Below are 60,948 nucleotides of genomic sequence, written 5' to 3'. Positions count from 1 at the left end.
AGCCATGGTAAAAAGGGGATGTGATGTGCATTAGCGGAAGGATGCCTCTCTTCCATAAAGACATTCAGGGCTGCTACCCCTGCACTTGGGAAATGGGCAAAGCACCATGGTGAGCTCTTGTGCCAGGCCCTGAGCCAGGTGCTGGAGACACGGAAATGAATCAGATGTGGTCCCAGCCCTGCAAGAATGCTGGTCTGGTAGAGGAGGCCGGCAATGGCAATAGGTCCGATGCCAGCAGGATATCCAGAGGGCTGTGGGGGCTAGCCCAGCTGGTGGGGGGAGGCAGAGAGGACAGCCCAGAGGAGGAGAGGATGGCCAGTGGAACCTAGGAAGTGAGTGTGGATTAGACAAGGACAGAAAGGTCAAGAAGGGGCAGAATAGCACAGAGGAAATAGCATGCAACAAAGCTACGGGGATGGGAACCCATGAGGTGGGTTGGTGGGGGTGGTGATTACTGCTCAGCTCCTTGGTTTGAGTGCTGGTCCTTCTTAGGCTGGGGATGGCTGAGATCAGACCTTTGGTTTGTTCACTGAGCCTTTCCTGAAGGCAGCTGGTGCTTGGTCCTGGGGAAATTTCTACAGATGGCCACTTTTCAGCTCATTTCCAGTGTTCTTGGTGGTTCAACACCGCACAGCCATTGTTGTAAAGCTCAAGCGTTTTTAACTGGATTCACAAGGTTCTCTATTATCTGATGCCAATGTACCACTCCATCTTCGACTCCTTTTTCAGATTCTATGAGGCACTTGTACTAAAAATCTATTGCCCCAGGGCACCTGGGTGGCTCAGTTGGTTAACTGGATTGAACTTGGGCTCACGTCATGACTTGGGCTCACGTCATGATCTAGCAGTTTGTGGGTTTGAGCCCTGCATCAGGCTCTGTGCTGACAGCTGGGAGCCTGGAGCCTGCTTTGGACTCTTTGTCTCCCTGTCTCTCTGCCCCTACCCTACTTGCTCTCTCTCTTTCTCTCTCTCTCAAAAATAAACATTCAATAAAATCTATTGCCCCTAACAGGATGTACAAAGCCCTATATGTCTAACTGTTGGCTCTCTGACTTCATTTCCTTCTAGTCACTCCTTCCCTCAATCATGTTGCTCTAGCCATGAAAGCCTGTTTGTGGTTCCTCACACATGTCAAGCTCTCTCATGCCCCAGGACCTTTGCATCTGCTATCCCCTCTGCCCAAAATGCTCATCCCCTAAATCAGCTCATCCAAGACTCATGCCCTTGTTTCACTGAAGTCTCTCCTGAAGTATTTCCTCCCCAAGGGCCATTTACCCTCATTTATTATTCTTATTTTATGGCACTTAGTACTACTACTAAATAGATTCATTTAGTCTTCTATTTTTCTTGGTATGCCTCCTTCCATTACGATGCAAACCTTTTTATGGCTAGACCCCCAGTGCCTAGAATAGTATTTGGCCTTAACAGGGGGTCAACAAATATTTGTTGAATGAATGATGTCCAGTTTAGTTCCTCAAACAGACCAGGCTTTTTGTCATTTCCAGGCCTTTGCACACACTACCCAGAAGCCCCCTGCCCGCCAGCTCCCTCTTCTCCTGGTTCTTTGCCAGTACTCTCAGGGTGGAGGTTAGGTTCAACCCTGACCTCTTCCACTAGCCCACACTTCATTGGGTGCTACTCCTTCATATGGCTCTATATTCCAGCATTTTCTGCAGGCTATAACTGTAGCTTACTCGTCTGTCTCCCCACACTAGTGACTTGTTGCAGGGCAGGTGGAAACTCATGTTTACCTTTGGAGCCCTTGTACCTGGCTAGCTTAGTGCTGGACACATAGGAGCTTCCTAGTAAAAGCTTGTTGGATGCTGTTCTCTCTCTGGTCCCTCTGTGCTGTCGTGTCAGGAATTTGTGAGAGAGAACCCTGTAGAAGACATTTTCACAGGACTTCCGGATCCTGCAAGCTTCCTGGAGCATCAAGGGAGAGCCCACACCATCCCACGAGGCTGGGTAAACTTCAGAAAGAGAGACCACCTTTTCCATTTTAGTGAAGGAAAGCCCATCAAATCGAGTTAAAAATTCTGCATTAGTGGCCTTGGGGTTTCTCCCTCCCCTGGGAGAGATAAAGGAAAACATGTTTCCCTTCTGTATTAGCAGCTTAAAGTGTGAGATAAATCCTCTCGCCTAACCAGTTTTTAACAAATGGACTTTGCTGTCCAGTGGCATGATACATGCCTGATGGATCTATTTATCCATTCTATTTCTTTAGAGATAGCAGCTAAGAAGTTTTATCTATTATTTGTCTCCCTCCCCCATTCCCATTTTCCTAACCAAGCATAGAGAGCAAGCGGTTGATGGATGGATGGTGTTTGGGATAAAAGGGACCAGAATCAGATAGTTTTCAGGATACGAACACACTGGCTTATTAACAAGGAGGTCCATCAGGCAGGAGGTGGTGGGGGGAAGGGGGCGTGGGTACCAGACAATGGCCAGTGATGGATGAAGGAACACTTGGGGTTGCAAGGTGGAGACGTGAGATAACAGGTGGGTGCAGCCAGTGATAATGGCAGTGCCTGGGCTCTGGAGTGGGCTCCTGCCCGGAGGTGAATGTCAGACCAGCCACTCGACTCCCTCTGACAATCCTCCAAGAATTTCCCCCTGCAAATGCAATCCCTATTCCTTCTCCTTTTCCTTTCTGTAAAATGCAGTTGATATGCCCCCAAAGAGACAGATGCTAGGCAGAGGGAGAAGAGGCAGATGGAAGGCAGTGCTGGTTCATTCTGCACCCAAGATTGGAAAGGCAGTTGAGTAGCCAGCATGTGCCAGGCACTTGGGATGGCGGCAACCCCTCTGCATATGTCATGCCGTTCAATCCTCACACTGTGCCATCAAGACGACTGGCCCGAGACTCTGATGAGGACACTGAGGCACAGAGAGGTAAGTGACTTGATCGGGATCACTCAGCTGGGAAGTGATGGCATTGGGTCCTACATCTCTGTCTGTCTGCCTGCAAGCCCTTTGTTTTCTTTTGAAATTTGTTTTGCGTTTGTTTACTGTTTGAAAGAGAGACAGAGAGAGAAAGCAGGAGAGAGGCAGAGAGAGAGAGAGGGAGAGGGAGATTCTCAAGCAGGCTCCACACTGTTAGCACAGACGACGCGCGGCTTGAAGTCATGAACTGTGAGATCGTGACCCGAGCCGAAAGCAAGAGTCAGAGGCTTCACCGAGGGAGCCACCAAGGTGTCCCGCCCAGAAGCCCTTTGGAATTCAGGGCTGCTTCTCCACTGCAAGGATGCCAGACCACGGGCCTTTCTCTTCCTCTTCTATGCAAGCGGACAGGCAGGCAGGCAGGCACCTGCTATGTGATGCCACTGCCGTTGCTTCCGCTGCCTCGGGAGACGCGGACACAGCCCTGGGACTGGGGCGGTTTGGCCACTTTCGAGCTGTGTGGTCTTAGGCAAATTGCTCAGTCTCTCCGAGGCTCCTTCTCACCACCTGTCAGGCAGATAATATATCCTCCTCTTGCAGACATTGAGAGGATTAAACTGGATTAGGTATGTGAAAGTTCTTTGTAGCTGGTAATGCCCTCTGCAAATATTAGTTATTATGCTGTTACATTTCCCCTTAATAACCCAGAGCTTGGGCTATAAAAGCCTTCCATGTCCTTTATGAAGACATCTCCTAGGAGCTAAGCTATTTTATGTCTTTCTTGTTCTCATGCTTATGGTAGGTTTAGCACTAAAATATTTTTTTTTAATTTTTTTTAACGTTTGATTTTTTTTTTTTGAAACGGAAAGTGACAGAGCATGAGCAGGAGAGGGGCAGAGAGGGAGGGAGACACAGAATCCGAAGCAGGCTCCAGGCTCCGAGCTGTCAGCACAGAGCCCGACGCGGGGCTCGAACTCACAAACCGAGAGATCGTGACCTGAGCCGAAGTTGGAGGCTTAACCGCCTGAGCCACCCAGGCGCCCCAGCACTAAAATATTTTTAAAACAGTCTTAAATTACTTTTAAAAATCAAACAAACCAACCACTGTTCTTGTTGATGTTTTGAGAATCCCCAGAAATAACAATGTCAACGATACAGCTAACTAAGGAGTGCTGACTTTGTCCGGGCGTTCACATATGCTCCCCAAACTCCAGAAGGTTTGCTACTGTGACCATCCCCATCTTACAGATGAGGAAATGAAGGCACTGCACAAAGCCTTGCACAAAGCCACACAGCTAATAAGCCACAGAGCCAGACAATGTCACAAATGCAGGCAGTATGGCACCAGAGTGCACACTTCTAACAACTACACTACTCGGCTTCTCTTCATCTGTGTTTCCATCTCCGCCTACGAGGTTGGGACTTTCCCTGGGTATCTCAGTGAACCCTGAATTTCCAAACACCTCAATATGGAAAGATGACTCAAAGAGGAAAACACTAGACAGAAAAATCTGACTTCACGACAGCATTCGCTGAACAGGGAATCTCAAAGACGTATGGTATACTAGGCCAATGTGTTACTGTTTTTCTTTTAAGTTTATTTATTCTTAAGAGAGAGAGAAAGAGAGAGAGAGGAGAGAGAGAGGAGAGAGAGAGAGAGAGAGGAGGGGCAGAGAGAATGAGAGAGAATCCCAAGCAGGCTCTGTGCTGTCAGCACAGAGTCCGACATGGGACTCAATCCCACAAACCATGAGATCATGACCTGAGCCTAGATCAAGAGAAGGACACTTAACCTACTGAACCACCCGGGCGCCCCCAGTGTGCTGCTGGCTTTAGGTGGGCACTCTAGGTTTCAAACGAATCCATAGATGAAAAAAAATGAGGTAGAGGCAGAATGCTAGAAGATAATGTATTTTCTTTTTGGTTACTCTTTGTTCATTTTCTGCCTCTGCCACATACAGGGCGCGGGCCTTTAACCCCTTGGAGCCTTGGCTTGGACAGCCACCTGGAAATGTGCTTCTCAGGTTTACCCCCACCAAGGGTTACAGACTTTCCCACTCCCTTCCTCTGTAAAGGTTTCCCGGAGATCTCTGGTGGTCGCGAGTGGGTGTCACCAATACCCCTACCTGAGTCCCAGCAGCCCCCATCCGACATTGACTATTTCTCTGCCTCTTTCATTTCGATCTTTTTTGCAGCGCTGCCCACAAAGCTGGCTGAACGTGCCTCCCCCAGCCACTCCCATGTGGGTTATCCCAGGGATGCCCTGTACCAACTTTCATGAGGCTACCATTACGTGCCACTCATTCATGAAAGTTTCTCACTGGCTGAGGAAGGTTCTGGCCCACTCCCATTCCTTTTCGTTGCTTAATTAATTCATGCGATAATGATTTATTTTTGCCTGCTGTGCCAGGCACTGCACTGGGTTCTTGAGATACAAAAGAGCAGTAGGCACCATCCCTCCTTCATGGACATTATATTTGAGGAGGAACAGGAGACGGTAAATGAGTAAATTATAACACAATGTCCTTAAAGCCTAGACATGCTGGCAAGTAGACGTGGTGTCATTAAGGACATCTTCAGTCCGTAAAACAAAATCTTTCCCCCTCAAGATGCTAATCAGAATGTCCCCAGGGAGTCCTGGCTGGTGTCCCAAGGGCTTTCTCCTGCAGGCTCACTCTTTCCTGAGAGCTTTTCGAGTAAGTGCCTGGGAACAGCCCAAAGTTCTCTTCTTTAAAACAAAGATGGCATTCTCCTCTGGATTCTGTGCCAGGAGATGCTCTTTCTCCCAGCCTCAGCCACCCACCTTGATTTCCACAGGCAGCCCATTCGTGGTAAGGATCCTGTTTCCCTCTGAAGCTTTCTCTACCTGTCACCTGATGATTATATTAATATCTACCCCATCAAACCCAGATAAAGATTAACTGAGATAATGTAGGTTAAAAGACTTCATAAACTGAGCAGCTCTCTATAATTGGCAGCTATTATTATTATCACTATTGTGAAGATAATTATCATCATTATTATTCCCACAGAAGTTATGTTATTAGCCCAAGGTCACACAGAGAGGAAGCAGAGCCCGAGAGCCACCCCTCCCCCGCCCCCACCAGCCCCAACATCTAGCGCTCGGTGAAGCTCCCAGCGTTTCAGAGATTTACTTTCTCGAATGCAAAATTCTCCCACACCCAGGTATACTGTGCTGTGTTCCAGCTTCCAGGACCACTGCCAAACTACCCTGCCCGGACTGGGCCCCACGGATCTCGTGCCTCCTTCACAGGTATGTCCGTGTTGGCTACGGCAGCCAAGGTTTGCCAAAAGCACAGTTTGCATTTATTTTGTTTAATTCTTACATTATGTTTCAGCCTCCTCCGAAATGCATTTGTTTGCAAGAAGAGTCACGAGGGGAAGTTCAGCCCACGAATAAGAATATAATTATTACACAGTTTAGCGGTACCTAGGCGTCACCTGGGTATTCACCGGTGCTCCGAAATTCAATTGTTTCTCCTTCAAGACCATATTTAATAGGATAAACAATTTCTGCTAAATGCAATAAACGTGAACCTGGGCTGTCATCTCCATAATCAACTTAAATTTCCCATTAGAAGCGGTGGCTGTGATTGAGATTCAGAATTTAATTTGGCGGTGCTGGCTTCAATGTGCTAGTGTGGGCTTCCTGGGAGTTTCCCATCAACCAAAGACAGAACCACTCTTTCCCGTCTCTGGGGAATCTTAAAAGAAGATAGATTGTAACTCAAGAAAATTATACAGCTTCGGTATAATGAAAGAGATAAAACATTATTGGATTAGCCTGTTGAAATAACAGCAGACGGTAAAGCAATAATATCAAGCCAAACAAGGGCCCAGAGCCGTCAGCTCCTTTGCAGGGACACAGGGATGCGAGAGGGCAAGGCAGGATCACCACGCTTGCTACAACAACCCCCTTCCAAGAATCGGCTCCTTCCTGTGTTTGTTCCATTGACTCAGTTCCAGATAGCTGGTCAGGCCCGACTGGTGGTTGGTGCTGACCCATGCTTTGGTGTCATGAATGTGTGAAGGTCTTAGGCCCCAACGCCTAGCCCAGAGGCAAACTCAAAGCAGATGACGTGGCCGGAAACAAACTGATTGAAAATGAGTTGGATTGGGGGGCCTGGGTGGCGCAGTCGGTTAAGCGTCCGACTTCAGCTCAGGTCACGATCTTGCGGTCCGTGAGTTCGAGCCCCGTGTCGGGCTCTGTGCTGACGGCTCGGAGCCTGGAGCCTGTTTCCGATTCTGTGTCTCCCTCTCTCTCTGACCCTCCCCCGTTCATGCTCTGTCTCTCTCTGTCCCAAAAATAAATAAAAAACGTTGAAAAAAAAAATTAAAAAAAAAAGAAAATGAGTTGGATTAACCAATTCACCTTCAACCATTTCCGGCCCTTCCGGCCCTTCCGCCCCCCCCCCCCCCCCCCCCGCCCCAATGTGATCTCAACAAATTCACAGGAAGTTCTGCAAAGACAGGGAGCATCCAAGAGTAAACAAAATACAAAGGGATGTTTTAATATGATGGAATGAATGAGAGCGATAGAGCCTAAATGATCACTTGACTCAATCTAAACAGTACAAATATTCTGGTTTTTAGTAACCTAAAGATCAATTGACTGCCCTCAAGCAACTTCCCCCCCAGGCTCCAGATGGGATTTGCACAAAATCATGAGTGAGCAAAGTGAAACATATAGAGGTCGGGGAAGGTTCACACTGCACACTGCCCCAGAGCCATTAACTTGAACTTCTTCATGTGTCTCCGTGTTCTTTCTTCCAGCCACCACAATATATCTCCCCTTCCTCCCTTCCTCCCTCCCTCCCTTCCTTCCTTTCTTCCTCCCTTCCCTCCCTCCCCCTCCCCCCACCTCCTACCTGCATTCCTCTGTCTGTCTCTCATTCAGTTATCAATTTCCCTTGCTCTTTTCTCCAGCTCAGGGCCTTCTCTAGGCACCTGCTCATGTCACAGCAATTCAGCTCCGCCCCGGAACTCTGCTTCTGACATGCACAGCCTTGCCTCTCCTTTGCTCAGCATCAAAGGGAGCTGAGGAACCAGGATCCACTCTCCACGGGATGCAGGGGGTGGAGACTCAATAACACAGGCACGCACACGTGTGCACACACACACACATCCACTTTCTCCTACATTTAATTTCGGAAAAAAATTCATCGTCAAGAAATGCCCATGTATGGAGAGGAAGGGAGCATTACAGTTAAGAGTCTAAACCTCTGGAGCCCAAGTGCCCGGGTTTGTAGCCCAGCTTTGCCACTTCCTAACTGTGCAACCCCGGACAAGCCACTTAACTGTTCTAAGCTTCAGTTCTGCAGCTGCTGAATAGGGCTAACACGGCATCCACCTCATAGGGCTGTCATGAGGATGGAATGAATTAACACACTGAGCACCGAGGCTGGCACAGTAATCATTCGATACATATTCACTGCTATTGTCACTGAATAAGACCATGCAGTCCTCAAGGGAGGAAAAACTTAATAGCTAGTCACTGATTCATCATTGGGTACCTACTATGTGCCCCTCACACAGTGGGACTTCAGTGTGAACAACTGCTAACACAGTTTCTGGCTGATAATACACGTGACTGGGATAAAATTATACAGACGAGCAAAGGGAGGGTTACCGAGATTCTTAAGCCCTTAAGCAACGTGTAGTTGACGTTGAGCTATTTGTTCAAATCAACGTGCGTTTTGCAAATAACATCTTTATTTCAAACGCTCTGAGTGGCACGGCCCTCTACCCTTGGGATGGCCCCAGCTGGGAGCTGGTATGAGGTAACCTGGCCTGAGTTCCTAAGGGCTCAGAGCTCTCGCAGTGTGCAGCCCACAGTAGTAGGTGCTAGAAGCTTTTCCTTCCTTAACAGTTAAGTGTTTCTGAAGCAGGGCCCACGCAGGGGCTGCCTCCATTCTGAGGAGGTGGATGGTTACACTGCCTTTGTCTTGTTTTCTGTCCTCCAGAACACGGAGACCAGTCTGACCAGCAATTCCATTTCCCATCAATGGGGACATCTGTAAGGAAGAAGGTCATCAAACGTTAATCAACACTTGTTACACCCTAGTGCCCTCTGGGGTTGGGGGTGGGGTGTATAAGCCAAAAGGCTTGGTGAGTGTGCTCAGATCTCCTCTCTCCAGTCAGCTGTCCTTTTTGCAAACCTTGGTACTCGCCATATTCCCTTCTACCACAGAGCTTTTGTAGATGCTGTTTCCCTGGCCCAGTATACTCTTCCCTCCTCTGTTTATCTGGTTAATCCTATTCGCCCACCGGATCTCAGTTGAAGGATTATCTCTGCGGGGAAACCTTCTCTGACCTCTAACTCCCCACCAATCCATCATATTTTAAGCTCTTGGAGCATTTTATAGCAGTGACAATTACAGCTTTAAATGTATTTCTGGGACAATTCAAATGACGTCGGTCTTTCTCTCTAAAGAGTAATCTCCACGATGACAGGATCTATATATGATTTGCTCGCCACTGAACCCTAGCACCTAAGCTGGCACCCAGGGGGTCTTTAGTAAACATTCTTTGGATGAATGCACGAGTGCTTCCCAGCTGGGTCACCTCCCAGGTATAGGATGCTGCTAGTTTACTTGTTGTCAAAGTACGAAGCAGGAACTCTGTTATACACCGTAAGCACTGCGTGTTATATGAAATAATAACAAATAATGCACTCTCCCCTCCCTGACATTTGCCTTTCCCATGAGGATTCTGTGGTTGTTGATGAGACTGACAAGTAACCGATTCCATCCACCCTGATACATCAGGTGTCTGGTCGAGCCTCTGATGGGCAGTATAGTTCTGCAGTATAGTTCTAGTATCTCTGGGCCTGCCCCACTGGTGAAACGAGAAGGCTACAGCAGGAGATGTCCAGTGTCTCCTCCAACCAGGAGAAATCCTGTGGTTGTGCGATTACACACTCACTGGGCACAGGACCGTGTGGGCTTGTGCTGGCGGTGGGAGGTGAGCATTTCACTGGGGAGGAGAATGGATAGTGCAAGATCCACTGAGCCCGAACCTGGGCTCCTACACTTACTGTGTGACCTCTGGTCAAGTTAGTGACTCACCAAACTTTAGTGTCTTCATCAATAAAATGAGGATATTGATGGTACCTACTTTGCCATGTTGTTGTGAGGATAAAAAGATTTAGTGTTATGTAAAATGCACTTGATTTTGCTCTAAAACAAATTAACCAACACTTATTTTGCTCTTACATGTGTTAGGCATTATTCCAAGCGCTTTGAGGTTTCATGAGAAACTCAAGACAGCTCTAGGAGGTAGTTAATACCACCAGCTCCATTTTACAGATGAGGAGACTGAGGCACAAAGAGGTCAAGTAAATTGCTCAAGGTCACAGTTACTGATGAAACTCAAGCACAAGCTGAGTCCAAGCACTCATCTAGGTGCCTGATACGTACGTAGCACAGTGCCTCATTGTTTTTCTGTTTGTTTTTTATTTTTATTCTTTTGGGCGGGGGAAGGAAGGAGGGGAGGGACAGAGAGAGAGAGAGAGAGAGAGAGAGAGAGGGAGATGCAGAAACTGAAGCAGGCTCCAGGCTCTGAGCTGTCAGCACAGAGCCCAACGCAGGGCTCAAACCCACAAACTGTGAGATCATGACCTGAGCTGAAGTCGGATGCTTAACCGACTGAGCCACCCCAGGTGCCCCATGCCATTTCCTTTTTTAATGATATCATCCAAAAGCCACAGAGAGGAAAGGAAAGGGAAGGAGGAGTCAGGGTGGGGGCATATTCAGAACTCTTAATAATAAACTGGCCAAAGAATTTGAGGGCTGGAAAGGATCCCAATGATAGTCTAGTCTTTCCTTTGTTAATTCAGGCCAGAGCACTGAGCACCAACTAGGCTGGGCCATGGGGACTCAGAAACAAATGGCACATGATCTCTGCTCACACACACTGGGGAGAAAGACACACACAACCCAAAACATAATGTGCTAAGAGCTATATTAGGTATATGTTCAAAGTGCTACAGGAACACAAAGGAAGAGTTAACTAAATTTACTCAGGGGTGGAGGCTTAGAACTTTTACAGAAGAAGGGGCATCCCTGCTGGATTTTGAGGACTGAATAAAAGTTCAGTTAAAAAAAAAAAGGAAAGAAAAAAGGTAAGCATTCCAGAAGGATTCAAAGAAATGACTTGCAAATGCCGTGCATTAACAGTCCTATAACATGAAGCATTCTCAGGTGTGAAAATAATGAAAGATAAAGTCAGGAGCCAGGATGGATCTCAAATTTCATAGCACCCGGCCCCCAACCCAGCATCCCCTGTGCTCTTGCCCTTTTCAATTATTCTCTAGAACCGCCTAGATTTCCCTTTTCCAACCGACTCAAGATTCCTTACTTTTCTCAGAGGTGACCTCGCAGGCTGGGCCCTGGAATCCAACAGGACAGATGCACTCACAGCGGGATTCTGAAAAGACAATGCAGACAGAGTGTGAAACAGAATTCCTGGAGTTCAGCCCTCCACATCACTTTGCCATTAGGTTAAAATAGGGGAAACATTTAGTTGAAGGGTTTAAGATAAGAAGGTTCCATGCTAAGAATACCTACTCCTTCCCTGAGGGTCTTTTGCTCCTGAAGGGTGGTTACTGCCTGTCACGGGGAACCATACGGAGTTGCTGAGGGGAATTACTCGTGAGCTCATGTTTGACCCAGCGGTGTGAGTTTCCAGTGTTGGAAGCTACATTGGTGGTCGCGGAAGCCAACGGTCACTGGTGCTCAATTTCACCCCGAGCCATCTAATTGTCCAGCCTCTGCTCGAACACTCCAGTGATTGGGAACTCACTGTCCTCAGATGTCTCGTCCCACCTTTGGCCAATTCTGGCCCTTTGGAAGTTATTCCTTAAGTTGCTCTGTAACATGTCACCTTGGAGTGACATCTGGATCACACAGAGTCCCTTCACAGGATTATCCTTTAGAAGTCAGGCCCATGAACAACCCTGTCTCTGGCTTCGTATTCTCTCTCACACTAGTGCACATCCTTAGGTGGGTTCCAGTTTCTAGGTCCAAATTTCACATGAAGGCAAGGGGAATTCAGCAACCCTGGATCACGACGTTGAGCTGATGGGAAGATCCCATTTCTTGCTGACTTCCTCCCCACTTCGATGTCTCTGTCCTGACAGCAGAACTTTCCAGCCTTAGGCTTTCACTTATGTCTCCGTTGCTCCCATCCACCCTGTCCAAGAAGCTAGACACATACTCCCCAACCTCAGTTGGAACAGGTCTTCTCCTGTCTCTGCCCGGTTGAGCTGGCTCTGTCCACAGAGGTTCTGCCCTAACTCCAGCTGGCTCCCTCCCTGGGTGCAGATCTGCTGGACCCAACTGCACCTGACACCCTCTTTTGGCTTCATGCTGGACTGGACTCTTCCTTGGCCATCATGACAGGAACACAAGATTCCAGACCTCAGCCAACCCCAAATTTGCCCTGCTGATTGCAGTGGCCCCAGATATGGCCCTTGAAGTTAGGAATCAAGTTCAAGGGGCCCATCCTTGCTGCTGCTCCCCCATCCCCCCATCTTCTCACCATGCGTTGGTCAGGATGTGCACAGCCTAGGCCTGCTACTTCAGTTGCGTGATGTTGCCAGCTGCCATGTCCATTGTGGCTGGAACCAAGGCATTCCGGCGGCCAGGGTAGATGACCTAGTTGTCTACACTCTGACTTCTTGGGAAACAGGCTAACACTTGTCCTACTGGTCAGTACACTTCAGCGGGAAAGTCCAGCTTTCCCACTGGTTTGTAAACTGGTGGAATCATGGATCCTGTCTGCCAGCGGATTAAGCTGTGGATCAGCTTCGCAGCCCTGATGCCATAGTGCAATCATCTGGTAGGCTTTTTCAAAGGCCGATCCCCAGTGATTCACTTTAACTACTTCGGGCTGAGACCCAGGGCTTTGTGTTTATGCAAAGCACCCTGGGTGATTCTCACATGCAGCTCGGGCTGAGATCTGCCTTAGAGGAACATCGTGCTATTTGCCCATGAGCTGCACCTGAGTAGGGGCGGGGACGGGAGGGCGGGGGGGGGGGGGGGGGGGGGGGCCTCTGTCCAATCCCACCTCATTGTGCTCCAAGGAGGCGGAGACTTCAGCAGTTGTGAGCCACACCCTGGCTGCAGATTAGATCTACCTGTAGAGGGTTTACCCTTCCTGATGAGGAGCTTTCTCCAGATTCTTACACAAGGATCCAGGTGGGGGCCCGAGCATCAGTAGCTCTCGGTCTCTTGAATGCCTGTTCAACATGGAGAAGCTCAGTTTACGAGGCTCCAAATGGCCAGGGGGCTCTTTTTGTCCCCCTGAGAAAGCAAAGAGGACTTCATGACAGACCCTGGGGCCTCAGGAAGAGGACCAGGGATTGATCTAGAACTCTTCTTGAGATAGTCTGGAGGGCATATGGATTTGATGATGTGTTCTGGCCACAGCACCAGCCCCTCCAGATAATGTCTTTCACAGGGACACCAGCTGCCTGGAAAGGGTACCTTTCAGGACAGGAACTCCATTCCTTTGGCAAGGAGCACAGTGGCAAGAGCTGACTTCCTTCTGAAACTCCTCCAGGGCCCGCTTCATGTTTTGCCTTACTGTGCTGGAGTAGGCGAAGTCTGTGGCCGTCACCAGTTCATACAGAGGCTCTGCCTGGGGAGAGGAAAGGGATGTATTTCAACAGAAAATATTCACCAAATAGAAGGATAACGCAGGGTCCACAGGAATGAGCAAGGGGTCGGTGCACGGAAACGGGTGGATTCATCTGAAACCGGATGGATGCCCCATCCTCTGTTTGAACCATCCTATCCAATATCCACAGATAAACTCATCTGAGATCAGGTCAGCTCTTACTGAATACCTCCTAAGTGCCAGGCATGAAGCATGAGTAATGAGTAAGATAAAATCCACACTCTCAAGAAACTTGGAATCCAGAGATAGAGACACGGTAACAGATTCTTACAGCACAGCAGGTCCGGAAACAGTGGAAACGTGGAATGCGGGCAGAGGAGAAGCTGGTTAACCTGCCTGTGGTTGGGGAGAGGAGGTGACTTTCAAGCAGCTCTCTGAAACTGTTCTAGAAGTTTCGTCCCAACATGGCTCCCCCGTCCCAACTTGGCAAGAAGCATTCACGTCATGCAAGAACCACCATCACGAAGCCTTTCCCCAGCTCCCAAGTTCACAGAATGTCTTCCCACTATGAAGTGCTCAGAATACTGTCCAGTGCTCATCTGATACAAAGTCTCTTTACCCAATACAAATTCCATCTCTTTGCTCCTTTGTGGTCATTCATTATTATTATTATTATTTTATGTGTTGAAATCTCTTTTCCTTCTTGAATTAAGAAGGTAAGTTGCTGGAGATCAGGACTATATACTGCTCAGCTCTGGGGTCTAGAGTCTAGGGTCTAGCCCCAAGCTTACTGAGAACAGCTAATAAAAGTGGATGGTCAATGAAAGGGGGTGGGAGGCTTCATCAGGGCAAAGGCAGCTGGCTGGGAGGAGAGGGGCGGAAAACAGAAACCTAGCCACAGAGAGCGAGCCGCTGGTCACCAGCGAACCTGGCAGCGTGCGACCAGAGGAAGCCACAGATGGCTGTGGGCTAGGAAAAGCCTGGGAAGAAGTGCAAAGAGGTAGTTAAAAATGTTTGGAGCCTCTGGGTCCTACTTTCAGCTCCAGGGCCAGGTTCCTCTCCAGATTTTGTCTCTGTTCCTGCCCTAATCCAGCTCTGGAGAGTTTAGGGTCTAAATGCAGGCAATCATACCTAATAGAAGCCTCCAGTGGGAAGAAAATTGCTTCCATTTCTTAATGCGTCCGATGCTGACCTTCGCTCCAGTGGGCAAAGCAAGGCCCCTCGGTGGTCCCATTGTCTCACCGTTTTGTGGTCAATGAATTGATCCAGAGGCGGTTTGCAGAAGCGTCCAGCCTGCTGGCCGCACGTGGGGGAGGGAAGGGGGGGTTGGCTGTGTACCAGTATGAGCTCCTCCAACAATCCGTATTCCCTGTCAGAGCACCTTGTAAGGCTGCCTTTAACCCCCCAGGCCTTCTCCTACCAGCACGGAGATGCGCTCCAGGACAGAGAGCAAGTCAGTGGCAGAACCCGAATAAACCTCCTCCATGTGTTGTGTGCCAGAAGCTTTGCTGACGGTTCACAAACGTGAGCCCACTCCGTCCTCACAAGGTAGCAATTATCAGCCCCGTTTTCAGATGAGGTTAAGTGACCTGAACAAAGTCAAAGAGCTCATTAAATAGTATTTCCAGGACTCTAACTCAAAGCTTTTGTTTTTCTTACGAGCTCGTGATAATTATTGATAAAAATGGCTTCATTATTCCCATTTTCCAATTCCTATACCAGCGTTCCCCAAATTTTGCAGACTGGGGTTTGCCTTGGAACTGAGCAGCAACTCGTAGGACTCTATAGCTCCCTTTTAATTCTAAGTTAATATGGCATGATTGTCCCTTCTTTCGTTCCCTGGCCGTTCTTCTTTGGTTCGTTTCTCTCTTTTCTCCTCTTCTTCCTTTCTCCCCCATCTCTCTTCCTTATTTCTTCCCCCAAAACACAGTCCTAACTACTCATATTGACCACTGGGTCCTACACACACTTGCCCTTGTGAACATTTTATTTATCATATTGCTGCAGAGAGATGGTCCTCGCTATTTATTAAACTCCATGCCCTTCCTTGTGACGGACCCTGGTGATCACCATTCTTAATGATAACGAAAAATTACTGGAATGGTAGCAGTAATCTGGTGCTGAACTAAATACATACATTATCTAATTTAATCTTTACAACAATCCTATTGAGGCAGACAGTCTTCTGTATCCCCATTTTACAGATAGATGAAAAAGCTGTGGCACAGAAAAGTTAAAAAGATGGACCAGAGTCACACAGTCAGTAAGTGGCAGAAAAGGATTCGAACGGTTAGCATTGCGGTTTGTGTCCTTTCAGTGAATATTTTTGGATAGTTAAATGGACAGGTATTTACACCAAAGCAGTGGCATGAGAAAAGTGCAGTTTATTTTCCACTCGCCTCACTTAATAGCATATGATAGGCATTTCCCCATGCTGCTCAATATTCTTTGATACAAATATTTTCCTAGGTATAGATGGTTATATAAAGTGTTGTTTCAATTTATATTCTCATCTCATTTTATGAAAGTGCCCATCTCATTTCTCTCAACGATATCGAGTATTATAATTTTTTTTTTTTGAGAGAGAGAGAGAAAGAGAGAGAGAGAGAGAGGGAGAGAACCTCAAACAGACTCCACTCCCAGCACAGAGCCCTACACATGGCTTGATCGCATGACCTGGGAATCATGACCTGAGTTGGATGCTCAACCGACTGAGCCACCCAGGCGCCCTGTTGAATATTATAGATTTTTAATCATTGTCAATTTGATAGGTAAAAAAATATCATGTTGTTACTTTTTCATTTCTTATTCCTAGGAAAGTTAAACATTTTGCATATTTATTCCTCATCTTAGTGCTAAGAGTTGTCTATTTCCTTTGAAATGTGTCTTTCTTAGAAATTGTATCATTCTTTATACATTTAGGATTTTGTTTGTGGCAAAATTATCTTGTGGGTGTGTTACCTGTCATTTAATTACATTCATGGTTTCCTTATTTGACATCCAGAATTTATTTTGGGGGGTGAGCTCCAATGGCTTGAGTCTGACATTATCTTACCAGGCAATGTTACCACAACATCTGTATTTTAACCCTTCTCTTGGTCAGAGTAATTTGCCGTTAGAGAATCTTTGAGTACAGTGATTTAGAAAGGTACGGTGGTCACACCTTCAGAAAGGTGTGATTATCACTGCTTACCAAGTGATCAGCTGCTTTTCTTTCTGGATCCATAGCAGGGCTGCAATTCCCTGACATTCTAAAGGGCAGATTTGCAACATGACTTGTTTTGAGCAGTGGAAAGAGAGCAGAGGGGGCGTCCTTTCCAGGGTGAAGCCTTCAGGACAGAGTGAAGGGACATATCCCCTTCCCTTACCAATGCAGCGGTGATCTTCGGAGCATATGACCACATCAAGCCTCTGTGGCCTGGATCCCTGAGTGGCAATGTGAAAAGCCCCCTCCCCAATATACTTTGGGCATGTTGTGTGATTGAGAAATAAACTTGTGTTGTACTCAGTCCCTAAGATTTGGGAAATTTTTTCACTGCAGCATAACCAATGCCTTCCTGACCTCTGTGGGAACACCATTCACAACCATATCTTTTCCTTCTACTCTGGGCAATGCCTGAGCTCTATACAGTAGCTTCTCCATCAGCTTGGACCTCAGATGACAACCTAGCCACCCTGGCTACTTATAGAAATGCTCACGAGTGGTTGAGTTTGTGACTAGGTTTGCCAGTCCAACACAGAATCTCCCCAGTTACAGCTGAATTTCAGATAAACAACAAATAATTTGGTCATACCAGTATGTCCCATGCAATATTTGGGGTATGCTTATATTAGGAAATTATCCATTATTTGTCTGAAATCCAAATTTAACTAGACGTGCTATATTTTCCATTTGCCAAATCTGGCAATTTTTATGTGACTCCTTTAATAATGCAAAGTGTCTTTGGGATTTTTTTTATCCATTAACGACCCTAGCTTCTCCTTCAAGACATTGTCACTACACTGCCTTCAGGCACTTCATGTTGCAAAGAATTCTAAGACCAGAACCACCTTTATTTTTTTTAGAATAGGTTTGTTTCTAGAAGTTAAAAAAAAATCACATCATAGGATGTGTTTCTGTATTGTTTTGCTCTCAGTACTTTTGCCCACTTTTCAATGAGTTCTGCATTTTGTGTCATCAGCTCAGGGACATTTCCCTTATTATGTCCGTGATGAATGCCGTCTTCAAATTTAATCTTGTCTCTTTCTCAGGAAGAAGTCCTTGAGTTTCAGATTTCTCCTTCTGTACTCTCTTCCATCATATTTCTTTTACGTCATTGTTTTAATCTCTTTGTCTTTCGCTGCTACATTATGAGAACGTTTTTATGGCGCCTTCCCACATCACTGACTCAATTTTCTGCAGTGTCAATTCTGTTCTTTACAGTTTCCACTGTAGGCTTTCATCTGCTATTGTGCCTTTGGTTCCGTGTAGTCAGCCACTTCCTTTTGCATCTGATGAGTGTCTAATATCTCAGCATCTCTTTTTTCTTTCCTGAATTCCTCATTTACTTAAAGCTTACGATAAAAAGGCAAATGCATTCCAAAATTTACTTCTATTTTTCCACTTTTAGATGTAGGCTTGTCTTCTGAATCTTGAAGGTAATTTCAATCTTTTGCATTTGGAGTTCTCTTTCTGTGTCCACGGCTATTTGTTAACTCTGGGCAAAGAGCTGTTTCTCTGTGTCGAAAGTCTATCAGTGAACAGTGCGAGGGGGCTCTTCGGTGTTCTTCTTCCCCGCCCACCTGGCTCCTACGCCAATCGTGTTTCAGGTCTTGATCCTCAAGAATGCTTTATGCATGCGACCCCTAGCCAACACTCTGTCTAGGAATTGCCTGTCTAGTGGCTTCTGCCATCCTGGAAAACAATCGCCGCGCTAACTACCTGGCGGGCTGACTCTGCAGAGAAGAATTATTGTGAGATAATGTGGAGGCATCTGCAGTTTTCTCTTGCTGGAAAGAGTGCATGGAAGAGTGGGATGTCCAGAACATACATTTCCAACTCACGGCAGGGACTTACAAAAGGTAGGGCTTAAAAGTCTTCAGTAACCTCACCTCCCCAACTCCTGAAAACATCTCTGCTTCCTTCACCTTTTCCCCCTTTCAGCCCACACACCTGACAGTGTGATACTTTCTACTACATCACACACATGCTGGGCCTCTGTGCCTTTGGTAAAGTGCTGCATGCCTAAGACCGTGTTCAGGCCTGAGATGCTTAGCATGCTGGCCTGCCCTACCTGTCTTCCTCTCTTCCTTCCTCTCTCTCTCTTTTTCACACACACACACACACACACACACACACACACACACCAGATCACATCACATGCCTGACACTTGACATTCCCAGTGCCCGCTCTGGCACATCCAACCCATTCAGGTAGGTGACCAGGGAAAACTCCATTAATTCTCGGTTTTGGGGAAAAAAAAATTCAGGTAAGTTGTAAGTGACAAGTAAAGACCAGGGATCTATTTTCCCCTGAGCTCTGTTCACTCCCATGCCCATCCGTGATACCAAGCAATGTCACCACACCATCAGCCAACCCCAGAGTTCTCTGGAGCTGCCTACAACCTACAGCTGACTTTATTCTCCTTGATGCTTGTCAGCAGCTGTACCCTAAGTGTCACTACTGAAAACAGCAGAGGACAGGATTTGAATGGCAGCCTTCTGTTCTGCAGAAACTATGCATTTGACATACAAATTAAGACACTGGGCAACTGCCAGGATTGGGAGCTGCAGAGCATCACGTGAAGAGCTTCGGTCCCTCATCACCCCTCCTTGGCGGCAAGACTAAGTCCCGGGGGTGGGGTGGAGTGGGTGCCAAACAACCAGTGAGTGTACAGACAACAGCAAGGAGAGGATGGCCTGAGATGGAGCACGGACCCCGTGCAGAAGTCCCCACAGGCAAGGACCTACTACTGCTGATGTGTATGACAGTCCTGTTCTAGCAAACGTCCTCTTAGTTTAAGGTTGCAAAACTGCTCTTGTGTGGGTGACAGTTGGTTGGGATCATTAGTTTTTATTCACCAAACCCACAGGAAAGTCTGGAGGGGAGGGAAGAGGTCAAAGTCTCGGGCCCAGACCTAACAGAGACTCTTGAGCAGCCACAGATGGATGCTCCCTCTGTGACCTCGATTTTCATCAGCCACAAAACGGAGGTAAGCACACGCAATTTGAGGATTAGATGCAATAACATGCCCAAAGACCCTGGCAGAGTGTCAAGAATATAGTAGGTGCTCAAAACGTCACTGATCACCATGAAGTATTACCCTGTCTTGTACGACCGTCATGGCTGCCCGGGTCCTACCGGTTAGCACAGAGTGTATGTTTCACACTTGCATCTTTCTGCCTCTCCTCCAGCGGCTTAGTTCCTTTCACTCTGCAGGAACTTAGCAACTATTTGTTGGTTGAATGAATGTTAAAATAGGCAAATAGTGCCTGGAGAGAATCTCTGACCAAATGGAAACAGTATCAATTTAAGAAGGCTGGAACTAGAAGCTGATGGTTGATTTCCTTTAGCAACTTGGGGGCCTGAGTGGGAGGGAGTCAGGGGTCTCTAGCTGATGCCCAACAGTTATTTTGTAATCGGTCCACTCCAGATACATTATCTACTATAATGTGTGTGCCTTGAGATTAGGGTGTGGGTCTTCTTGAGCTCTGTATCCCCCAGCCTGGCTCCTAGTAGCCCCTCATAAGCTGTTTACTAAATAGAGGAAAGGGTGGAGAGAGCAGCTCCCCAGATATACCTTAATTTTGATGATGTCTGGGTTGTACTGCACGGCGTCTCCCCACTCCTGCATCAGGTCCGCGGTCGGCAGCTCCTTATACGCCAGGGCGGTGATGTGCTCACTTGCCCCTCCTCGCACAAGGACCACCAAGTCATCCACCATGGTGTCTCTCTTGTTTCTGTCTGGAATCGACACAGAGACCTGGCATGTCAGGGGATCCACTTCGGCACCCTGGAATTTGCTGCAACCCAACCTAGTTACCATGATATTCACTAAGCTCATCCTGGAGGTGCCAGTAGACAAGATGCAATCCCACCAGCAAAGAAGTCACGACGCAAAGGGCAAAAGGCAACTCACCCAATCAAATAGGACACAAGTTGGGGGCAGGATAAGGAGGGGACATCTATAAATGCCAGTCACTGAGTCTATGGAAGATAGATACCTGATGGATATTCATATATATGGAGAGATTGATAGGTCATAGATACATAAATAGGTTGATAGGGAGATAGGTTATGGATCATTAATGTGTCAGCCAGTAATCTAAGTGTTGTATTAACTCACTTAATCTTCACAATGAAATAGGAACTATATAATCCTCATTTTGCAGATAAGAAATCTCAGGCACTAGGGGTGAAAAGGTTTATCCAGGTAGCCTTGCTGAAGCTCTAAGCTACATCTCTTCTTTGTATGGGATAACAGAGGTGGGAAAATTTGTAAAAGCTGGGCTTTGTGTGTGATAGATATCCACTAAAGAGCGTCTACTATAACATGATTATTATTTTGATCTATGTAGAGTTTCCCAGAAAGCCCTCCATCATATCAATGAGTCCTTCCCATTCTAATTTGTCCATTTACCCCATGCCAAAAGAACTGTGTCAAGTGACCACTTAGCTTTGACCCCGCAACCCTGTGCACCATAGAAAGGAGTCTTGTATACTGCTGGTAGGGGGACAGCGGTACAACCGTTTTAGAAAACAGCTTTGCATTCACTAGTCCAGAAAAAGTACACAGTCTACAACCCACCAATTCTACTCCTGGGTGCATTCCTTGCAAAATACTTGCATGCGTGTGCCAGACAAGCACAGAAGAATGCTCTAGCAGCAGCGACTGCACTTGCGTGAAACGGGAAATAACTCAAATTCCACAGTGGAATGGACAAAATATTATATTCATACATTAAAATACTAGGCAGCAATGGCAACTAGCTGTAGTTATACACACATGACAGTGAACGAAAACACCACCACCACCCAGAACTGAAAAGAGTATATTCCATCCATATAAAGTTCAAAAACAAGCAACACTGAGCCGTGTTGGTTAGTGATCCGCATGGTGGTAAAACTATTAAGAAAGGAAGGATGTGTTTAACACAGAAGCGAGGATGGTGTTATCTCCAAAAGGGAGGGAGGAGTTGGCAAGTGATGAGGGTCCTGCCCAATATCCCATCTAGTGACCTGTGCAAGGGATCACTTTACAAATCTCCTTTATTTCCTTTTTATTTTTTTAAGTTTATTTATTTTTGTGAGAGAGAAAGAGAGAGCGAAAGTGAGAGAATGTACACATGGGAGAGGAGCAGAGAGAGAGGGAGAGAGAGAGTCCCATGCAGGTTCTGTGCTGTCAATGCAGAGCCCAATGTGGGGCTCGATCCCACAAACCATGAGATCGTGACCTGAGTCCAAATCAAGAGTCGGACGTTAACCAACTGAGCCACCAAGGTGCTCCCTATGAGTCTTCTTTAAAGAGTACCTAGGGGCACCGGGGTGGTTCAGTCGGTTAAGCGTCCGACTTCAGCTCAGGTCATGATATCACAGTTGGTGAGTTCGAGCCCCGCGTCAGGCTCTGTGCTGACAGCTCGAAGCCTGGAGCCTGCTTCAGATTCTGTGTCTGCCCCTCTCTGTGCCTCTCCCCTGCTCATGCTCTGTGTCTCTCAATAATAAACTTAAAAAACAAAATTAAAGAGCACCTGTGTTCTGTGCATGTCTCCCTTATGGGACTTATCTTCCAACCCAGCCCCACCAAAATGAGCAAATAAACAGTATCAATCACACATCAGTCAAAAGTGCAAGGGATGGTTCTAGACCAGCAGTTCATTTTGGTCGTTGTTTTATTTTGTTTTCCTTCAGGTGTTGGAACTCTTTCTCCACGTACGATCCCCGGTGCAAGCTTAGTAAAGTGGAGCCGGTGGGGACTGCTCTTTGAGGTGCAGCAGAGGCCGGGGCCCGGGGCCCTGCTGATTGGTCTCTCTTTCCTACTCTACTTGCTGGGTTGATTCCCAGCTCCCTGGAATGACCTCCAGGTTCCCTGCTCCCGGACACTTGGCTTTGATACCTGCCCCCTCCAGTCTGGTCTCCCCTGCCGTGCGGACTCTGCTACATGATTTATGGCTTTGCCTGCTTCTCCAGTCTCTACCCCGCCCATTGTCTCGGAAGGACCAGCCTCCTCACCTGCCTCCCCCGCCTTCTCCACCGGCCTCCAGCCAGGCCAGCTCCTGGCCCCCAGAGTAAGTTTCCATTGTCATTTTTTTCCTGCCTTAAAAACAACCTTGCTGCTTTACTCCCTGAGTGACAATTCCAACGTGCCCTCCTTTAGGAAGCCAGTCCTGATTCTCCAAACTGGGTTTGGTGGCATTGCTCCTTTAATTGTTTGCCTACTTCATGTGAGCGCCACGAGGGTGGGAACACAATTTCATTCACTTTTGTGTGCCCAGCACATAGTGGGAGCTAGGTAAGTTTTTATTGAGTGAATTATGATTTTAATTGAAATTCCTTAGAATATCCAGTCTTTAGCTTGAAGAAAGATTCGGTTTGGGGGGATGCTAAGAAGGGAAAGATAATGAGCACAGATTTCACATGCCCCTGCCACTTACCTTTTATTTCCCTCAGAATACCCTGGCATGTGCCCACGGACACACCCAGACTGACGTAGACCTCCTCGATGGCAGCACCGATTTTGAAATCATTCTTGGCACAGGCTTGGACGTCCTTAAGGGAGTAATCTGAAGGAAGCAAGAAAAGAGGCCCATGACCTAAAGGTAATTCACCCTGTCACCTTTTCCTGTCATCGATTCCAGAAGCCTTGCCCTTCCTGGATGTCATGTTGCGTGACTCAGGTTCAAATCAACGGGTGGCCAGCCTGATGACCAACAACGCAGGCAGCCATGACATCAGGGGGGAGGCCTCATGAGAGGGCGACAGAACCTTCCCCTTTCAGGGTCCTCAAAGGCTCTGAGGGTCTTTGCTGCCCTCTCGAGAGTGGAAGTGCTCAGAGTTGTTTTCTGAGCCTCTAGGGGTCGATCCAGTAAGTACAGTTTGCTGTAGTGTGTCCTCCTTCCCCTGACCCACTCTTCTTTAATCTTTGCTGGAGTAGAGAGGGCAAGTTCATTAATTAATTGAGGTGATATATTTAAAGTGTCTGGTCTAGGACCTAGCAAAGAGAAGGGGCCGATTTCTCTTATTTCTTCTTCATTTTTGCCTCATTCCCCACTTGTTTCTCCCTAATTCTCCCCAAGGCAAGCTCTCCTCCTAGGCTTGCTCAAACTTGGATGTGACTTGGTCAGCACCTTCCGCGGTACATTGAGGCCAGGCAAGGAGAGGAGAGCAGTCCTGACTACGGAGTTCTCCAGTGGTGTTAAGTGTATATCCGTTTTCCCTCCAAGCATGTTCCTGGAAATATGAATTTCGTGATAACATCTCTTGTAATTTTTGCAGTAGTAAGTATTATAAGAAAAGGTGCTTCCGTGGTCAAGTAAGTGTGACCAGCGTTGTATCAGAGGAGGTGGACAGGTCATTTTATGGCAGTAGCCTCGTGGGGTGCTAAAAGTGGGATCCATTATATGTTTCCCCAGTTTGTTTGATAACAGAATCCTTTTGCAGGAAGCAGTTTGAGGAAATAAGAAAAGTGCTCCGGAAACCAGTGGTATGGAGGAAGGTATCCTTGGCCTTAGTGAGAATGAAGCCACACCGGCATAAATTTATACACATTACAGACCACGTATCCTCTTGCAAGTGCAGTGGCCTTATAACCAAGCCCTGGGTCCTCCACTGTGAACGGTGTGGCCCAGGGCAGGTCACCTAACGTGGCAAGTGCCAGAACCCTGGACTGGGAAGCAGGAATCACACCTTAGGCCTGCAGATGGTTACAAGTGGTAAGTCCTGTAATTACATCCACAGGGAGAAGAGATTGCCAAGGGGCATCGGGAGTTGGATGTTGGTTAGGTGGCTGTGGTAACAATCTGCGATCCTGCTACTTAAAATGGGGTTTACGGATCAGCAGCAATGACGTCATGTCAAAGCTTGTGCAGAATCTTGGGTTTCGCCTCAAAGTTACTGAGGGGACTTGCTAATCAACGAGAAGGAAAAAAATATAGTCAAGGTTGACTCCTAGGTTCTTGGCTTGAGCCACTGGTTGGATGGTGAAACCATTCTGAGATGTGGATGACTGTGGAGGACACAAATTTGGGAAAGGAAAGCAAAAGCTGACTTTCGGGACATGGTAAGGTTGTGATGTTTGTTGGGCATCCAAACGGTGATGTCAAGGGGACATTCTGATGAGAGCTCTTGGGTGCTGGGAAGAGATCCAGGGGGAAACATACACTGGGAGTTCTCCACATATCGAAGACATTTAAAGCCATGAGACTGGATGCTGTTGTCTAGAGGAAATAGTTGTAGAAAAGAGGACTGCCCAGACAGAGGGCTGGGCGGAGGAGGACCCACTAACAGGTCACAAAAAGGAGAGATCTGCAAATGACACTACAGCCAGGGAGGGAGAAGGGAACTAGGAGCAAAGCCCGTAACTCTCCTCCCACCACCTCACAGAGCTCGTGTGTGCCCCAGCAGGAGAGCCAGAGTCCCCTGGGCAGCGTACCTGCTCTCTCCATGGCCTCTTTGTTCATAATGAGTGTGTATTCGTAAATGCCCCCCAGCACGGCCTCTGTGATGTAGTGGGTCCCGAAATCACGGAAGAGATCTCTGTACTCCCCGTAACTGTACTCCAGGGGCAGCAGCTTGACTCTCTGAAGGAGTTCGTAATGGAGCATGAGGCTTCTGGGCTTCAGCTTGTAACGTGCTACTTCAAGGTCAGAGCGCGCGTGCAGAAATGTGCTTTTCTAAATGAAATACCAACATGGGAAAAGCAGACCTTTAAAGTTAGGAATCTGGAACAAGAGGATGAACTTTACAAATACCATCCGATGTTCCTGGCCTGGGGTCGTCACTCTTATGATTCCTTTAGGATACTTGGGGGAAGACGGTCTCTTTGACAAGCTTTCATTTCTCATAAATATTCCGATGTCCTTTCAGCTTGGGAGAGTTTGCTCTTAACTCACCTCCTTATGGCGGCAAAGAAGGAACGAGAAGGGTAGGTGGCCAGGAGCAGAGATGGCAGGGAGCAGCAGGAGCACTCTGGGACCACTCTGGTGGGATACAGGGTCTGCCTGCCTGCAAAGGCAGCCTCTTTGTTTGGGCTTTTTAAATTCCAAAGAAAGGCCGCTCAAGAAAGAGTGAAAGTGATGCCTTAGGAAGGCTAGGCATTACAGTGCATGGCAAGAGTCAGCCAGCTACAAGCCTGCACGCCACATCAGGTGCCTGGTGTTATAAATAGAGCTTTTTTTTAGGAGGCAGCCACGCCCTGTCATTTGTGCGCTGTCCATAGCTGCTGTCACCCTACCACAGCAAAGCTGAGTAGCTGTGACAGAGACCCTATGGTCCTACAAGGCCTAAAGTACTTACTATCTTGCCATTTACAGAAAAAGTTTGGTGACCCCTGGTGTGGGGGATAGGCTGAGAGATGGCGATGGGAGGTGATGTGCAAACATCCTGATGTGCAAGAATAATCTGAGGTGAGAGTTTCCTATCCTTACTCTCACCTCATTCTAGTTCTGCCCCAAAGACTCATGACTCTCCCTTCCAAGCTAAGCAGTGCTCTGTTCACGACTTTTCTAAATACTGTAAGTTTCTTTTCCTGCTCGGGTTTGGATAAAACCTTCCCGCTCATCTCCCTCTGTTCTCTAGCCTGCCATCAATGTTCCAATCAGAGCTGGCGTCTTAAAACCCTGATGGTATTACAGACATGCCTTGTTTTATGGCACTTCACGGATACCGTGATTTTTAGAAATTGAACGTTTGTGGCAACCCTACGTTGAGCAAGTCGACTGGCACCATTTTCCAATAGCATTGGCTCACTTTGTGTGCCTGTGCCCCATTCTGGTAATTCTGGCAATACTTCAACTTTTGCATTGCTATTATATTTGTTATGGTGATCAGTGATTATACCCTGCCGAAATCTCACATGATGGTCAGCATTTTTAGTAACAAAGTATTTTTAATTAAGGTATGTACATTGTTATTTTAGACATAATGCTACTGCACGCTTAATAGACTATAGTGTAAACATAGCTTTTGTATGCACAGGGAAACCAAAAAATTCATAGGACTCACTTTATTGTGAATTCACTTTATCGTAGTGTTCTTGAGCTAAACCTGCGATATCTCTGAGGGATGCCTCTATCATAATGCCCCTCTGGGCTTAAAACAAAAGCCTGCATTGGCTCTCTATTGTCTCCTGAATAAAATCTATTCCCTTACGGTGAATATAAGAACTCACGCCCTGTCCCCTGGTAGTGAAGCGTTCCTCCCATACCTTACCACTTTCTGCCCCCCCACACCACACTCCAGCCCTAATCCAACTTCTCACTGTTTGCCAAATCTATTCTTTTCATAATACAATTTTGCACATGCTGTTCCTTTTGCCTTAAATGCTCTTCTCTCCCTTTTCGGCTCGACACGCGTCGACTAATATTTTAATACTCCTTAGCTGTTGCTGCCTATGTGACACCATCCCTGAATTTCCCAGACACACACACACCATTTTCCAGGACTGCATTGCACTTTGCTTATATTTCCTTTATAGCACAAACCAGGCTGCATTACAACTGATATAAAAAAATTAAGAATTAGTTGACTGCATACACGTTTGCCTCTCCTCCTAGACTGTGAGCTAGAAGGCAAGAATCAGGTTGTATTTGTCTCTGTACCCTAAGCCTACTATAGTGCCCAGAACACTGTAAGCATGCTATCACTGGATATTTGAGTCAGGGAGGCAGGGAGGGAGGGGCTAAGCAGGAGAAAGGGAAGGAGTAAACAGATGGCATTTTCTCTTTTCTTCATTTTCTCCCCAACAAAGTATGATCCTTTTCATTAATACCACCCTTCATCACTGTATTTCAGTCTTAACCACCTACTAGGTGCCATTCTAAGTCTAAAGATGGAAGAAACAGCCTCTGCCTCCAAGTTGCTCAGAGCCTAGAAGGAAAAACCAAGACAGTAACAGACCCATTAGCATTTACTACTCATTTTCTCCTGGTTGGTATTTCAGCAGCAGAGCCCTTTCTGAGCCCCTCACCACTTTCTCCTCCTATGAATCATTAGAGACGACCTGGTCTCCAGGTTCCACTCAGATTAATTTTCTAACACATTTCACCCAAGTTGAAAACGCTTAGTGGCTGGAGAATAAAATGCACCTTCCTTGCTCGGGAACTCAAGGTTCCTCAAGGCTGCCTGTCACCTGCTTCTCCAACATCATATCCCAATACTTCCCAGTCCAATTACTCCTCTTCTACCAACTCACGGGCTTTGACCTTCATCTTACGGGCCAGGGGGAACAGGCGGCATGATTAGATTAGTATCATGGAAACGTCTTTCTGGCAGCACATAAATCTCAGGGGCAAGTTGGGAGACAGGAGACCCCTAAGGCGGGGGCCACGCAGGAGGTGCAAGGGTCCGGGCTACTTAAGATGTAATCAGAGTTAGATTAAGAAATATTGGAATGTGACACTGAAGGATCTGGTGGCCAAAAAATGTGGAGATGAGAAGAGAGCGAAACAGGATTCTGAAATGCTTAGGTTGGAAAACCAGAAGGAAACAAATGCTATTTAGCACAGAAAATGTAGGAGGAAGAGCCTGCTTGGAGTGTCAGCGAGGCATCCAGGTAATGATGCCCATAAGAGTGTGCTGTGCAGGACAAAGTGTAACAGAAAGGTCAGAAGCAATAATGAAGGTGTGTGGCTTGCCCTGGTGGCGGGGTGGGGTGGGGGCAGTGGGGGGGGGGGGTGGGGAGGGAGAATGAACAGAGGTCAACTGGGGTAGCTGAAGGGTAAGAAGAGAAGATGGCCACGAATTAAATAAAGAACAGGTGGGGAGATTAGACCCCAGAAAGGAAAGTGATGAGGAGCAGAAAGCAAGTGGGAGGAACAGGTGCATGATGGTGTGGCCAACTCCAGCAGAGGCCCCAAGCCATCCGACAAGAAGGGTCTTGGGTGACATCCTGGAGGGGGAACTTCAGCTGAATGTTTAGGACAGAAGTTAGATCGCTAGAGGCTGAAACATCTCCAGAGTGGATATGGTCTGGAAAAGCTACCTGCTCAAGTTTAAGGAAAACCACAAGATAAAGTTCATTGGAAAATGAGAGAATGTAAACATAAAAGAAGAAAATAATGATATGCCACACTGCCCGGTCTTTCTAAAAAGTCAGTTCAAGGAAGACCACCCTGTTTTCTGGTGAACAGATTTTCAGGACCACGGAAATACAGGCTGGTTGCTAGGCCTAGCAGTAGTGGGGAATACAGACACAGCTGGGCATGAAAATCGAAATGGATGCATGGGAACTGAAGGCCAGCAAAGGGTACTTACGGTGTGAGAGAATCGTTTGATTCTGCGAATAAAATGTTTGCCGTTAGCACTCGCGCTGCTAATGCCAACTTCAAATATTCCAGGTATTTTAAAACCAAAGCCGGAACTAGACATGCTTTTTCCTCTCTCCGTGATGCTACGTTCAAAATCTGAGTACGACTCATATTCTGTCAGCACAAATTCATATTTGCCTTGGGTCTAAGGGAAGAAAAAAGAAAAGGTTTCTTACTTGCTTTGACTTACCTCAGTTCCGTACAAGTCAACAGGTACCCACTGAACTCTTAACATGTGCTGGGCTCTCAACTAGAGCCTCTGGATACAGGAACCTCAGAGCCAACTGTGTGCCCAGCCCCAGGGCTCCTAATCCAGTAGGAGAGTCAGACTGTGGGTGATACTCAGAGGTGAGTGCGTGATTTGGGTTTCAACTGGCAGAAATGCAGGAGGGCGTTCTGGACTGGGGACTCGGCTTAGGCAAAGGCACACGGGTGGAAAAGAACAGGATGTACTCTACGAAGTAAAGGGATTCTAGGGTAGCTGACCACGAAGACGCAACAGTGAGGGGCAGGGACAGGGGTCGTGAGGGAATGTGCTGTCATCAAAACACTGAGGTTTCTGTATTACTTGGTCCGAAATTTGGACTCAATCCAAGATGAGCCAACATGGATGTAGCTGAGCCTCCAGAAGATCATTTTGGGACAGCACGGTGGTTGGACTGGAAGGGCTGAATCTGGAGTCAGAGAGACAGGCTGGTGAGAAGGTTGTAAGGGGAGAGCAGCTGACAGCTGATGAGGTGTGGTCAAAGGCGGCGCAGTGGGGACAAAGTGACAGGGGCAGGGAAGTGCCTCCCGGAGAACTTAGAACTGTTTGCTCAAAAATCAGTTCTCGTTCTGTGCCCAAGGTACTGCCTCGATGTCCTTGGAGGGACCAGTCCCAATGGTCTCTGCCCCCACATATTGGCTTCTGGTTGCCTGCAGTTCCCATAACACTAAGATGCTGAGGAAGGGAGCTGAGGTGAGTCCGACTGTGGCCTGGGGTAAGGTTGCTTGAGGTGGAACGCGCCCCTGCCATTTTCTAGTTGAGCAACCTTCGACAACAGGCTGAACCTCTGTATGCTCAATGTCTTTTTTTTAATTTTTTAAAAAAAAATTTTTTTAACGTTTATTTATTTTTGAGACAGAGAGAGACAGAGCATGAACGGGGGAGGGGCAGAGAGAGAGGGAGACACAGAATCGGAAGCAGGCTCCAGGCTCCGAGCCATCAGCCCAGAGCCCGATGCGGGGCTCGAACTCACGGACTGTGAGATGGTGACCTGAGTCGAAGTCAGACGCTTAACTGACCGAGCCACCCAGGTGCCCCTCTTTTTTTTTTTTTTAAGTTTATTTTTATTTATTTTGAGAGAGAGAGAGAGAGAGAGAGAGAGAGAGCAGGGGAGGGGGAGGGAAAGAGGGAGACAAACAGAATCCCAAGTAGGCTCTGTGCCGTCAGCCCAGCACCCGATGCAGGGCTTCAACCCACGAACTGTGAAATTATGACCTGAGCTGAGATCAAGGGTCGACGCTTAATGGACTGAGCCTCCCAGGCCCCCCTGCCTCAGTTTCTTCATGTGTCAAATAGAGACGATGTTTGTCCCTCCCATTGGACTTGTTCTGAGGATTGAGTCTGTATGGATACAACATCACACAGGGCCTGACACAGCACTCCAAAAGCACTGGCTATGCAGAGAGACTTACCATGTATGTCCTGCCAGGTCAGGGGCTATTTTAACTGGGATGGTAACTTAGCTGCTCTGAGATCCTCCCTTGAAGGTAGAGGCCCCAGGGGTGCCAGTGGGCACCGCGGGGGAGGTTGTGTTTGTCCATGGCTCATTTATTTTTATTTTTTCTTTTTCAGCCAATACGTACATGTGGAGAGAAGAAGGGGAGGAGGAGGAGGAGGAGGAGGAGGAGGAGAAGGTCGTAACCTAACCCTTGGAACTGCATAATTAATGACAGAGAACAAACTATGGGTTGACAGAGGGAGGTGGGGGGGGGATGGGCTAGATGGGTGATGGGTATTGAGTGCATTTGTTGGGATGAGCACTGGGTGTCACATGTAAGTGATGAATCAATGAATTCTACAATATTGCAGTGTATATTAACTAACTAAAATTTAGATTAAAAATAATAAAAAATGTGGGGTGTCTGGGTGGCTCAGCCGGGTAAGCATCTGACTCCGGCTCAGGTCATGATCTCATGGTCCATGGGTTCGAGCCCTACATTGGGCTCTGCGCTGACAGCTCAGAGCCTGGAGCCTGCTTTGGATTCTGTGTCTCCTTCTCTCTCTGCCCCTCCCCTGCCTGCTCATGCTCTGTCTCTCTCTCTCTCTCTCTTAAAAATAAATAAACATTAAAAAAATTAAAAAAAAAAAAAAAACAAAACTGAAGCTCGAAGAGAAAACAGCAATACATCCAAGCTGATGCAGCGGCTCACAGGGTTGGGCCTCAACTCTGTGCTAGCTGGCTCCTTAGTGTGCGTTCCCCCCGTTGCCCTGCAGTGGCTTCCTGCCTGCCACATACCTGTGGGGTGTAGCTTTCCACATTGTATGGCTTCCTAAATCTCGTGTTCAGTATGTAATGGGGGGAGCATCCACCGGCGTAATACCTGTGATCGAGGACGGGGCCCTCGAAGCTGTTTGTGAACAGATTGATCCTGCAGGGAAGGCATGGACAGGGGGAAGAGGTTAGGGTGATCAGTTTACGTTAGCTCAGCTGGCAGACCCTAATGAGTGGAACCGAAGCTCCTGGGTACAGTGTCCAAGAACCTGAGTATCTGGTCCAAACCAGCTTTTCAGCTTCCTGTGTGGCCCTTCTGGACCACAATCATATACCTAGTCCCAGCCACTGGGAGATGCTTGTTCCTCTTCCAATCCACTCTGCTCCTTCTCTGTTGGGTCAGTGCTGTTCCCTGTACCCAGAATGCCATTCCAGCCACTCACTGTTGTATCTCTTTTTTCCTTATCTTCTTTGTGGGAAGCCTTCACTATCATTTGCCATGCTAAGCTAGAGGCCCTCCTAAGACCCCTTGCTTGCCCCTCAAGTAGCTACTGTTCTCTATTTTCACAGTTACCTTATGAGAATGGTTTAGCAAAATAGATAAGAAAACAGACTCTGGAGTCAGATGCCTGGGGTCAAATCCCTGCTCTGCCATTTACTAGTAATGTGATCTCAGGCAAGCCAGCTTGCCTCTCTGTACCTTGGTCTCTGCATCTGTAAGATGGGGACAAGGAAAATTTATTCTTTTTTTTTTTTTTTTTATAAAGTGAAGTGAACCCCTTAACATGGTGTGGTTCTTTTTTTTATTTATTTTATTTTATTTTTTTTATTTTTGAGACATAGAGAGACAGAGCATGAATAGGGGAGGGGCAGAGAGAGAGGGAGACACAGAATCCGAAACAGGCTCCAGGCTCTGAGCTGTCAGCACAGAGCCCGATGCGGGGCTCGAACTCACGGAGTGTGAGATCATGACCTGAGCCGAAGTCGGACGCTTAACCGACTGAGCCACCCAGGCACCCCCAAGGAAAATTTATTCTTAATTTCTGTATGATCTCCATCACGAGACACCAAATAATTGTCATTTGCTGAGACAGACTATGTTTAGACTATGTCTAGAAACAGAGCAGGGTGTGACTCCACATACGGATCACCTTCTATAGCATCCCCCCGCCCCCCAATCCCTGGGCAGTAGATATTACTGTGTGTAGTTAGAAGGGATGAAAATCAGTGTGTAGCCTTATTTCTCCCTGCCTCCTAAGGCAGGCTTCCGTTCCTGACCAGCTCTGATGACTACTGAAAGCTCTTTTCTTGTTGAAAGGAGCTCTGTGTTCTCTCAGCCTCTGTGCACTGGCCTCAGTTCTGTTCCTAACAGAATTGTCATAGGCTCTCTTTGCTGTGACAGAGGTCCACGCATCATAAGAACACCTAAGTGTTTATTTTCTTTAACCAACGCAATGTGGTGCTCACTTTGCGGAGGCGACTCTTCTTATCGATTTACACGTATTGGCTCATGTAATCCTTAAGAAGATTAATCCTTGAGATAGCTATCATGGTGATGATGTCCACTTTACGGAGCAGGGAAGTAAGGCACAGAGGGTAACTGACCTGCCCGAGTTCTCACTGCCAGCCTGTGTCCTTCCCCCACACAAGCTGCCGCCTACTGGCTTGTCCTCAATAATCATATTAGCTTATTTGATCCTCACAGAACTTGAGAGAAAGTTATTATTCACTGCTTGCTACAGATGACAAAACTGAAGCCCCACATAGATACGTGCCTCACCGGAGGTCCCACGACCAGCGAGCTGTCATTCTGTCCCCTCCTACAGGGTCCAGTCTGGCCCTACTGCTGGCTTGCAATGCCTACTCGGTCACCCTCTTAGCCCTGTGACCCCTAGGAACTCTCTTAACTTTTGCAGACCTCAGTTTCCTTATTGAGGAGGCGGGGACTATAATAACCAGCTTATAAAGTGGTGCTGAGAGCAAGTCTTCCTCGCGTGAGAAGTCTCTTTCCTTAATGACAACCTTTGGGGAGCGAGATTTGATTTTTTGTGTGTGTGGTTTTTTTTTAATTTTTTTTTAACGTTTATTTATTTTTGAGACAGAGAGAGACAGAGCATGAACAGGGGAGGGTCAGAGAGAGGGAGACACAGAATCTGAAGCAGGCTCCAGGCTCTGAGCTGTCAGCACAGAGCCCGACGCGGGGCTCGAACTCACGGACCGTGAGATCATGACCCGGGCTGAAGTTGGACGCATAACCGACCGAGCCACCCAGGCGCCCTCAGAAACCCACTTTTTCACTAACTACTTAGGAGCCTACCCCCTGGGTCAGGCCCTATGCTGGGGCCTAGAGCTAGAGAAGCAGCTAAACCTCCCCCGCAAGTTGTCAGTAGGATTCAGAGGTAATGCACGGAGCACAGTCACACGGCAGGTGCTGAGTAAACATGCACCCCCAGCCCTGGTGTGAGGCCCGTGTGGTCTCCGAGCACAGCTCCGTCTCTGGTGTTCCTGACCCAGCCCTCTGCACGGCCCGTGTCTAGCCACAGGACATGTCCCTGGAGCTCCCCGGAGCTGTGTTCAGAGAGTAGCTACAAGCATCCACTTATATGACGTCTTTTTTTTTTGGAAAAGAAGAAAGGAGCCACTGTGTTAATATCAGCTCCCTTCCTCTCCTCCAGAATTTCACTGAATTCTGTGCTGTCCCATCTACACAACAGAAGGACAGTAACTCACCCACTGGCCAGACGGCCAATTGCCCAGTACTGGTCCATTTCATGCTGACATTTTTTATAAATCCTCCTACAGTTGGCTTCATCTGACTGGTCTCCACAGTCGTTGTCCCCGTTGCAGAGAAGCCTGCGGTTTACACACCTCCCTGGAAGGAGAAAGGGTGTTACCCTTAGGCACGTGGCTGCCGAGAGGGAAACGACGGGGATGAGCACCTACTACGTGCCAGATATTTGGCTGGGCCTTTATCTGGTGTAAACACTTTATTCCCCCAAAGAGGCCAGTGTTGTATTTCTGAACCCACTTTGAGGGGAGGTTATTAAGGGTGGGGAAAAGGGAAGTGTCTATGTGGCCGGGGTCGAAGTGGCCAGACCGGAGGCAAATCTATACTTCTCTCCCTGAGGCTGGTGAGGAGAGGTGGGTTTGGTGGGTCCTGTGGGTAGCACTAGCTGTGTGACCTTCCACGGGCTACCTAACCTGCCTCGATCTTCTTGTCTCTAAAACAGGGAAGTCATCTCCCCTTCCCTTCCAGGGTTGTTGGCACTTTTGCTTCCTTTGAATGCTTTCCCCTCTGACTTGACTCCCTTTCTTGTTTGCATATTCTTAGGGGTTAAGCCTATAAGACAGGTGACCCTGTTTCCTTAGAGATGTCTGATCATTTTTAACCAATATCAAAAGCAGAAGAATTCAATTTGGTCTTCAAATGTTTCTTACAAGGCACTTAAACTAAAGCCTGCCTGAATGACCATTACGGTTCTGGTCGGAATCATGGAACACTGTCCATAATGAGTCCATGGACACACTATAAAAGTCTTTCAGATTTATTAGACAGAATTCTTGCATTTGCAATAAGCCCTGGAAATCGCTCTGAAAATCTCTAACCCGTTCTTGAAAAATCCTGAAGCACGCCCGGTCCACATGGGTACAGGGAACGTAGAGAGGTTGCAATTCCCATCTAGATCATCTTGGGTCAAAATACTCTTACGTTTGCTGGGGAAGTGGCGAAATAGAGAGACATGTGCTTGCTTGAATTAACTAGATGTGAGTTGAAAAGACAAGTGTTTACTTAGTTCTGCAGTAGATGAGTATTGTACGCTCCTCCCTTCGTTCCTTTAATCAAAACTTTTTACTGACTCTCATGCATTAGGGGTTCCGCTATACTTGGTTATGCAGAAATGCAAACGTCAAGAGCTACTTCTGCAAACATTTTTCAGAGGTAAGTGGTCTAAACACCCGATGGAACGGCTGTAGGCTTTCCATGTTGTCCTCAGCCCCAGGCCTCTGAGAGAGCCAGCAGGGCTCAGAGTCTGCAAAGAGCTTTCATTCCCACTGTGTCACCTGATGCTTCTAGTATGCTTGTAAGGTATTAACGTCACTTCCGATTTTCTGTTAAGAGAACCGACATGCAGAAAGGCTAAGTGACTTCTCCTAGGTCACAAAGTCAAAATAAGACCTGGCTCGAGGTTTCTGATCCCAGCACATGTACGTGTTTTTGTTGTCCTTAATGCCTGTGAATGTGATTTGCATTTCCAAATTTCTAACTGCCGCTTTTCTACTTGGCTGCTGCGTGATCTTGGGCAAGTAACTTCCCCAAGTCTTAATTTGTCAATTTGTAAAATGGGGATAATATTGATGCCTATTTTATAGGGCTGTTTTTGTGAAATAATACACGGGAAGAGAGGACAAGGAGGGCTCCCGGCCTGACCCATGACCCTGACCTTGAGCAGCAGGTAATGGCCAATGCCCCCATCACCCCGTTTGCTAGATATCCCCTCCCACTCCTGCATCCCTTTATACCTGTCTGTGCACACACAAAGCCTTCACATTGCACTTGATTTCTGCATGGTCTGCTGGTAACACAGTCTTCAACTTCCTTGTCAGAGAAGTTACATGGTTCCCCATTGAACTGAGAGGGCCGGAGCAAGTAGGCATGTCTGTACTGTGGCAGAGAGGAGGAAGGTGAACCAAGGGCGGAGCCTCAGGGACCTCGGGAACTGAGGGATATACACTGAAGGGTCCATGTTGCAAGTGCCTGTTTGCTCGACTATTTCAACTAGACTCTGAGCTCTCTGAGGGCAGAGACCTGGCCTTTGATCTCTGCAGCTGCCGCGATCAATAAAGATTTGCTGAATGTGGGAAAAGCTCGGGCTTCAGAGTCAAAAGGTATTAAGTAGACTGATGTGGCCAGTTCAGTAACACAACACCACAATCTCTCAGCTTGATTACTCCAATGGGTTGATTCAATTATTCTCATTTACTCACTATCTTATAAATCAAAAAGCAAGCACATTGGAGACACATCTGACTCTGATACTTTCTAGTTACGTGATGTTGGCAAGTTACTTAACCTCTGTGATCTCAATTTGGTAACCTATGAAATAGGGGTAATGAATTAACCTAAATGTACGGTTATGGAGTTTCAACTATATAGAGGATCTAAATATGAAATCTCATGTTGTCCGGTACCTAGTAGGCACACAATTTCTTGTACTTATTTTTCTTTATTGTTATCACTTTTAAATTCCCGTTGGTTGACATATAGTGGTATTTTTCTTTATTTTTAATCTTTACCAGGCAATATTTCTCTATCTCTAACTTCCTATTCGTTTATTCCAGAAATATTGGATTTCCAAAACACTGAGCCACTCGATGTTGAACAAGGTCGGTATTGATGCTTGCTTGGTTCTTTTTTAATCGAAGTACAGGTGACACAGTGTTACATTAGTTTAGGGTGCACAACACGGTGATTCCACAGCTCTGTACATTATGCTGTGCTCACCGCAAGTGCACCATACTACAAGATGACAATACCATTGACTATATTCCCCAGGCTGTACCTCCATCCCCATGACTTATTCACTCCATAAGGGCTTGCTTGTGTGTTTCTAATCATAATCGTGCCCTCTGGCCTGCCCTCAAGGAGGTCGCTGCAGATGGTGGGGGTGGTGATGGTGAGCGCCAGGCAGGGACAACGCAGTGTGATGGCCGCCATATTGAGGAAGGGCACAGTGCTCTGTGAATTGATAGAGGCCTCACTGATACAAACTTGGGAGCCAGTAAGTGACAAGCGAGCTGAGGTTCCAAAGGTGAAACGAGGTGTCAGGCAAACAGGAAGAGGCGGCGTGAGGAGGGCAGAGAAGAGTAATCTGTGGGGAGAAAGTTACTCTACCAAACCTGAGAGACTAGCAAGAGCGTGCCTTGTTCCAGAAAACAAAAAGATGTTCATCTTGGCCAGAGAGAAGAATACAGGAGGGCGGTGGCCAGAGCTGGACAGGGAGACATAGCCAGGGGCAAGTAAGGGAGGGCTCCCCAGGTCTCAGGTTAGATCTAGTATTTTACTATGAGGCAATGAGAAACAATTATAGGGGGGAAAGTGATCCCATCTGGGTGGCTTCCAAACACTAGTTGTAGGCAAGAGTTTGGTGCGACAAAATCATACAAGCCAGGGTAGCAGGCCCTTTGCAGAATGACATGTTAACCAACCATAGTTATTATTTGTATGGCATCTGGACACCCCTCCCCACCTCTTCCTGCCAAAAAAAAAAAAAAAAAAATACAGACAACCATTCACCCATGCTCCTTTGCATGGGACCCCAGAGGGTCTTTTGTCCTGGAAGGCAGAGACTGGCAGGACAGGGATGAGGTCTGCAAAGAAGATTGTTAGAAGACCAGCCCCAGGCACCAAAGACAAAATGGGATTGAGGGGTGTGGAAATGATGGGAGAGAGGCATCTCAAAATTCCGGTTGAAAGGTTTTGATAACCCTGCAGCCAGTGACCCTGCAGAGAGTGATGATGTCCACTGAGGGCCAGTGCGTAACAAACTCTGAGTGAAGAGTGCTGGCTGGCTGGCTGGCTCATGCTGAGTCTTCCTGGTTTATGCTGCAGATGAAACAATTGTACAGATAATTGGATCAATGCTGATAATTTCAGCAATAAAGCTCACTTTGGGAACTGAATGATCCTGCTTGGCTCTCCACAAAGATCCAGTTAACTGTGTAAATGTCCTGGGTCCACTTTTACAGCCTCGTTAGGGTCTTAGCCCGTGGCTGCTTTGATATCCTGAGGAGCTGGGGAAATGGCAACCCTTTTCTTTTTTCTCTCACATCCCTTTTCTTCTCACAGGGTTCTCACACAACCCTTTTCTTTTCTCTTTTCTCTCAGCTCTCTGTTCTCAGAGCTGGGATCCCGTGTCAGCCCTCGTATGACAGGGGAACCTGAAGCACAAATACGGCAGGGACTATGGTGGTTTTTGTTTGTTTATTTGTTCGTTCGTTCGTTTGTTTGTGGGACAACACTAGACAAGAAGCCAGCAGCCCAAATTCAAGGCCTTTATCTGCTGCTAGGTGAACCTGACAAACCGCCTGCTCTGAGTCTCTGTTTACCTATTTGCCTAACAGAAAGTGCAACTGCTCCCTTCCCTTCCTTATGGAGGTGCCAGAAAATATCACACGATCAAACAATACCTATTTATGGCGCTCTTGTTATGTTCCAGAAATTGGCCTACATTGTAGGTACAGAATTGAATAAACCTTCAACAGCTTACCACTTAATGGAAAGGTAAGTAATTAAGGAAAAGTAAATGACAGGAAGGACAGGGAGCTATTACAGGTGTTGGAAGGTTGGCTATCTAATAGCACATAGGGCTGAGAAGTCAACGAAGGGCTCCAAAGAGGTAGCCTGTAGGCAGAGTTTCAAATAATGAGTAGGTGTTCGCCAGCAATGCAAGTGGGAAAGGTCACTCCAGCCTCAGAAAGCAGCATGAATAAAGGCAGAGAGAGAGTGTGAAATGGTCAGAGAGAGACAAGTGTTCTGTGGGCCAGAGTGGGGGATGCCTTATGGAGATGTCGGCCAGGTCAACGTCATGGGGGCCTTGAAGACCGTGAGTCTGGATCTGATCTCAAGAGCCATGTGTAGACTTTGAACGGGTTTCAAGCTGGGAAAAGACAGGCCACGCTTGCATTTTCAATAGCTCCCCTGGTTGTACCATGAAGATGGACTGAAAGAGCAAGTTTGGAAGCAGGAAGTCTGATTAGGAAGCTATAACCTGAGCAAGGATAAGTATGCTAGGCAAGTAGCCGGAAGGTTGAAGAAAGGATCTACTACGTGGAAACACTGAGGAACAGACTTCATCAAGTGAGCCAATGTTCAATGAGATCCTACTATGTGCCAGGCACTGTCAGCAGTGCCTTCACCACTCTTGCTGAGAGTTAGGGCTTCTGGAAGCTTAGAGCTCCCCCAAGGCCAGAGTACTTACCCTTTTCTTCTGACAGGGATCACACGTGGTCCAGGAGGACCAGCTGGAAAGTTCACAATCAATAGGCATCAGTGAGACATCCACATTCCGTGTGTGTCTGCTCTTGGCGAGGCTCTCATTGACTGCATTTGACTCAAGAGACTGTGGCCTTTCACCTCTAAATGGCCATCATGAGAGAACAGAATCAAGTGTCAAAAAAGAATTAAGTATGCACACAACCACCTACCCATCCGTTCAATATATATATATATATATATATATATATATATATATATATATATATATATATATTTGCTCATTTGTGTGAGGCTATTAGTTTATCATTCAAGTATAGGTTAATTCATCCAGCAAACAGTTATCGAACACCCATAAGTGCCTTCCATTTTGGCCAGCTATCGTCGAAAGAGTACCGAACTCAAGAGCAGAAGACAGTCCATCGGCACCTGGGGGATCTGACTTGCCTTTTCGACCTGTGTGAGTTCCACTTGTCTCATCCATGTAATGGGAGAATCATGCCTCCCTCCCAAGGCTATTCCTGGGATTCACTGACAAAGTACACGTGAGAGCACTTTATGAATGCTAAACTGCTACAGATAAGCAGGGAATACAACCACAGCTAGATGTACGACTGGAAGCAATTCCTTCCTCACCGGGGGCCTCTGTGTTATGCCCAGGGAAAGGAGAGGTTTGGACTAGATGGTCTTTAAGGCACTCTCCCATGTTAAGAGTCCATGAAACATTTGCTGAGAACGAACAACATTCAGGGTACTGTGCTACAGGGGATACAGGGAAATATAAAACATAGGTTCTGCCTTCTGGAGCTAACGTCTATCTTAGAACAGGAGAAGAGAAACATGTCTCATATCTTAGCTCTTTGGGACTCATCCACTAGGCAAGGTTTGTAAGCACGCAGGCTCCAGGGCCAGAGTTTGCCTTAGGACGTCACTGTAGTGTGGAGGCTGGGCCAGGGTGAGGAGAGCCTGGAGGTGGGACAAGCAGGCAGGAGGCTCATGCAGTAGCATCAATGAGTGATGTGAACTTGAACCATGGCAATGTCTAGGGGAGAGCACATGGCGGGGGGCGGGGGGCAGGTATACGAGATGTTGCTCCAGTGGAACGGATAGAAAATGAGAGGAAGAGGTTAGACAGGAAGGGGTTCAGGTTGATGCTTAGTTCTAGTTTGCGTGTGTGCATGAGTGGGGGACACAGGAGCAAAAGAGCTTGTTGGAGAGGATGTGGGCAGGCATGCTGAGTCCCAGGTGCTCACGGAACACCTATGTAGAGGATTCAGCAACTAGTTCCTAAGTGGGTTTGGTACTCCGAAGAGAGATTTTCGCTAGAGATACGGAGCTGATCCTGAGAAGCTATGGGAAAGCATAAGACTGTTATTGAGAGGAGAAGCAGGCCAGACAGAAGTCCTTGAGGGACAGCAACACCACCAGCAGTCCAAGAGAGAATGGTGCCCTGCCAGTCCAGAGCAGACAGAGCACATAAGGGGATGTAGGTGAGGGCAGGGCGGGTGGGTGGAAGGGGCAGACAGTGTCGCATCTACAGAGCTGTCAAACAACATGAACTATGTGTAGAAAGTAAGGTGACGCTTTTTGTGGAGTTCCTGGCATTCGGTGGGATATTCAGTAAAAGAGTGGATAAACAAACGTGGTATTGAATCTGTCTAGGCCTCCAGTTAACTCCGTGTGTAACACGACGGGTGAGGGGGGTGGGAGGGAGGGGAGAGTAGGTGATGGGTATTGAAGAGGGCATCTTTTGGGATGAGCACTGGGTGTTGTATGGAAACCAATTTGACAATAAATTTCATATATTAAAAAAATAAATAATAAATAAATTTAAAAAATCAAAAAACAAAACAAAACAAACAAACAAAAAAAACCATGATGGGTGCATTTAGATTTTACCCTTCCTCCACCGGCGAGAACATAATCTTGCAACCTGTGTTCCTTTTCAAGGCAAAAGAGATGAGAAAGAAAAACAAAGATTTTCTGAGCACCCAGGACATGTCAAGCTCCGTGTGAGGTGTTTTACCTGGGCCATCTCCTTGAATCCTCAAGGCAATGCGAGAGGACATTGCCACTTGGGCAGATGAGGGAAATGACTGAAAGTCACGTAGCTGGTATGCAGTGGTCCTGGGGGTCTGAGCTGAGGTCTGTTGGACTCTAATGCCTCTTTATCCATTTCCCCCATGCTGCCTGGAAGGGTGCCAGGAACAGCATCCACTCTACCAGTGCCCTCTGTCTCTATGCAAGGTCTCTTTCATCTCTGTGTCCAAGATTGAGTCATTAGGGAGAGCATCACACAGTTTCCACTGTCTCAAATACATAGTACATCACTCCAGACAAGGGCATTAACAATACATTCTCACTTGGCAAAAGTCCTAAAAAGAGGATAATATTAACTACAGTGAAATCCATCTCCAAAACCGCCCCAGAGACCAGCAAAAATCAATTGCCTAGTAAAGTTGGATCTTTAAGGAAAGGTCAAAGACTCTCCTGGAAACCACAGGTGGATACTTTTAAAATGGTTACTTGAGGCAGGATGCTGCACCCCAGGAGCGGGGCTCAGAATGTGTTCTTATATCTACTAATTTGCTGGGGTTTGACAAAACAATATTGTCTGTGATTCGGCTTCTCCTAAGTATATATTTGACAGCTCGGCAGGGTACCCTCTTCCTGTTTCAACTAAGAAACGGTTACATTGTGTTTTTAGCAACCATCAAGGCAATTCTGGGCACAGTTGAGACTGAGTTGGATGGGTAATGTACACGCACTGTATTAAGAGTCACAATTATTTTCTTCTCTTAGATTTGAAAGCCTGTTAATAGGCGAGATGATCGTTTACAGAAGGAACTTGGTAAAAAGTAGTTATAGCCACCAGGTCTCTCATTTTTGCACCCCATTTTCATTATGGAGGTGGCAGTATAATGAAGTAATCAGCTGAATAAATAGTATGTTTGTAAATTACATCAGTTAGGATGTGTGTGGTTTATTAGTACTACAAAATGCAAATTGGAAAGAAAGGCTGGCATTAAATTGCATCTTTAAATCCTGGCCTCTGTGTAGGGATACAGCACATTCATTTCATGCCCACGGATTTTTACGGAAACAGACCAGATGGACCTTTTGACCAACTGAAATGACTCTGTCATTCAAAATCCTCTCTATGTTTTTAAACATGCCTGGAGAAGTACAGAAAGTAAAATAATAAACACTCATGTAGTCATAACCCATGATTGGCAATTATTAACATTTTGGTATATTTCCTTCAATTTTTTTTTTAATAGAAAATAACCCTATACATTACACATCTGCATTGGATACCAGCCCCAGATACATTTCCCTCTCCTCCTTCTCAGAGGGAACTATTGTCGGGGATTTACATGTATCCCTTGAGCCCTTTAAATATTTTTACATATTATATACGCACAACATATAACATTGTATCTGTGTGCTTTACTCATACTATACATATTATTGTGCAACTTGCTTTTGTCAATCAATGCTCTACTTCTGAGCCCTCTCCATGTTGATTCATAAAGAGATCTAGTTCATTTCTTTACCTCTGATGTCCCATCAGAGGACATAAGTTGCATTCAATGTTTTCTTTTTCTTTTTGAAAGACATTTATATTTTCCCAATGTTTTGCCATTGCAAAGAACGCTACAATAAATATGCTTCTACAAGTCCTTGTAACATATCCCTCTACATAAGGAATGGCAAGGATGTGCCTTTCCTTGAGGTGTACAGAATGCAATTGCCAACATCAGGATATATTTCACTGGGTTCCTGTCTCCTACTCTCTTTCTAACAGGAGTTTCTGATCAAAATAAAGATGGATCCATCGAGGAAGGCAGGATTAGGTCAGCAGTAAATTGCAAGCCATCAACTTATAGAGATGGGGTGTGTCAATATATTTTGGCTTTCTGTAGAAATGCCCTGACACAACAACTCTCTGTCACACACAATTTGTTAGGCAGCTACATTCCCTTTGCAAATAGCATCCTTCCTCTTTGCTGGAAGAGGCAGCTTCTGGGTGGCAGATTTTCAATTTCTCCTCTCTCTGTCATTTGCTGTTGTAGACATGAAATTTAAAGCAACATCTCAAGGCAACAAATGTGTGGCCCAGAGATAGAGAAATGACATGGGGGCCCAGCACGTCAGATACACAATGCAGCTGGAGAGGGGATAATGCATTTGAGAGGCAGGATAGTACAGGGATACAAAGGAGCTCTGGAACCAGAAAAAAAACAAAACAAAACAAAACAAAACAAAACAAAACAAAACAAAAAACAATTGGATTTGAATCCATATTCTGTTACATAGTAAGTGAGTAGCTTTGTGACATTTACCTTATCTACCAATCTTAGTTTCCCTCTCTGTAACACCGTAAGCAATAAAACTTACCTCCAATAGCTGTGAGGGCTTAGAGCTAATGCATCCAAGTGGCTGGTACAGAGCAGCGATAAATAAACAATAGGTCTTAGGACGATGTGATTATTTCATCTGATATGATTATAAGAACTAAACAAAAACCTTTCTTGGGAGCTAACATGAGGGAGGTCTCAGTTTCTCCTGTGCCAGAACTGAAGGCTGTTCATCCACTTCAAGTATGGAACTCAAATACCTGCTGTGTTCAGGACCGCCCACTGGAACTCACGGGTAGAGGCCAGAACACCAAACCTGGTGGGGGTTTGAGACTGACAACATGAGTGAGTCTCTTCTCCTCTCTGAGGACCCTTTTGCTTTTCTAACATAGTGTGAATAAGAGATAATATCCATCTCATGGCATGGCTGGAGGATTAAACAAGACACTCTACTTATCTACCACGCCTACCTCCACTTTCCATGTCGGAGTGAACTTCCGAATATATAAATATGATCGTGCTGCTCCTTGGCTTAGAACCCTGCAATGGCTCCCCATTGCTAGAGGGTAAGGTTCAAGGTCCTTAGCTCCCACCCTAGTACTCCTCCACTCCACCCACTCTGATCCTGCTGACTCCCACTTGATCTCGTCTTTGCTAGTGCCTCGCCTTGGCCCGTGCTCGAGGCCTCCTGAAATAGACTTGAAGCTTCAGGAACAAGCCAGGCTTCTCGTATTTCCATGCCTTTGTCTATGATGCTTCCTTTGCCTTGAACACTCCCCACTCCCTGGGCCATTTGGCGAACATCTATTCTTATATAAAGATTCAGCTCAAATACCATCCTTTTCTAGAAGACTTTCCAGACTTACTGAATGCCCAGTAGAGCTGGTCACTCCCTCTCTTGCTTCTCACCTGTCCCTGTATCATCTCTTGCAACTGTACCTAGAGTGTGTGCCCACATGGTGGCTTTTTCCATGAGAACACAAGCTCTCTGTGTCTTACTCATCTCTGTATCCTTAGAGCCTGACAAGGGGTCTTGCAAAGGGGTCACTCCTATTTGCAGGGGGTCGGGTTGCTATGAGCCCCTTCAACCTCCATTCCAGACACATATCCCTGGATCTTTAACCCTTCTCTGTGTATACATAGAACAAGCATATAAGGCAGGCCTTGGCAGCTTGGTTCTTCGTGGGGCCAAGTTGAGATTCTTGATAATCATAATAGCTATTATTTGTTGAGTGCCCAATGGGTAGTGAACCTCTCCGTTCTGGTCTTAGGGGTGGTGCCCAGTGGCAGCTGAGTGGTGGGAAGAGGTGAGACCGGGGGTTGTGTCCAATGGGCACTGGTACTCCTCACATTAAGTGGGAGGTTGTGCTCAGACAGCATTTATGGAATCAACAAAAGGAATGGCACAAACAGCCCTTCTTCCCACAGGGAAGGCCTGCTCACAAGGAGGCCTGGGATACCTGAGCATTTCAGCATCATGGAAGGGCTTCTCACGTACCAGGAGGATCTCCTAATTGCCAAGTCACTGGCACATCTTTCACCGGAGCCCACGTTTGAGCTTTCACTAAGATATTTTCTTTAGCCTGCCTTGTATCCTATTAACAATACCAAAAATAATGAAGTAAATCAGTTAGAACTTAACTGCTGGGAACATACAGGAGTGTGTGTGTGTGTGTGTGTGTGTGTGTGTGAGAGAGAGAGAGAGAGAGAGAGACAGAGAGAGAGAGAGAGAGAACCTGAGAACCCACAGAATTTGGGTTGATGAGCAGGTAGAGTGGGTCCCACTCAGACATTAAAGTCACTGATGTGAATTGGCTCTTTTTTCCATACATGACAGGCCTTCTTTTGCGCAAAGAAGCTTTGTTCAGAACACAGAACAAGTATCCTATTCTCAGCGTGACAAAATACATTTAAACATGTCAGTTTCTCAGGGGAACTTGTGTTGAAGTCAGACGCTTGGTTCCATAATAATCTGAAGACAGTTGTTGATATTATTTTATCAAATGCATGCAAATTGCTCGAGGAGATGCTCCTTATTCAATAGATGCACGACAAAGAGGCGGTCAGCATTTTGTGGCTTCGTACTCCCTGTCACATTATTGACTGGCGAATCACTTGTCACCATCACTTACCTGGAGCCGGGCAAACTGAGGCAGCCGAGGGCAGCAGAGAGAAGAATCAGTTCTGATGGTGTCCTCCGAGCCCACGGCACCGATATCTTCATTGTCTCTACGTGATGGAGCTTCAGCTGAGGCTCCGAGGTCCATGAAAAGTCTGCACAGGGAGCTTCTGTCCCCACAGAACAAACAGTTCAGCAAAGTAAACAGAAAGCCAGTGGTGCCTGGAAACCCCTTAGACTTTGCACGGACAGAACCGTGCCTATGACCTCAGACACCAATGAGAACGTGGAAAACTATGCAGCACACGACACAGACTATCCGGGGAAGCAGCCGAGAGGACAGGCTGTCAGTGGGGACCGTCGGCTCTAGGTCCAGACTGCCTGGGTTCAAATCCTTTCTCTGCTTTGTCACCTTTGGCAAGTCACTTTACCTCTAGGCCTCGGTTTCCTCGCTTGCAAGGTGGTGAGGTTTACGGAAAGTAACCTAAGTAAGGCGACGAGGACAGGCCCATGGGAAACACTCGCACGTGGGAGCTATTACTACGAAGTGGAAGGCAGCGTGGGAAGTCAAACCAAGCTTTGCGTTTTGCCTCTTTCTAGCCGTGTGACTTTGAGCAAGTCAATGAGGGGCCGCTGAGCTCTAGAACCTGTCTACCCGAGTTAGAATTCTCTTGGTATGTTTCACTAGTTGTGTGACCTGTGGCAAATCATTAACCTCTGGGAGCCTCTTTCCTCATCTATAAAACGAGAATAATAGTGCCCAACTCACAAGGCTGATGTGAAGACCAAATCAACTGAAATATTTAAAACACTTTGAAGGGTGCCTGGCACGTTCTACGTGCCCTCTCTGTAAGTGACCTGCTATCTTTTATTGACTTTCTCTGATTCTGTTCCCTCGTCCACGAAATTTGGAGAGTTAGGCTTACCCGTCACTCAGGGTTGGGAGAGTCACTGGGCTACTAACTGTGAAAGTGCTTCATAAATAGGCATCGTAAAAGCAATAACTGTAGGGGCACCTGAGTGGCTCCGTTGGTTAAGCATTCCACTCTTGATTTCGGCTCAGGTCATGATCTCACAGTTTGTGGGATTGAGACGTCGGGCTCTGTGCTGACAGTGAGGAGCCTGCTTGGGATTCTCTCTCTCTCTCTCTCTCTCTCTCTCTTTGCCCCTCTCCTGCCTGTGTGCTCTCTTTCTCTCTCAAAACAAACAAATACACTTAAAAAAAAATAACTGTGAAAGAGTAATTATCCAAATCTGTGTTGTTTGTTATTATGTAACTTACATGGAACTTCACCACGGTTTGGGGAAAAACAGAGAGCTTTCCTGACCTTGCCAGAAAGTGTACTAGGTGATTGGTAGTGGTAGATTGAACATGCGTCTCCCATATTTGCTAGTGACCCTACAAAACCCCACGTGGTAGCAACCTGAAAAGAGTTCAGTCAACACCATTGCCTTCCACCTACCATGTCTCCCACATTGCAGGTCAGAGGGACTCTCTCTTTCCTCTAGGGGTGAACACAGCAAAGGCAGGTGCCACTCATGTATGGTGAATAAACTTGAGTCTGGAAGAGGGATTTTCCTTCGACTTTTCATTATTCCGAGTAGCACGCCCATTGCTGTGCCATTTTGATGTGGTGTCCCCCTTAAACGGGATTAAAGGAAAATGTCACATGAGACTCTCTTGCAAGGGCGTAATCCAAGCAAATGTTCAACTCATTACATCTAGAAATGATTCCCAGAGGACCCGTGACTGGGTGTCGGATGGACGTGTTCACATTTTCAGTTCCGGCTGACACAGTGTCAGCCCCACTTCTCAGCTGGAGACGGCACGTGCCGTCCCTGTGGTGGGGGGCGCTGGCGTGGGGTTGGAGGAAGCATAGCACAGACTCAAAGGCAATGTGCAAGTGGCCAAGGATCCCAAACACACCTCTCTGCAAACCACCACTGACTCCTCAGAATCAACAAATTAAAGTCCAAACTGCACTAACCTTGCATTTATGAAACCAACCTGCAGGGCATTAAGGGCTGTATAAACATGGCGGAAGACGGTCCTGTTGCTGTTAATGCTGCAGGTGTAGACGAGGGGACCCGGGGTGGGGGGAGGCAGCAGGCAGCTTGGCGATGCGTTGGGAGGAAGACTGCATAGCATTTCCTTAAACAAGCGACCTCATTTCTCTGTTTTCTATTCTGAAAAATGGAGATAACAACTCATCAAGGTTATTCTGGGGAGTGGATATAGAACACATTAAGCCCTTAACCTAGCTCCCCTCATAGGGTGGAGTACTCTTGAGTGTCAGCCGGCACCCCATCCTGCCACATGTGCCAGAGGGGCCGGGCTAGGGCTGAGAAGGCAGATAAGCAAGAGCGGCAAGGGGATGGATGGAAGGCCATGGAGGGCGGCCATCCCTTCGCGTTAATTGGGCCCAGAACACAGAACACAAACTCTGCTGTCAGACCATCCTGTGTGCATCCCAGTTATCATTATCCCAAGCACAAGGCACTATCTCACTGCTGTCCCAAAGGATGCAGCGACCTGAACTTTGCCACAATTGATTGTGGTAGTTAATCATTTGTAAACAAGCAGAAAATTGCATTTCAAGAAAGATCCATGTTCTCTCGCGCACCTGCGTGCGTTTAAGAGAAGCCACATCCTTGCAAGACAAGGCTCCCCTTCCACCTCCTCAACCCGATGGACTCATGGAGGACCCTGCAATTTTTAGCGGCCAGTTACATGAATGACTCAGGTGCTCTCTCGCCAGATTTTTTGCGCATGCTGTTCTCTCTACCCAGAATATGTGCCACTTGGTTAAACAGAATTCGTTGTTTGTGTTTCATACTAACGTTACCTTCCCAAATGACTCTCCTGGGGTCCTTTGCCCCCTGGTGGCTTACAGTGCTGCTCACCTGAGGTTATGCCAGGAGGATGGCAGCCTCAGGCAGCAATGATAAAACAGATTTTTTGTGGGGAGTTCTTAGCAATTTAACAGGCTTTCCCATATGTCATCTTGTTTGATCTTGACGATAAGCTAATAACTGTCATTCTCCATGCCTCTGACATGGGGTTCCATAACTGAGTCCATGAGGAAACCTACGATCAGGTATGGATTTTATGTTGTTATTTTTTTGTTTTTTTCCTGACTCCCAAAGTCTTCTGTTTGTAATTCCAAGGCTTTACCCTCCTTTTAGAAGTTCCAGGATGGATTCAGGTATAGCACAATTATCACACCTCACCACTCTCTGGCCATAGCTCTCTTCTCTAAGAGTAGGTTTTAGAAAATGATCATATGTCTCCAGGCCTTTAAATTGTACAAAGAAACTCATAACTGTACGCCTATGGATCCACCAAGAGTTCATTGTTTCTTTCAGTCTTTGATAACTAATTTTCTATCCTCCATTTCCATAATTAATCCCACACATTTTAGGTTTTGTTATGGCAATACTCTCCCCCTGGTACCTATTTTTGTATTAGTTAGCTTTTGCTGCATAACAAAAATTCCTAAACTTAGTAGTCATTTACTAACTCAAAATTCTTTGGGTTATCAAATAGGTCTGGGCTAAGCTGGGTCATTCTGCTGGTCTTGCTGGGTTCACTCATGCAACCTCAGCCAGTTGGTGGGTTGGGAGGGGGCTGGCTGATACAGCATTGCCTTGTCTACTTGAGGATTCATTCTGTCTGTCTATCAGTGCTGACTGTTGACTGAAGCGATGGGGTCAGTGGGCCACAGTTCTCCAAACAGACTCAGTCTTCTTCACGGTGATTTCATGGTTCCAAAGAACAGCAAGAAAGGACAGGCTCCAAGGCAGAAGTGCCTTTTAAGCCTCTGCTTGAATCATGTTTCTTAATGTCCCACTGGCCAAAGCAATGGCCAAACCCACACTCAAGAGACAGAGACACAAATCATACCTACTGATAGAAGGAACAGCAGAGTCCCTTTGCAAAGGGGTGTGCGAATAAGGTTGCAAGGAATTTGTGGGTATTTTGGGATTTACCACAGATATGCGCCATTTTCACAAAAGCAGTTAAAGCTCAGTGTGCCTCCTTCATTTCTCTCTTCTCCCGTCCTTGTGATTTCGTAGTGTGTGTTGAGATAATAGTGGCTTATGGTCGATAGAGCCTATAGCTCTGACTTGCTGGATGGAGAACAGGCCCTGCTGGGGCTCCTGGGTGGCTCAGTCTGTTAAGTGTCTGACTCTTGATTTTGGCTCACGTCATGATCTCATGGTTCATGAGATCGTGTCCCATATTGGGCTCTGTGCTGACAGCATGGGGCCTGCTTGGGATTCTCTCTCTCCCTCTCTCTCTGCCCTTCCCCTGCTCATACTCTCTCTCTCGCTCTCTCTCTCAAAATAAATTTAAAAATTCTTTAAAAAAAGAGCCCCTGTGGACTCACAGAGAACTTTATATGACTAAGAATTAAACTTTTGTTATGTCATTGAGATTTTGTGGTTTATATGTTACTGCAGCAATAGCTACTCTATTCTGACTAGTTATATTCTAATGTTTCACACAAAATTTGTTGTGTATGTACATGTTTCTGGGGAAAAAGCCCATATTTCCCCTCAGATTAAAAAATATCTGTGATTCAAAAGAAGTAAAAACAAAACGAAATAGAAAAAATTCCCTCAGGAGATGTAACTTTTTCAGCTCACAGAATTCTGGGTTTTTCACTTTGAAGGTGGTGTGGAGTAGTTGGAAGTGTCTGAGGCATCAGACAGACCTAGATTAGCATTTCATTTCTCCCATTTATTAGTTTATATCCTGGACAAATCCCTTAAGCCCTCCAAGCAGTAGTTTCCCTGGTTTAAAATGCAGGCTTGTTGAAATAATGCTTCAATAATCATTTATTGCAAGCCTACTACATGTCAGGCACAATGCTAGGTGCCGGAGTATAAAGATGAATGTGTAATAAACCTTCCACATAAGAGCGGACAATCTGGTGAGATAAACAGACACTATAATACATCATGGCAGTACATTGTGGTGAGTGCAGTGATGGAGCCTTCAGAGCACAATCTGGGCACAGCCAAATGTGTGTGTGCATGTAAGTGTTTACATGTGTGCATGCACATGTCAGAGTGTGCACAAGTATGTGTGTGTACAGTGTGTGCACAAGTGTGTGTATGTGTGTATGCACACGCGTGTGTATGCAAGCACAAGAGGGTGCACACTGTTGTGTTGCACACAACGTGTGTGCACAAGTGTATGCGTGAGTGTGCACGCACATGAGTATTGTGTGTGTGTGTGTAGGTGCACAGTTGTGTGCAGCTGCGAGTGTGCACACATGCGTGTGTGCATAGTGCGTGCACAAGTGTATGCGTACGTGTGCACGCACATGAGTATTGTGTGTGTGCGTGTAGGTGCACAGTTGTGTGCAGCTGCGAGTGTGCACACATGCGTGTGTGTGCATAGCATGTGCACAAGTGTATGCGTGAGTGTGCACGCATGACTATTGTGTGTGTGCGTGTATGTGCACAGTTGTGTGCAGCTGCAAGTGTGCACACATGCGTGTGTGTGTGCATAGTGTGTGCACAAGTGTATGTGTGAGTGTGCATGCACATGAGTATTGTGTGTGTGCGTGTAGGTGCACAGTTGTGTGCAGCTGCGAGTGTGCACACATGCGTGTGTGTGTGCATAGTGTGTGCACAAGTGTATGTGTGAGTGTGCATGCACATGAGTATTGTGTGTGCGTGTATGTGCACAGTTGTGTGCAGCTGCGAGTGTGCACACATGCGTGTGTGTGTGCATAGTGTGTGCACAAGTGTGCATGTGTGAGTGCATACGCACAAGCATGTGCACACAAGCACAAGAGAGTGTGCGTGTGAGCATTCTGTGTTGCACATGCGTGAGTGTGCACAAGTGTGTATGTGTGAGTGTGCGTGCATGAGTACTGCATGTGCGTGTGTATGTGCACAAGTGTGTGCAAAGTGTGAGTTTGTGCACACACATGTGTCTGTGCACATGCGTGTGAGTGTGCACACAGGTGTGTGTGTGCATGTGTGTGTGTGATAATTGGGAAAGGTTTCTCAGAAGTGTTGCTTGAGCTGGCCCCTCAGGGGTGAGGAGGAGTCAAGAAACCAAATGACCAAAGGGAGAGCACATGCTATCACTGGGAGAGGGCAGCAAATTCAAGATACAAGGGTGGGACCCCGCACAGAAGTTGGGGAATCGAAAGCCATTTGGTATTTCAGGGGCACAGAGTTCAGCATGAGTAGTGGGAAGAAATGGCACTGGAGGCAGGCAGGAGTCATATCATGAAGGGCCTGGTGGGCAGTGCTAATGATCGGGACTTGTGTCCTAAGTGCAAGGGGACCTACTGAAGGCTTTGGAGGGGAAGGGAGAGGACAGCTTTCTCTGTGGGAGAGACTACTCTTGCTGCAGTGTAGAGGATGGACCGGCGGGAGGGAAATTGGAGCAGAGAGTCTGGCCGGGGGTGTGTTCCAACAGTCCACTGAGAGATACAGACGCCCGAAGCAGGGTGGTGGTAACAGAGAGGAGGCATGGACACAATGTGTGCATTCTGTTGTGGAGAGAAGTAAATAGCACACTATTTACTTTTAAGTTTTAAGTTGATTTATTTTGAGAGAGAGAGAAAGCACAGGTGGGGGTAGGAACAGAGAGAGAGGGACAGAGAAAGAATCCCAAGCAGGCTCCGCGCTGTCATCGCAGAGCCCAGTGCAGGGCTCGAACTCACGGACTGTGAGATCATGACCTGAGCTGAAATCAAGAGTCGGACACTTAACCAAATGAGCCACCTGGGCGCCCAATAACACACTATTTGTAAAGGACTTTGTAAACCATGCTGCTGGGCACAAGGTGGGGTCATTATGACGGAGATTATGGTTCTGTGTTAAGGAAGGTATGTTAAGTCCCCTGGGCTGAGCTTGTCAGCTGCCCAGAGCGCCCTGGCTCCGCTCGGCATCCATTTCCTTCTTTATCACTCATGGTCCTGTGGATTCAAGGGCGCACGCTTGGCTACCATCAGGTGAGTTCCTTGTCTTCCAGGCTTACCTTCCCTGGACCCTGGGGATGGACGAAGGAAGACTTTATCTTCTCCTACTGTCCCAGAGTCCTAATCAGTGTCTGATGTCCAGGGTTTTCCCTGAGGCCCTGGAGGCCTGATTTAAAAGACCCTTGGCAGACATCTGTGGGAAGTGCATCCCTGGAGGAGGTTACGCTCCCTGGAGCTCCTTCCCCACGGCAGGGTAGGAGCCCCACCAAGGTTCAAAGGTGGACCAGAAAGAAGTGCAGCTGGGCTGAGTGGGCAGTGAGGTCTCTGGAGGACTGCCTGGGGACAAACCACCCGAAGGAGAAAAGGAGATGGCTCTATTTCCAATTAGAAGAATAAGGAAAGGGAAAAAAAGCTAGCTAGCAAAATGAAGAGTCTCATCCTTTTGTGGCAAAGAGACCAGCTGTTCACGGATCCCTGTGCCCTCCACGGAGCACCCAGCTACGCTGCACTTCCCAGCACCTTTGTGACCCTGCTTGGCTCTGTGACTAAAGGCACATGGAATACAGGCGTGCCCTTACACCGTCCCACGTGCAATCTGCCCCGCTCTCCTGCCCCGCATCTGCCTGCTGAATATGACCTTGGAAGCCACTGTTGAAGAGGGCTGCACAGCGGGCAGCCTGGGCTCCCGTGTGATCACATGGAGCAGAATCTTCCACACTCCCTGCTGATTACACTAAGCCTCAGTGAGAAGGAAACTTCTCTTGGGTTCCAGCTGCTGAGATTCCAGTGTCTTCCTGTTACCGTACATAGGAAGTCTACCAAGAACATCTGGGCAACACTAATGATGAAGGCCAGCGCTACAAAGAGCAGGTAGGCAGATGTGGCCCGCGGCGTGCTCCAAGGTGATGGTCGGCCAGTGTGCCGAGAGGAGAAGTGACTTTGCGGGTTTTGCCTCCATTATTTGGGACGCAATCGCCAAATACAACCAGGAGACCGGGGGGAGAGCCCTTTAGGAACAACTTGATTTGGTTCTAGCGATTTAGGGCCGAGAGCGGGCATGTTGCTCGGCTCCTGGTCATTGACCAGAGTGCTGATCAGAGAGGACCCGGCAGTGTGTGTGAGGAGAAGAGGCAAAGAAGAAACGCTAGAAGACGGGTGGGCCATGGCAGTGAGGAAAATTATGCCTTTAGGGGAGTCCCCAGTTTGGGAACACTTTCAGACAGGGACCATGAAGCAACAGCGTGTTGAGGACTCACATGTGGACAAGGAAGATGACTTCTAGGCCAGTCAGTGATTCCCAGGGTCTGTGCATAATTACCTGTTTAATAATGGAGCATAGTACATCATATTTTTTCTTTCTTTCTTTTTACTTTTTTTTTGAGGGGGGCGGGGCAAGGGGAGGGAGAGAGAGAGAGAGAGAGAGAGAGAGAATGTTAACGCCATGCTCAGCGCAGAGCCCGAGGTGGAGCTCGATCCCATGACCCTGGCATCGTGACCCGAGTTGAAATCAGGAGTCGGATGTTTAACCAACTGAGCCACCCAGGTGCCCCCATTGTATTTTCTCTTAGACTCTTTTGAGTTCCCACAGTCTTAGGATATTTTACTGACCTCACGATGCTCATTATCATCACTGGCACAGGCAAGGAAACATCTGGAGTTCAACTCAGAGCAGCTCGTTTTTATAAATGTTTTTACATTAAAGTACAGGCAATTCCTCAGAAATAAAAATGTTGAGTATTCCTTTTCTATGTCAGATCTTTCCAGGAACACTAGAAATGTGTGAGGAGGGGAAATGGGATTCCACCTGGCAATGTGCCAGGAAATGAATTACCTGGGGGACTTTTAACAACTTGATGGATTATGTAGTTGCATTGATATTGTGGATTAACTGTGGCAAACAGGAAATCTAAGCCACCCTGCTCATCTGTTCATTCACTCGCAGTGGATCACATGTAGACTCCTCACCCTGCTACATAAGTGATTTCTAAATCTGTCTGCTTCAGCTACTCTGAACTTCACAGCAATTCATTTATTCAAATATATATATATATATATTTTTTTTTTTTTTCTTTTTTTTTCTTTTTTTTCAATGCCTAGTGTGCTAACGTGGGAGACACAGCAAGCAGTAAATACAACTCTTGGCTCCCTGTCCATGTGGAGCTTCCGGTTTCCCAGAGGAAATAAACACAAGGAATCAATTACACTTCTGTCTACCATGATGATTTGAGTACCTTTAAGTAGTAAAAGCATATACTATTCTGAGGTCATTGGGGGTTGGCTGGGGGCGGGGAAATTCCCCTGTGCTTGAAAGCCCCAAACCAGGGGTGCCTGGGTGGCTCAGTCAGTTAAGCATCTGACTCTTGATTTCGGCTCAGGTCATGGGTTCACGGTTTGTGAGTTCGAGCCCCACAACGGGCTCTGGGGGTGGTGGACAGGGTGGAGCCTGCTTGGGATTCTTTCTCTCCCTCTCTTTCTGCTCCTTTCCTGCTTGTGTGCGCATGCTCGCTCTCTCTCTCTCTCAAGGATAAATAAATAAAACTTAAAAAGAAGTAAAAAAAAAGAAAAGAAAAGAAAAGAAAAGAACGTCCCAAATCAAAGGGTGAAGCGACTGAACTGTCAGACGTTTGAGTTGCTAATGCGATACCGATGCCATGCAGTATCACACAGCATTTCTGCTATCTGGTGTTGCCACAAAGAACCACCCCAACACTAGTGGCTTAAAACATCAATTATGTTACCATTACTCACAATTCTGCAGGTCAAGAATTTGAAGGGACGCAATAAGAATGGCCGAGATGACCACTCAGATGTTCGTTGACTCAGCTGAAGAGCTGGACAACTCGGGGGGTGGCTGGGACCCTGTGACTGCCACCTTGGTGCTCCGCAGGGCCTCTTCCTTTCCAGGTGGTCACTCCACAAGGCCTCTCCACAGGGTGGCTGCACTTCTTACATGGCAGCTCAGGGCTCCCAAGAGCACAAAAGCAGAAGCTTCCAGAACTTCTTCAGGCTCTAGCCTGGAGCTGGAGGGAGTGTGCTGCTTCTACCACATTCTACCGGTTGAAGTGAGCCACAGGGCCAGCCCAGAATATCACTGTAGTACTACCCACGGGGAAGCACCGTCTCCAGCCTCATTTGGGATCAAGCCTCAAGACTTACAATGGACTTTGAGAAGCGGCAGGTGCAAAGGCCAAGATATTCCTTCAAAGGGTTTAAAGACCCTGATACGTGGAAATGATGCAATTTTGAGACAGGGCATGAGAGAGAAGAACAGGGACATTCAGAAGTGGATCCACAGATTGCAAACAAAACAAGGCAGGAGACCTGGTCCTACCTGGACAGAGACTATCCCCTTGGCCGAGGAAGATGTCAACTCTGACATCAGAACCCCAGCCTAGCATTCCCATAGTTTGCTCTACATATTTCTGCTTAACTGTGTGGTAGACAAAAAAATATGACACTAGGCTCAGCTTCTATACATGTTAAGAGAGCAGGCTCTACAGTCAGAATGTCTGATTATGATGTCTGCCTCTTCTACGTGCTAGAAAAGTGGCCTTACTTTGGGTCAAGTTACTTAACTTTTCTGTTCAGGATTGCCAAGGTACTTAGCACAGCACTGCATATGCACCAGGATTTTGAAAATGTTAACTATTAATAACGTTAATGCTCTTGCTCATATTGTTAATTTCATAATTTCCCATTTATACATCTTTCCAGCTCGATATTTGGCTTGGGTACGGGCTACCGTATCTGCCTACTGATGTGAGCATTTTGGCAGCCAGAGGGGCAAAAAGAGAATAATAGCCCTCTTTCCAGGAGGGACCGTTAATATCTGTCAATGTGCATCCAGTATACAACCGTGTGGCCTTTGCTGGAGAGGAAAACCCTGGCCTCCTGAGCTTGGCTTGCTGCACAGGGTTGATAAACAGCAGCGTCGATGTCAAGGCTGAATCACCTGGGTATCTAAGTCATACTGACTGATCAACCCACGAAGAAACATTTTTTATGTTGTTTGATGTCCAAACTGGATATTTTAGGAGTCCCACGTGAACGCAGATAGACAGTTTTGATTTTTATTCAAGGTATTACTTTGCAAGTTTCTAGGTTTCCTGAGTGCATTAGTCTCTGAGTTCTGGAGCCATGTTTGAATAAGTTTATCTGCTGAGGTGTGCAATTGCTCCAGGATCTCTTTATCCCGGTCGATGATGTCACAATCTCTGCATGTGAGCCGGGTCTGGGGGCATTTCCTGTCTCCCGTGAGGGACATCAGTGGGGCAGGGGGATGGGAGACTCTGCAATACCTCTGCCTGGCGCAAAAGGAAGGGACAGGTCTCTGCCTGGTGCAAAAGGAAGGGGCGGGCCTAGTCTATTCGGGCTGCTCTACGCTGATACTACAGCCTGAGGTCAAGTGGTAGCAGATTCAGGGGCTGATGAGGGCCCCCTTCCTGGATCCCAGACTGCCATATTCCAGCTTCACGGTCCCCGCATGGTGGAAAGACAAGGAAACCCTCTGGGGTCTCTTTTACAAGAGCACTAATCTCATTCCTGAAGGCTCCACCCTCGTGACCTAACCCCCCTCCGCCCCCCAGAGGCTCCAGCTGCAAACACCATCGCACTGAGGATTAGCTTTCGGCATACGACTTTTTGGGGGTGGGGGGCACAAACATTCTGCCTGTGGCAGTGGGCTCCTGAGCTTACAAGCTATGCCTCTCACCTTCAGTTTTCCTGTCTGGAATATGGGGCTAATCGCATTTACCTCATAGGGCTTTTATGAGGGTTAATGAGTTAAGATTGCAGAAAATATTTGGAACAATTCATGGCACATGGGGAGTAGCTTTTATAGACATTAGTCACTATTATCAATCAGTTTCTTTACCAAGTATGGGGGTTTATTCCAGGCCTCACACCTCCCCCTTTCTGGACCCTGACTCTGACTCCAAGGACTTCCCTGGAGAAGTGTGAAAGGGACAGAGTGGTGGCCTTTTTCAGGATGTAGAGTTCCACTTGATCCCTAGAGGCTGGCTGCAGTTTTGAGACTCTTCTATGAGGCAGAATGGAGTAGGAGGCAAAGTCCTGGGATTCCCACTAGAGGATGGGGCTCAGGACTCATTCCTGATACGTGCATGCCACTTTTGTGTGTCCTTTCTGAGTCTCAGGTCCTCACCTGCAGAATACGTACACATGTCCTATGCACAGGGCACCTGGGCTTTTCAGATCCAGGCAGACTCGCTGAGGTGGGGCAAGCCGAGGTACCCGGCATTCAAGTCAGAGTCCCCTGGATTCCCTTAGAAACCTGAAGGTAGGTGATGCCTGGAGCCCAGCTACTAGAAACAGGGCACAAACTCTTAAAGAGGCTGGCCCCAGTTGTCTTGGGTTCAGATGCTTGCAGAGTGAGTGGCTGGAGTATCTTATACCACAGCCTATGTTCTCAGAGGCTGGGAGGGCAGCCTTTGATGGGCTCTGAGGGACACTAACCCGCCCCCTGAGTCTTCCCTGTCCTTCCCACGCAGACCTTGCCGGTAGAGTTTCTTTCCAAGCCCACGAGAACCTTCCCAGGTCTCTCCAGCGTCCTCTGATCCTCTGCTCTTTTTGGCATCTGCTCCTGTTACTTCCATGCTGTCCCTTTGGTAGGAGGGTAGTTCTGTCCGATGTTTGAAGCCCCATCACAGCCCTTGCTTCTGTTTTGTTTTTTTTTAAATTTTTTTAAAACATTTATTTATTTTTGAGACAGAGACAGACAGAGCATGAATGGGGGAGGGTCAGAGAGAGGGAGACACAGAATCTGAAACAGGCTCCAGGTTCTGAGCGGTCAGCACAGAGCCCGACGCGGGGCTCAAACTCATGGACCGTGAGATCACGACCTGAGCTGCAGTCGGACGCTTAACCGACTGAGCCACCCAGGCGGCCCCCTCGCTTCTGTTTTGAGGATCTGTCCTTTTGAGAGGCAATGCCAAAGAGTGGGCAGAGGGTGGGCATCGGAGGAACAGCGGTCTGAGCTTGAACCTCACTTCTATCCCTTACTGACTGTGGGCAGGCTTCTTTGTGTCTCTGACCCTCTCCATTATAAAGCAGCGAGGACAAGTACAGTGGTTGCCAGGATTAGAGGCAATACGCGTCAACTTCTGCACAGTGCTCTACACGCGGCAGACATTCGGTACCCTGGAACTATTACTGTCTCACCCTCCACAATGCCTGTAGCTTGTCCATGGCCGGGCCGTGGGAGGGCACTCACACAGATGTGGAATCATCAAACCATGTAAGCTAATCAATAGGTCATTCGATCTTAGGGTACCCCAGGGCCAGGCTTCAATCTGCCCTGAGTCAAATCTCAAACTTTTGTCAGGAAGCCTGACCAGAACACTCACCAGAACCGTGTCTTCTCCTGACATCTCGAGGCATCCCTTTCCGGCTGGGCAGGAAGAAGAAACCCTCTGAGGAGAACCCACTCACTGCTTTGAGTTTCCAGCCATGGCTCCCAATCCCACAGGTGTCCGGGAAGAGAGTCGGCATCCTATAAATGCTGAAGAAGAATGACAGTGATCATGACCAACAAAGCGTAAGGATAATCACAGCAGGTTTCAAAAACTAGGCTTCGTATTGACTACAAAAAGGTATAATCGCACGGGGCCCCCACAGTTCTTCTGAGGCTATCATTGTTTTTCAAGCAGCTCTGACCCAATTGCAGAAACATTGGTGCTGCAGAACTTTGGCAGAAGGAAAAGCACCCCTCTCCCGAACCCCCTCTCTGCTCCCCCAAGTCCCCTCACTGCTCCACCTTCTCGAAATCCAGTCTCCGGTTGCCAGGAGGGCACTAGAGTGAGGGAGGCAGCGGCTGAGTCCCGGCCAAGGCTGCCTTGCCAGGTTTCTTGTCAATACCTGTTGACATTTCTCTGAATAATCGGTCCAGGCGCCTCAGGTATATTTCTTCCTATCACTGGATGGATTACGGGGGCTCTATTGATTTTGTGGTTTCATGTGTGAAAGATCTAATCTTAATCCTCCGTTGTTCATTTTCCTTAACCTTTTAATAACATGATAGGGAGGCAACCCATCAGAATGGAAATTGTTTCTTAGGCATGTTGTCATAAATACATGCCAGGGACTGTTTTATTGTATAGGAGAAGCCATATTTTTTGGAAATAATAATAATGATAAAATTTGTATGGTGTATTGCAGTTTACAAAGCACTTTCCCATATCAACTCATTTAATTCCAACAGCAACCCTGATAGGCAGGAGTTATTTTATTTACTTTGATTTATTTATTCTGTGAGTCTTTCCACAACATGAATTTTTATTATTACCCACTGTGTCACAGATGAGGAACCTGTATCGCTCAAGGTCACACAACTCTTAAAAATAAGGTGTGGAGTCGGGGTGAGCTGTACTTAAATCCTGAAGTGGTCAAGTTGCCGCTGTGTAACCTTGGCTGAGGGGTGTATGCACCCCACGGTCCTTTTCTTTACAAACAAAACAGATGATGCAACCTTCCTGAGATTTTGTAAGGATTAAAGATGAAGTGGGTAAACCCCCTGAACTGTGCCTGGCACCAAGGAAAGGTTTAACAAATGTTAGCTATTATAATTAATAATAATCTTAGTTATATGATAAAGGGAGGATTTACGCCAAGGGCTTTATGCCAAACCCTAGTTCTCCTCTGCTGGTGGGAAAATTAGGGTCTGCCTTTTCTTTCCCTTTCTCTTGTTTCTTTCTCTAAAGTTTAAAATCCCAGGGAATGACACATAAACCAAGGCTGTTCAGGTGAACACTGGGAAGTCTCTTTTAAGGCTGAGAGTAAAGAGTGAGAGCCTCATGATAGCAGCACTCTTGAGTCTTTCTAGAGCAGGATTCCAGCCAGGGGTGTGGAAACTGGCACACGGTGGTACAGTTCCAGACCCTGGAAGCATCCTGCCCATACCTGTGTCCTGCTGATGAAAGGCCAATGGGTTGGCATGCAGATGTTCTCACTGTAGCTTGGAAAAGTTACCCGGGTAATTGCCTTGAGACCAGAAAGCCGAGGGACTGAGAC

The 60,948-nt window shown here is 47.1% G+C and overlaps 1 protein-coding gene across 1 annotated transcript; it reads right to left on the bottom strand.

Annotated features, from left to right (window-relative positions):
- Positions 1 to 8,595: 8,595 nt before the first annotated feature.
- C8B (complement C8 beta chain) lies at positions 8,596 to 46,169 on the bottom strand. The gene is made up of 12 exons (XM_019449147.2): positions 45,987 to 46,169; positions 39,480 to 39,636; positions 36,022 to 36,163; positions 34,231 to 34,372; positions 31,525 to 31,657; positions 28,971 to 29,168; positions 25,150 to 25,390; positions 23,153 to 23,281; positions 20,302 to 20,465; positions 13,389 to 13,542; positions 11,260 to 11,328; positions 8,596 to 8,915 (listed from the first exon to the last, which is right to left on the bottom strand). The coding sequence occupies exons 1-12, from the start codon at positions 46,076 to 46,078 to the stop codon at positions 8,764 to 8,766; spliced, it is 1,773 nt and encodes a 590-aa protein (XP_019304692.2). The 5' UTR covers positions 46,079 to 46,169; the 3' UTR covers positions 8,596 to 8,763.
- Positions 46,170 to 60,948: the final 14,779 nt, after the last annotated feature.

This window comes from Panthera pardus, unplaced genomic scaffold, assembly GCF_024362965.1.
Source record: "Panthera pardus isolate Hobbes unplaced genomic scaffold, ASM2436296v1 HiC_scaffold_11, whole genome shotgun sequence".
In the NCBI taxonomy this organism is placed as follows: Eukaryota; Metazoa; Chordata; class Mammalia; order Carnivora; family Felidae; genus Panthera; species Panthera pardus.
Note: the sequence above shows the minus strand (reverse complement) of the source record. Positions and strands in the feature narration are given on the sequence as shown.

What these genes read in the sequence shown, in the direction of transcription:
- C8B (XM_019449147.2), bottom strand. Translation starts at nt 46,078, where the DNA reads ATGAAGATATCGGTGCCGTGGGCTCGGAGGACACCATCAGAACTGATT. An exon ending in ATTGGCCGTCTGGCCAGTGG is followed by an intron (nt 31,658 to 34,230) that starts GTGAGTTACTGT and finishes CCTTCCCTGCAG; the next exon opens with GATCAATCTGTTCACAAACA. An exon ending in TATTCTGAGGGAAATAAAAG is followed by an intron (nt 20,466 to 23,152) that starts GTAAGTGGCAGG and finishes TGTCGATTCCAG; the next exon opens with ACAGAAACAAGAGAGACACC.